The sequence below is a fragment of the Bactrocera dorsalis genome, chromosome 2 (assembly GCF_023373825.1).
Source record: "Bactrocera dorsalis isolate Fly_Bdor chromosome 2, ASM2337382v1, whole genome shotgun sequence".
NCBI lineage: Eukaryota > Metazoa > Arthropoda > Insecta > Diptera > Tephritidae > Bactrocera > Bactrocera dorsalis.
In genome coordinates, this window is record NC_064304.1 from 83,077,304 (window position 1) to 83,149,392 (window position 72,089).

Here is a 72,089-nt window from a genome sequence, read left to right on the forward strand (position 1 = left end):
TTCTGGGATTACCTCAAATTTTTTAAAGCAGCTAATATCAATCCCAGCTACAATGTCGAAATTGTGTCCACAGAGATGTTTCATGTCTTTATTTTTTTTACTTAACTGTTATTTGTACCATAATTCGGAATTACTTAATATTAAACAACCGATGTATGCAGATTGTCATACAGGTTTTAGTATCCGCAATTGGGTATATTGCTAACTATGAAACGAGCCAAAATAAAAGCATTTTACATCGAAAATGGTCTTCGTTGTGTACATATATCCACCTTAATATTTTACTGACAGCACCTAGCTTCTTTTTGTGATGCTATTCGAAAATAACCTATTCTATCTATTCTAGTAATCCTCATATCATTGAGGAGCCCAAGGGAAAAACATGGCAATAACTCAATTTTTCTTTGGCTTGAAACCTAGAATTAACCATTTACTTAAGGATTTCGAAGTATTAAATTCTTTAACACTTAAGGCTATTGTTCTACTTCTTCTTTACTGGCGTAGACACCGCTTACGTGATTATAGCCGAGTTAACAGCAGCGCGCCAGTTGTTTCTTCTTTTCGCTACGTGGCGCCAATTGGATATTCCAAGCGAAGCCAGGTCCTTCTCCACTTGATTCTTCCAACGGAGTGGAGGTCTTCCTCTTCCTCTGCTTCCCTCGGCGGGTACTGCGTCGAATACTTTCAGAGCTGGAGTGTTTTCGTCCATCCGGACAACATGACCTAGCCAGCGTAGCCGCTGTCTTTTAATTCGCTGAACTATGTCAATGTCGTCGTATATCTCGTACAGCTCATCGTTCCATCGAATGCAATATTCGCCGTGGCCAACGCGCAAAGGACCATAAATCTTTCGCAGAACTTTTCTCTCGAAAATTCGTAACGTCGACTCATCAGTTGTTGTCATCTTCCAGTGAGTCCATGAGTGATTTATAGAGTTTGGTTTTTGTTCGTCGAGAGAGGACTTCTCAATTGCCTACTCAGTCCGAAGTAGCACCTGTTGGCGAGAGTTATCCTGCGTTGGATTTCCAGGGTGACATTGTTGGTGGTGTTTACGCTGGTTCCAAGATAGACGAAGTTATCTACGACTTCAAAGTTATGAATGTCAACAGCGACGTGAGAGCCAAGTCGCCAGTGCGACGACTGTTTGTTTGATGACAGGAGATATTTCGTCTTGCCCTCGTTCACTACCAGACCCATTTGTTTTGCTTCCTTGTCCAGTCTGGAGAAAGCAGAACTAACGGCGCGGGTGCTGGGGCCGATGATATCAATATCATCGGCGTACGCCAGCACTCTTATAAAAGATCGTAAGGCTCTTGTTAGGTCCACAAAATCTTCGAACACAAAATACTGTCTCAATTTAGAAGACATTTTGAAAAATTTCTGAGTACACTGTTCATCGTATTTTGGATCAATACATTCGTTATAATATTGTGTGTAATACTTAGGAGTCATTAAACCACACTTACTTAGTTATTTTCATACTATTCTCGCTCTTTGCATCGTGTGCCATATTTCGCAGAATTTATTGGCAGTTTCGTGGGCAAACATTTAACAATAATGACGTTCCTCTTCAATTGAATTCAATTTAGAAAAGCAAATAACCGAAGCGGGGTTTTTACTGCTTTTATACTCTTGCAACATGTTGCTACAGAGTATAATACTTTTGTTCACCAAACGGTAATATGTATCACCTAAAACTACGCGAAATAAATATATATATAAACGATGAAGATGACGAAATGACTTGAAATCCGGGTGACTGTCTGTCCGTCAGTCCGCGCAAGTATATATCTTGATTAAACTTGGTGTGCACCCTCTAACAAGTTTAATGTCCATATCTCCACTTAAGCTACAACTACCAAATGCAAATATTATATTATAAGAACCGCTACCGACAATGTGGAAATGGGTGAAATCGGACTACAGTCTACTTCCCATATAACAGAATTTCAAAATCCATTTGATTCTTTCCTTTCAAGTGTTTAAATCAAGCTTTTTGAGCATACCAAGTTAAATCAAGAAGGAATTATTATAAAGGGAAGAAGAAAAACTGTTCAAGACCCAACGTACCGAATATTCGGACACCAGTACCTATAGTTGACTTTTAACCGAAACATCAGTTAATGTGTCAGATATATAAATGAACTTTAGAAGCAATCCTTTCCTGATGGCAGTATATCTGTGTAATACAAACGGGTTGTATCGGGTTAATACTTACCTTAGTCCTCATATACCTTATATAAAGTTTTTCAAAATTCCTGTGACTTAGTACGGCAAACATTGGCCAATAAGTGAGTTATTTTAATAAAATTGAAAGTGCCTGTTTTTCTTATCATGGTACATATTTCTGCTTAGAACGAATAAAAACGAGTGAAAACTTACCCTAGACTCAATATAACTAACAGGACTTATGTACCTGAAGTTACTTCCCTGGCTTCAACCTTTGCAAGTTGCAAGAGTATAAAAGGTTCGGTTACACCCAAACTTTGCGCTCCCTACTTGTTAGGAATTTGTTTAGTGAGTTCTTAGGAAATAGATTTGCTTTCATATGTAATGATTATGTATATCGTTTTACCCTTAACCTGTGGGGAAAAATAGTAATTTAAATTTCGCACGAAAACCCATTCGTCCAAATTTTGTTTCTCGGTTGGTATGACTATCAGTGACATCTGTGGCAAATATCACATCAAAATAATCATTACTTTTAGTATACGCTTGTATTTTTGAAGTACACAAAGTGAATAAAGCGATTTTTACAATGAGTGAAATAATTCAAGGAATAACGAACCGTTCAGAATGTTGGAAAAGGTCTTCGGCGATAATTGCATGTCGCAAGCAAATGTTTTTGATTGACACAAATTACTCAAAACGGGTCGAGCATGCGCTGACGACGAACCACGACCAGGATGGCCATCAACATCAACTGATGATCAATACGTAAATAAAATAAAGAAATTGGTCCCTGAATATCGTGGCAAAAGTGAGCCGAAGCCGAAAAAACCAAGTCAAAGCAGCACAAAAAACAGAGTTATTTTGGCAGTTCTTTCGATTATCCAGAACGGCCAAACTGTTAACAAGGAATACTATTTGAATGTTATGCGTCGTTTACAGAAAGCTATTCGTTAAAGACCAGAATTATGGGCCGACAACTCTTGGTTTGTGCACCTCGATAATGCACAGTCACATACTGCATTGACTCTTCTTTTTCGTCAAATGTTCAACCAATATCGTACCGTAACCACAGTATTCGCCTGATTTAGTTCTGTGTGACTTTCGGCTATTTAGAAAACTAAAACGATTGCTCCGGGGAAACCGTTTTGAGTCAATTGAAGATATTAAACGTGACACGCTTCGCGAATTGAAGGCTATTCCAGAAATGGATTTTAACAACTCTTTCGAGAATTGGAAAAAACGTTAACACAAGTATATTGGGGCGAAGGAGGATTACTTAGAGGGGGATGACATAGAATTTGAAGAAAAAATTTAGACTTTTAAAATTATGAACAAAGTCTTACTATTTTTTGATCATAAAAGTACATATAGCGTTACAAGCACTGTTCCAATATTATTCAATAATTGATTGATAGCTCCAGAGAATCGAAAACATTTTACTTATATGTAGTAAATTGAGCCAGTCAAATTTATAAGCTGTAACTGCTCACGTGAGGAATACCATACACCAAGAAGTCTCAATTACTGGTCCATAAGTCGAATATTTTTTGTTAATTCGAATCAACACTTATTATAAGGACGTCGTTTCTAACATTGCTCTTTGTTCGAGATTTTCATGAAGGATTTTCTCAAGACATTTCTGTGATATCTTTAAAAAGTGAGAAAATGGAAACTAATCTCGAAAAAATACTGCGGCTTTGAAGGTTGGGTCTGTCTACATTTAATATGATTTGAATTCTAGTACTTCCTGCTCATATAAACGACGCGAACTTAGCAGTCCTCCGGATACAAAGCAACCGTTCTTATAAAAATTCTATACTTTCACGAATAAAGTTCTAAGGAAATTTTTGTGAGTTTTTAATGCTTTTTTGAGCAGAAGATAAAGAATGAAAAACAAAAATTTATTTAGTATGAAACATTGAAATTGATTTTGTCAATGTGTAACGGTACATGCAAATGCTTTAAGCAAAATTGATTGACTGGCAACATGCAACCGAGAGCGATTTTGGGGGAAACTTATACGAAGAACCACAAAATGAGGTGACTAAGGAGGAAAAACTCAGCAAATGGGAAAATATGTAAATGCAGTAAAATCGATTAACTGTGAAAAATTGGCAAAATATTTTCGCCAATATTGCATGTCAATAACATAATGAACGAGCGGCGCGGCCTGCTTACCTCCAATGCAGGTATGCAAATTTGTGCAACAAAACCGTACGGTATTCTTAAAATGGAAAACTTCCGAAAAATAATCACAAATGGTTCAACACGCGCCTAGAATATTTTCTTCCAATATTTGCCAAGCACTCTGAGCCGATCAAAAAGGTGGACTTTCTTTTGTTGTTGTAATTCTGTTGACTGCAACATGAGGTGCAGCCGCTGTCTGCTATTTAATAAACACTCGAGTTTCCAGCGAATGGGGTGAAAATACTTGGCAAGACTTTCAACTTTGCACTTTATGGCAGTCAATCACACACACACATGCACATGTTGCCATGTATGTACCTACACATACATCGGTAAAAGTGTGCCTGTGATTGCTTGTCAATATACTTTCACTGGCGCACCCATTTTACAGGTGCTGGTCCGGATACACCCATATACATACATATATTGCATATGTGTGTGTTTATTATATGCATGTGTGCGTATGTATTTGAAACCGTTTATAGTTGTTGCGGTGTGTGTGTGTGCTGGCATGCAACTTAATAGGAGCGTAAGTGCTATTGTTATAAGTTTTTCTTAGGGTCGCATTAAGTTGCACTTCCGTTTCGAGTTAAGACGCTTAGAATCGGTGCCATGACATGCTTTCCTTTCACGCTGTCGTTGGTGGCGCTGGTTTTCGCACATCTTATTGTTACACATTGCTACGAATTGCTGCAGTTTACGAGTATTGCTGTCTTCATAGTTGTTGTTGTAATTCTAGTTGATTTTTGCAACCTAGTTCTGCTTATGCTGTCGCTGTTGTTTTTGTTGTAATTGTTGTTGATACCGGCATACTAACATTCGGCATTGAGGCGCAAGCCAACGAACTAATGAGTTGCGCTCATCGATCCACAACTACATATGCACATACAGACACATACATCCATCCAAACAACATATTTACTCGCAGTAATTTAAGGCAGATTTAATTTTACGTACTACAATAAATAATATGCATTTCTAGTAATTATTATACAATAGTTGTGTTTATTAACTGATTGGCCGGGTCTACTAAATCGAATAATCTCAAAATCGCAATCAAATTCATAGTAAAGCTATTAATAGTGAGATTCTTAAAAATTGGATTTCCGTGCTTTATTATGATTTATTTTTTATTTCAACACATTAGGATGTTTCTTATTGTGTAGGTTCTACTAAGGAGCACACCTTAGTGTGAAATATCGAAAACACTTTTTTTTTATTTTTACACACAATTCTACAGTCTATACTTCTAAAAACATCATACCAATAATTTTGATTAATATTTCAAACATTTTTCGGTTACATGATTTTAAATTGTTTCGGTTTATCTTAAAACGCATTTTTGTCAAAACTACATTTTTTAAATTTGTTCGAACAATTACTTGGAGACAAAAGGTTCCGAGCACTATCAGATTTTTTCTGCACGTTCTCCTGTATATATGTAAGTAGTTCTCTTTGTAATTACCTACCACTGCTTTGATCTGAACAAAAATCGAATTTCAGCAGGCCAAAAACGTCCTAAGAATGTCAACCGTAGGCCAGAGCTGGATAGATAGTTGTGGGTGGATGTATACTGCGACCGTTGGTCTATTGGCAATTTATGTCTTATATAACCTGTACCAGAGCAACGGGGTTAGAGATAATTCTGCTAGTAGATCATTTTTTTTAGGCTTCATCCATGGGGAAGGCTTGAATCACTGCAGCAGTTGAGAAAATTATAAATATACATATGTATGTAAGTATAGCCGTAATAATTTACAACAATTGTTACAGTATTTTTTTTTATTTCCAAAAATCGCTTTTTCATAGGTGGTCACAAAATGTGCGGCCCCTCAATTATGTCGCTACTGTATAAAAAACTTTAAAAAGGAAAGAAGAAGGCTTATTGGAAGAGATGCAGAGTATTGAATGTTAGTGAGTTCTTAGTATTTTCCAACGAAAACAAGAAATAACGTTAACTTGGTAGCACCGAAGCTATAATACCCTTCATTTATTAGAGTCGGGTCTAAGGACCCGGTTTTTTAACCATCCAAGGATTGTCAACTCGGTACCATTCCCCGAAATTACTTTAGGAGTATTTTCTACTGCTATAACTACAACAACAAAAGTTTTTCATGCTAGGACTGTATTTTGATTGAACAGTTTGTATGGCAGCTGTATGATATAGTGATCCGATATCGGCTGCTCCAACAAATACATAGCTTCTTGGGAAGTAAAAGAGATGTGCAAAATTTAAGGTCGTTATCTCAAAACCCGAGGGATTATTTCGCGTTTATACGGATGTACAGGTCAAAGGACAAGGCTAAATAAATTCAGACCGATCATTCATGTACAAGCACTCGTATATGTATGTATTTTATGGTGACTCCGACTTTTTCTTCTGGATGTTACAAACTTCATGGTAATTTTTATGCAACGTGTTCGCGGATGCCACCTGCTTAAGATTTTCAAGTCCAATTAATTGATAAGTTAGGCGAACTAAAGAGCGTTGAGTTGAAATTACTTTATAAAGAGTTGCCACCTGTTAAAAAATTTAGCATTCAATATTTTTTTTAGCTAAGCGCGCTATTAAAATATGGATTTCAAATTAAAGAAGCTTTACGGTTGAAAATAATTTTCGAAGCGTAGTCACTTCTTTCTTATATGACAAGATAAAAGAAATTTTTATTACTTTAATTATAATTGTCTTAATAAAGATTTTCGTAGACGATAATTTCATAAAATGTTGCCACATGTTTGAAAGTTTAAATGAAAGAGATTAAGTTAATATTTTCGAGAAGAATTGCCACCTGTTTATATGTTTTAAATTAGAGTAGTTGATAAGATTATTGAACCCAAAAACAGGCGATACTTAAAAAAGCACAAAGCTTAATGTTTTTATGTGTGGTAGCAATAATTAAATACAAAATTAAATTTTGATACAGTAGAGGCCGCTAATCCGAATCAATTAAAACCGACCCCTATCCGGAATATAAGAGAATTACAATTTGGTTAAGCGTATTTTTTCGGATAGAGAATGTCGGTCCGGATTACAAGGTACATAATAGAAATTTTGATTTTTTTAACTCTGTCCGAATTACAGTGGAATCCGGATTAGGCCGTGTCCGGATTAGCGGGTACAGGACTCTGAGCTCTGCCGTCTTTTTCACTTCATAAAATATCCCAGCGGGATAATGGTTCACCGCTTTTTTCGAAGCTTCGAAGAAAATTCTATGTAGAATTCTTCGATACTTGGTAATGAATAAAAGTAAGCAATTTAGTTAAATTCTACAGTGTTCATATGTACAATCAAGTAAGTACATGGAAAAAGTTACAATACAATATGTAAACAACAAATGTAAGGTGATGAAATAAAATTTATAAGTAAATATTTCCATTATTTCGTCAACTTTCAAGCATTTGAAGAAAATTTGTAGAAAATTGGTTGTGTTTAAGTGAGCTGCTATTTTAATTAAAAATTTTGTTTAATTTTGTGTTTAAACTTTGAATAAATAAATAAAAGAATATACTCGAAAAGGCATTTGAGAAGATTAATTAAAAATGAAGAAAGTGAAGCACTTTAATGCGCTACTATTTGGTAAGTTTTTTGTGTTTTATCATTGATGGAAATTTGTAATTACATACAGTTTAAAATTTTTTTGAAAAATCTGTAAAAGTAGAAGGCTTCACCGAAGTATGCTCACCAAATTCAAAAAAGCATCAGACTCGACAAAGGCCATTTCTTTAAATATCGTAGCTTAAAAGAAAACCATTCCTTTTTATACATAAATACTTATTTTCATAACGAAATATGTATATACATACATATGTATGTACATACACTTTCATAAATAAAACAAAATTAATATGCCATTTTTTCTTCTCTACTATTGACCTCGGCATAGAAGAATTATTCGTTAACTTTGGCATCGAAGAATTCTTCGTCCCTATGGTAAGGAAAAGAGGTGATCTGTTACTTTTCGTAGGACATCGCCGTGTTAATTTTCATCGGTCGGAATAAGCGATACAATCATGCTGCATCGTTTACCTTGCTCGCTTACCAATGTCTACCATATCCCGCTGGGATACAGTTAGAATTTAAAAAAATAGATATTTTTAATTTTATTTTCTTAATGTACATATATTTAAGGATACACACGCGAATTTGAAAAGAATTTTCAGAGTGCTTAGCAGTGCATTCCAAACTTTAAACGCGTTTTTCTCAAAATTGTGTTTTCAAAGCCGCTGACCAACATTACACGAAAACGGCTAAACTGATAAGTCTCAAATTTTAAGCTTCTTAAGTATATTTTTTAGTAATTAATCGAATTTAGTAATCTATCGAAGATTTTTTATCTTAAAGTTTTCTCAAACAAAATTCTTGAAAATTCGCTTTTTTCGGTCTTCTAACTTTATATAAACCCTTATGATGACTTTATGACTTTAAAGTCGACAACTTGAAGCATTATGTCTTATATTTGAAAAAGGTTGCCATGTATTCAATCAGTTGATCTAATTTCATAGATTCGCTTTCACAACAATATTTCATAACTTTTTATTCCATTTCTTTATATAGCATATCAAGATCAATCAATATATGTACGTATCAAGAATCAATTATCAGCATGTTTAGTTTGAAACAACGCTCGTGGTTAATACTGTAAGTCGAAAATACATATATAATAGAATAATATGTCGAATTAGTGCTAAAATTTGGGGTTAGTACTCATAAACACAGTGCTTATTTTACAATAAGATTTTCTAAAATTGAATTTTTTACAAATAATTTAGTTGAGAGTTCAACATTTTTTATATACAAAAATTATAATTAAAATCAGAGTTTATTGAACATCAGAGTTGCAGAGAATTCGAAGGTTAGTCAGAATTTAATTGATGATTTGTGATTATGCAAACTGTTATCTCTTCAAAATTCTATTGAATTCTTATGTACATGTACATATGTATATTCCTTTCCCTAGAAATATATACGTAATTAATGCGGTCATTCGTAAAATTTTTGATTAAATAGAGTGTGCAAATTCTAACTCACAAGACACATTTTTCACTCCGCCTAAATTACGATATTATGATATGAGTTAAGGTCCACAACCGTAAAAAAACTATTACTTCGTTCTTCAGCATTTATAAATAATTTATTCATTAAGTTCCTTAAGAGTAAAACGAAAACTAAATTATTTAAAAACTTTGTATCTTTATGTCTGATGAAGAATGTGAATATTTTTTGAATGAGTTTTGTGACGACTTAGTCCTCGTAGCAAAATGTGATACTCCGTTGCTAACAGAGGATTTAGTTTCGAAAATAGATTCTGATTCATCGCCATGCTCTTCTTGCTCGGAGGAAAAATGCCAAAAGGTGTCGCGCAGCGATCTCCTCAGCTCTTGTACTTGTATGTCATCTGGCTTTGTTCTTGGTATAACATTGCCGAATGTGGACAATATATTGAGCAGTAAAAAGAACAAAACTACTACCGATTTAGTGTCCATAATTAAACGATGTGTTGTAGATTTTTTAATGCACAAATTTTCTTTTAAAATACTGGTCTGCCTAGAGTCTGAAAACTTCTGATCCGCGTCTATTTGAACCGTTTGCTGCTTCGGTAACTAATTATTGACTGAGGTTGATGAGCTGAAAGCTTAATAATTTTATAATGTAAAAAAACATTCCTGGGAAGATTACTAAAAAACAGGCGTTCGTTGCAGTCAGCAGTCTTAGTGTGAAATTACCGCCTGCTGTGGGGAGAGAGAGAGAGAGTTTTCGTAAAGTGCCACCAGTGGTTCGGTGGCAGGCGAAAGCTTGACAAATAGATAAGGCATTATCGCTTGTGAGCTGAGTCTCAAGACCACGAATAGTCAACAGTCAGTAAACAGATCTTTTTTAAAAAGATCTTTCATATTGCTTTATTATTATCAGTTTGTTTGCCTGTAGTTTTACAGCGAAAATAAAATAAGATGGGCAATGCATTTATAATACCGTTTTATTCAAGCTCTTTAGGTGGTTACGCCATGGGCCACTATGCGAGATAAATGTTGTCTTTGCCTGTATAGTAGGGTGCTTCAAAAAAAATTTTTTGAATTTTTTTTCAACTCTTACCCCTTCAAATGTTAGTGATTGACAAACAAAAAATCCTCCCTCAAACCAGGCGCTGTAGCTTAACTCTAAGGGGTCGCTATTTTTTTTTAGGTTCCCATACATTTTACATAGGAATTTTCGTTTTTTCATACAAACTAAAATTCCACCAACTAATTCTTGTTTCTCAGAAATAGCCATCACATATTCATAAAGTTGGCTTTTCAAACTTTAAATATTCCCGCGACAAAATTTTATTCCGAATTTCAAATCACTATATTTAACTGTCTAATTGAGATAATGAAACTTTTTCGCATTTATCATCGAAGGTCTTTTCCAACGTTCTGAACACTGCGGCACCAGAGTAATGATTCCGCACACAAAATTTAAATTCTTTGTTGAATAATTTCACTCATCACTAAAAAAAAAAAATCGCCAAATGCACATTCTTCAGAAAGACAAGCGTAAATTAATAAGTCTTACTATTTTTTGCCCACAGTAGTACATAAATACTATATACGAATAGGTTTTTATTAAGTCAAAGGTGTCAATGAGGTCAGTGTGTGGGTGGAAAATAAAATGGTTGTACATTACCCAGCACCTAGAATGGAATAGTACTTTATTAGCCAAGAGGAAACGATGCAATGACGGGGCATTTGAACTTTTACAGCAACAGGAAATTAGAAACCGCAGTAAAACGAGAACACAAATAACAAAGGAAGGCATAAGTTCGCGCGGTGATGAGCCTAGGATACTTTCGTGATATGTTAGCAATAAAGGAGTGCGAAATATTTCGCCATTACGACAGTTATGTTTACATAATCGTAATGAAGTCAAATTTTTACCTTGCCAAGGAGTGTAAAAGGACGCAACAGCCTCGGATGAGTGTCTACGCCAAATACGAAGAAGAAAAAAAGTATGAAATAATGGTGTGGAACGTTTTTCTGTCGCCACAACGGAAACAACATTTCGCTATGTCTATAAAATTGTAACAAATTTTGCAAAGATTTTAGGAATCTTTAGAGGAAATTGGCCAGCGATTACAAACCTATAGGTGACAGGACTTATGAAAATAACAAAAGTATGCTGCTAGCTGTCCAAAATAATATAAAAACAAAAATTTTGGGAAACCTGCTGCTGTTCGGTGTAGAATCTATATACCCTATTTTTGTTTAGCACCTTTCCAATTATTCAACGTAGACCAAACCTTGCAAAATGACGATCTGAACTGATTTCGGTGCAGATTGCTTAGCTGAAGTGCACTGTTTCGATTCTGTCCCAGGCTCTGGTGTGTATCAGTGTTTAATTTTCCCGGCTGGCGTATAATCAGTGTCAAACAATGGGTCCTATTGCGCCGACCACTTTGTCATGGCCAATGTTTTATTTAGAATACAACCCACGCGGTCTTGTGAGAGGCCTACAATATCAGCTATTTCGCATATCCTCAAATAAGAGGGTATACTATACATATGTCTCATGTTACTTGCCATGGTCGCTGTTTTCGGGGTAGCTAGGCGTGGCACGTCAAACGTGCTTGATAAGCAAAATTTTGGAGGCTCTTTTTTTACTTAATTGAAATCAGATAACACACTCGGTCAACGAGAAATTACGAGTCCGATTTGACTGAGATAATTAAAAATCAATCGAAATCTTCACGAAAGAGTTATTCTCTCTCAACTCAAATGGCAATTGAAATCTTCTGTAATTGGGGAATAGCAATTATATGCACTGTTATAACAATATCGCGGGTATTTTTAATTACTGTATCAAAGCGCTACTCCTCTGAGTTTACCACACTCTCAATGATCTCACTTTCGGATCGAAAATATTAAAAAGTTTATCACTACAACGTACACAACGGACAGCTACGTTGATGCGATGATTTGGCGCTTTCTGCTGCCCTTCGCCCTTCTTATTAAAAGTAAAACACCTTCAGGTAATTTCAACACGGCAATTTAGTGGCGTTTTGTTGGTCAGGATGCAACTTGGCCGCACAATCAAAGCGGCGCCGCTACGAAGTGGCTGGATACAAGAATGAGGATGAGTGTTAGCAGCGCTAACTATAAAAAGACAGACTTACATAGCCGTATAGTATATAATGGGAATCATGGAAGGCGTATTGATGGCACACAGCGCCGCGGCATAACCTCTGGGCGGCGTTTCGGCGCCGTCACTTCAAATTAAAATTGAAAGGCAGCAGCTGAATCGGGTCGACGGCAAAAGCAAAACAAAAATAAACAGAAATACAAATTAAAAGGGAAAAAGATTAAAAAAGGAATACAAGAAAAAATTAAAAAAAGCGCAGGGCGAGCAGTTTTACTTGGATGTATAAATATAGGTGTAACATCGTAAAAATAATTTAAAAGAAAAACAAAAAATTAAGTTAGAAAAAAATCGATTTTTTTGCATTTAAAGCCTCTAACTATGAGTTAAATGAGTTAAGCATCCACCCCTTCTACCCGGTAAAACTGGCGCATCCTAATGCAACAGCGCAATTCACCACAGCTGATGACACTTCAACGCAACTCACCACACCTGTGCTCTTACCCACAAAACAAAAAGAATAGACAACAGGAAAGGAGACTTCATTCGCCATACACACATTCGCTGACACACTGCGCCCCGTCGTCTTCAACCGGTCCGATTCGCTACCCATTCGTTGGATTCTGCGCCGCGTCGACACCTTTCCACACGATTTTGTTCCTCACATTTCGACCATCAACATGCGATTCGATACATCTTGATCCGCGAAACACTACCTTTGGCTCCGAGCCGCCCGCGCCGACTTATAGCGATCCGAACCATTGGAGAGTAATTCGAACACAATTTTATATAATATCGCACAGAACCATTTGTTAAACAAATAATAATTATAAATATATTGTGCTTTTCATAAAAACACTGTGTTATTCTTTTTAAACCCTCGCGCGGGTGTGGGTGCAAATTGAAACGTTTAATAGACTGTTTGTATTCCCCAATAAATTGGGTCAACATTTATTCAATACACTTACTACTTTTGAGTGAATATTTAAAAGATTACAATGTTTAATTGACCAAATATGGGGCACATGTCGCTCATTTGCTGCAAGACCGGCATAAATCAAAAAACGTGATTTTTGAGTTAATGCTGCAGAATTGTTCGTTATATCATACTTCATGTTGAGTGAAAAATTCATATGAATACCTCTTATATGCTCCGCTTGAGAAGAGGTGTAAGGTTGGAGTCACCGTGTAAGGTTGTAGTCAGTTGAAAACTTTAAACGCGTTTTCTGGAGAATCGATTTTTTTGACTTATGCCGGTCTTGCAGCAAATGAGCGATGTGTACAGAGAAAGTACTGCGGGGTTTCCCCAATTGCGCTGATAAAGGTGTGGAATTCCAGACGAAGATGTAAAACCTAACGAAATGTGGAACAATTTTTTTTTTTAAGATAAGACTCTAAATATGTGCCAACGATGTTCACGAAAGAGTTTTGCTCTCAGAAGCTCTTTTACTACGTCAAATCAAATGACAACTTTTATCAAATTCGTGAAAAGAGATATTACTACACTTTCATAAAAAGCTATGGATAGGATATTGGATTAGAACTTCTGATTCGTCAATTTATTGGTATAATATTCTTTTCCGAAGAAATTAATTAATTTTACCAAATTTTTGTTTTTTTCTTTTTCATTTGCTTAGGACTAGATGATCGGGTAAAGCAATCTGAAGAAACATAGATTTATATCAGAAAAAAAATTAATTGATGTTGACCTGAGTTCAAATAAATTTTAATATTTCATGCAACTATTTTTATTAAATTCTAGTAAATCATTATGGCAACTATTTTACTAAATTGTTGGAGAAAGAAATCTCCAAAAAAAATCGGGTTCAGTGCGTTATCAGACACTATCATGTCCACAACGCCATTAACCGAAAACTTATAAAGTGCCATAACTAAGAGGAACTTGTGGGCAAAAAATGTTGAAAAAGTGGGCGTGTGTCTGCCCTCTAATAATTTTAATGTACGAGTATATATCACTTAAGCCACTTAGGCTCCACTAGCGGAAATATTACAACTTACAGACGGTGTGAAAATTGATGGAATCGGATGATAACCCCGTTCACTGCCTATATAACGGTACTGTTAAAAACTACTTGACGCGTGAAATATATAATATATATAAATATATAACATTTTACCTCCGAGATGGTTTAAGAGAGCTTTAAAAGAGCCGCCGACAAAATTTGACCATCGATTTTAACCAAATTTGGTACGTAACTTTCTAATGTTTGTGTGTGAAAATGGGCGAAACCGGACTACAGTCCTGCCAACTTCCCATATAACAAAAAATTAAAAGAATCACTTTCGAGTGTATAAATCAAGAAGCAATTAATATAACGGCATTCAACTTAGCACGAATAAGACCTTTAGAGTATGCCAAAGTTTGTCCAAATCCAACAAAAACGGTTCGAGCCGAATATTTGAACTCCAAGTTTTTGGACCCCAATACCTACAATTGATTTTTTTAACGAAACATTGGTTGAATGAATCCTTTCCTGATAATAGTATGTCTGTGTGCTTCAAATGGGTTGAATGGAGTCAATACTTCTTGTTTTACTCTATTACTTACGGTACATACTCAGAACCTGGTTTAAATGACTTTGTGAAACATGGAGAGGAAATAAAGAAGAAAAATTTTACTTTTGTGAACAGATCTCTGGCCTTTAATTAGTAAAAAGAACATGTTTTATTATAGTATTACATGTGAGTAGCGAAATCATAAATAAGCAATTTATTATACATACATATACGAAAACTAAGCTGAACTTTTGTTTGAAACAAAATCTCAGGAAGTGCTTGTGCTAGTAATTGTAAATTAAAGTCTTTAGAATGTTGCTCATTTGTTGCTATCAAGAATGTTGTGTGTTCTCTGCAATCCAATCCATGAAGTTCACGATACGCATATAAATACCGTTAGTTTGGATATCACCACATTGACCGCCTGAACCGAATGATATCAAGCCAATCAAATAATACGCTGGCTCTTGCCAAAGCATGAGAGGTCCGCCTGAGTCGCCGTTGCAGCTATCGGTACCTACCTCACCCTTGGCGCATATTTGATTTTCTGTTGCTCCTCTACGTAAGCCACATTTATTGATATCCTTAACTTCTAAATGTGCTTTCAATTTAATTTCACTGTGCTCCCGGGATTCTGTCTTGCCCCAACCAACGATTTCCACAGACTTATTTTCATAATTTATCGTTTGTTGATCTGCCGGCAACGATGGTAGACATATCGGTTTTATAAAGTCCGTGTAAGTTACGCTCTCTTCTAGCTTCAACAGAGCTATATCGTAGTTAAATTTTTTTTTATTATACATCGGATGAACTATGTGCTCTAAGATGTCTATATCCACTGGTAGAGGTGCACAAAGTACGTAGTTGTTGGAAAAGTATTCACAATCCTTTTCCGCTGTAGTATTCCATTCGCCTAAACGAACTCCTTTCACATACCAATCGTCTTTACCTTCAGGCATAACCACACAATGTGCTGCAGTCAATACGTAATTTTTATTGATAAGAGAGCCACCGCAAAACATGTCGTTGTTGTTGTCCGCTGTAAGGAAACAACATTCAATTTTAATCAATCTAAGAATAATACTGAATATACTTTACAGTCGACGTAAATTATCCTCGCTGCCCAAGTGTACTCATCAATATGAACAACATTTCCGCCATAAATTCGGTTTTGTAAAGGTGCTGCACCACATCCTGGTTCATTCGTCTGAAATTATTCAAATACATACCATATATAGTATGTCAGTATAGTACAAAAGTCATCGACCAATTATCAAATAAAGGTGGCTTATCGACGGGACGACGAAAGTGCCTATATCATTTGCTTATTCTCTCATTCAGTCAGTTATTAAGTTAAGTTTGTTTATAAGGATCAGAGAAGAAGTAGTGAGTAAGCTGAGAAACTTGGGCCTAGCAATAATCCAATTCCGAAAAAGTAATATCAATGCAATGCAATGTCTAAACACGGTAATATTCTAAGTAGAGAGCAGATAAGGTGAGGATCCCGTAGCTTGTACCACGATAATTATAAAATGATTCGAATTTATACCAAAGCTTTTACATTAAGAACCGGTAAAACGTAATACGGATACACTCCCTGTGTAAATTTAGCGAATTGAAGATGCTTTTAAGAGCTTGATGATGAGCGGACAAAATCTCACGATAACTCTCTTTGTGATCTCTGCACTTGCCGAAAAAATTCTTTATAAAGCAGACCAGAGGACAAAATAACTTTGGATGAAATTCCTCGAGTTTCTAAGTTCATTTATGACTACTCGTAGTATGTATGCCTATATGTGTATACTTACCCACTTGTTGGTATTTTCTTTTGGTGGTTCGACGTGCGGACCTGCAAATAGATTCCACAATTAAATAATATAGTTATTAGAAATTTGTGTATTCTCAGAAAGCTAAGATTTTTTTATGTATGTATTTTCAGGTCGTTAAAAAATAAAAGAAGTAATAATAGTAATTTTTTGTTTGATCGGAATACGGGTACAAAACCATGTCGCTAATTGATGGAATGGCCCATATAATATAGGATTATTCGCGAATACATGTATCCAAATGAAGAAGAGGAGGCGAATTAATTTCCGAACGAAAGAGGGTCGCAATTCCGAGGAACGAGGGATGCCATTTTTGTTTAATGTGGAAAGGACTAAGCATGTGCCAATATGATAAAAATAATCGGAATTCTTTTTTTAAAGAGGGAATTGGGTACTACAAATTATTTCATAATTGATCGATATATCCAGTATAAAGTCTACCGGAAAGATGAAAACAATTTTGTTGGCTATATGGCGGGCATTATGGTGGAGTGGTCTATCTACACTACTCCACTATAAATATATAATATCGACCGATGTATGATATCCGGCAAGAAGTCTTGTATATACGACATTTTATAACATCGATTTCAATATTTTTGTATCAAAGAAAAGTACTACAACTAAAGTCTCTCGTACTAGATTTGATCTGAAAGTATACTGGCTCGGTGGTTTTGAGATCACAAAACCATTTCATACTTAACTTCAAAATGTTAAAAATTTATATAGAACGTGTCCTTCAAGCCCATAATAATCAATGAATTTTCTCGGCTTTAGGTGCTCTACTCTGGCATTGAATCTGCCAAACAAGTATTACTTACCGGATGTTGAGGTTATCGGGCTTATTGTTACAGGTGTTGGTGCTCTTAAGGTGAACGGGCTTATCGTTACAGGTGTTGGTGTTGTTGCTGTCGTTGCTTCTGTTGTATGAAGTGCAGTTGGTGTTCTCGATTTAGTTTCAGGGCAACACACCTGTGAAAGTAAATTCATTAAGAACCAATTATAAATAAATGGACAGCAATATTTATCGCATGCAAGTTTTCGGCGATTTCGGCATTCTCCTAAAACGGATTTGATTGTATTTTAACCACAACTTCTCGCCCAGAAGCTCTGCTTATCTGTAATAATTTATGGAAGTTAAAAGTGATATTTAATAGTTACCATAAACTCTCCATTATCATATCCACATTGACTCTGCTGCAGGAACATAGTTTCTATAGGCGTTCTGTCTTGTTTCGTAACAATTTCGAGTAAGGTACTGCAGCTTTTTATGGATATACATTTACCAGGTTTGTTGACTGGTGTGCGACAGGAAACTTCTGCCAAGAGTGTAGCTAAAATTGAAAAGCTTAAATTTACCTTGGTGTACGTTTGAAGGCAGTTTAATTATTTATGACAATGTTAACTTAAATTTCGTAGCACGTCAAGACAGCGAATTCCGTTTAGGTAAAATACTGATTGCTTCGTAATTGAAAACATCGGTACTAAGTCATGATTGTTTATAAGATCTCAACAGCTGACAAATCATATACTTTTACATGGAAACTGAACATCAAATACTTGCTTTTAACCTTGATTAATGGTTATTTATGAATGTCTTTTTTTCATTCAGACAGGTCAAAAATAAATAATAAACATTGAAGCAATCTTTCAATAATATGCATTAAAGGCTTCCCAACTGAACTTGGGTTTTTTTCGAATGAAAAGTCAATGACCGTTTGAATATAAAGATAAGCGGAGTTGCTATGTTCAGAGAACGTAGAATAATTCTATAAGATTAAATGGTCAAAGAAATACTACTTTGACGGTTTTGGTATTTTCAGCGACACCTATTGATGCTTATACAAAAAGTAATAATGAGGCAACCATAAAAAGTATGGGTTTGATCTCTTGCGACATTTTTTTTGTAGAACGCAAAATGTATATCGTGTTTGAGTGACTTACTTGCCGGCTTCAAGGTTATGTTAAAACAAATAAGGTAGTTAGTTAGCTGGATTTCGAGGATTGACAAGTCTCGACTGAGATGGGTTAAATCACACATTTGTTGTAGTACTTACTGCTTATTGGTAAACGCGTTATTTCTGTTGTTGTGGGAAAGTTTAAATCATTTTCAAGCAGATTTATTGGACAGCATATCTACAAATTGAAGTTATCATAAAATAAACTCTCAAAATGTACCATATATACTTGTACCTGTGAATCGGCACCTAAATAACCGCACTGACTATTCTGTTCGAACTCCTTCGCATTTGGACAGTCCTTAGACATTTTGCATATACCAGGCACGCCATTAGCTGCTCTGCACTCACTGCCAGGGAAGACTGTAGACACAAGAAAAGTAATCAGATAAAATGATTTTATATGTACATAGTATGTGTAACTTCGTTGTACTCATTAATCGCTAAATAAAGAGAAACAAAAAACCATAGACGTTGCTAACTCTTTTCTATTTTAAAGTAAAACAAAGAAAGATTTTTAACTTCGCTTGCATCAAAGTTAAAATGTCCTTAACAAATAAAAAGTTTGGCAACCCGATCTGAACTACCTATGAGATTGCAACGTTCTTTTCGCCTAAAATACATGCCAAATTCCGTGAAGATATCTCGTCAAATGTAAAAGGATCAAGAATTTGACGTTGATCTTTCAGTTTGTATGGCAGCTATATGCTATAGTAGCAAATACTGCCAAATGAGCATCTGCTTGAGGAGAAAGGTACGAGTACAAATATTCACATCAATATCTCAAACACTGAGGGACTGGTTCGTACATACACAAACGTACAGACGGCCACCTTTTGAATGTAAGAAACTTCGTGGCAGGCTGATTATATAATAATAATTTTACGTACCAAAATTTCGACTTAACATTTTACCAGGCGCTGACAGAGCGTCATCTTGTTGTGGACAACATATCTAGAATTGAAAACTCAATGAATCCGCCATTGATCGGTCTATCGCATACCTACCTTTGGACTGCCATATTCACCGCATTTGCTGTTCACTAACAAGTTGTATTCGTTTTTCGTAATTGCGTCTTTTAGAATGATCTTTTTCAAAGGGGGGCATTCTTCGATCTCTATACAAACGCCAAGTTTGTGGTCTGGTGTACGACAAGACTCTGCGTTTGGATTAAAAATATATCATATATTTACAGTTATAAATTATAGAGTTAAACTGTTATTGCATATTAAATGATTGAAACGAATATGTTCAAATTAATTTAATTGATTAAATTTTTCATGAAGACTACATTATATAGCTCATAACAGTCTTCTATGGGAAGACATTTGCCCAGAAGTGCTTTGTGTCGGTCATATTTTTCGCCTATCGAGCAACCCAAGCGTTTTTCAGCGCAATAAGAGTGTCTTTCGTTTATTATTGTTGTCAGGTTACATGCGTAATTAATTTCCACTTTTTAGTTTGATGTTCTCTAAATGCGCGAATTTTAATTTTTTTAACTCAATCTCTTAATACCAAACAGTACTTTTGTCAGGAAAAGGTGTTCATTAAATATCCAGCAGATTTCTGAAAAATTTACCGATAATCGCTAAGATATCTGAAAGTATGAGCTTTTAAGTGTTTAAGCCGTGATCGCTTAAACTCGGGACAATCAAGAGGAAGTGTTGAGATATTTCTACCTGTCTTCTTCCATACAGTTTCTAGAGCTGACATTCGGTAAGATTCTCAACCGATAGGTCAATGACCTGTTAGAACCCCCCAATTTAGGAAGAACTAATCCAAAAGAAACTCTTTGTGGAAAATCATGTACCGATATATGTATGTATGTATTTATTGTTACTTGATTTAGCTATTATGAAGAAATTTAACACATTGAGTGCCAAGGGGTTTTGACGAAAACCTTCCCCGGGTGTCAAGCACATTTTTTGCTATAAACTGGTGTAAAAGTAGAAAATATTCAGTTCTGTGCCAATCCCGGATGATTTTGTGGTTTATTTTGGATTTTATAACGGTTTTTTTTGTCGCACGTTTCCTTACGACATGGCACTGCACGACGGAATTGCAATCGTAAAAATCGATGTCGTAAGAAAATGTGCGACGCGATTTTTTATGCAATTTCTTTTTTTTTTCTTTTTACGCATTTTCCTTTACATTTATTTAATTTTTAAGAGACGAGCAACAGAAAAGCCACTGGCTGTGGTAGAATATAATAAGGGGAAATCAGGCATTGATCTTTCCGACCAAATGGCTTCATACGCAAATACCCTTCGCAAAGGGTTAAAATGGTACCGAAAGCTGGGAATTCAAACTTTTATTTGGACTTTCCGTGGTAAACGCTTATACTGTGTATAAAGCAGCTACGAATAGAAACATTAATATACTAACATTCCGCGAACGCGTTGCTAAGGGCCTACTAATTCTCACATTCCCGCAGCCTGTATCGCAATCAAAACATATTATCACAAAAAGAGTAGATGAAAATAATAAAACCATCCGACGTGCTTGTGGTTTAAGCTACGCTGAAGCAAAAAGAAAATTGAGTCGAAAGGAAGCAAGAAAGAATATCAAAAGGGCAACTACGTACTGTCCGCAATGCCCCAACACTCCCCTTTGCATTGATTGCTTTCCAAAATATACACATCTAAAAGATTAATGTAAAAAATCAATGTAATTGAAGTTATCATATCTTAATTTTAATTTTTCAATATCTTTTTTATACATTTTTCCCGAAATATCGAATGAATTCCAATAAATTTTCAAAATTAAAAAGAACCTCCGAGTTTTTACCATAAAAACTGCAAAAATAAAGATATCTCTATGAAACTTGGACCAAAATTTAGGCCAAACATTAGGCTACTAGAAATATATTTAAAAAAACCCGGAAACCCGAAAACGTATAGCCATGGCACTCAATGTGTTAAAATGAAAGAAATTTAAAGTGTCATATGAGAATTAGGGATTCGGCTCATTTTCAAACTGTAACTGAAGAATGTCAAGAGTCCAAAGCTTAGCGATGATAAAGCATTTTAGATATTATGCACTGACATTGAATCTTTAGAGTGATTATTACTTACCATTTCCCAATGGGTTCATGGCTATATGTACTGTTGGTTTTGATATTGTTTTAGGGTGTATTGTTATTGCTGTGTTGTGCTTTGGTGTTGTTGTTGATATTGTTTTTTGGTGTACCGTTTGTGTCGTCGACTCAGTTTCGGGACAACATACCTATTGAAATAAATTACTTAATTAAGTTACAAATATTACGATTCTCTATCGCTTGAAAGTTCCCAGCTATTTCGGCATTCTCATTATAACGCTTCTTATGCCATGGACCTTATACCACGGAAACTTAAAAGTGATCTAAAATAGTTACCAAAACTTGTCCATTAGCATTTCCACATTTACTCTTCTTCAGGTGTGACATCTGCGAATTTGTAAGGCTTGTTTTTCGAAGAAGATCCAATAAGACGCCGCAGGTCTTTAAGAGTACACAGTTTCCAGTTTTGCCGTCGGGTGTCTCACAGAAATTTTCTGTCAAGTTTGGGTAAAAGTAATTGAGAAACTTAAGTTGGATTCTGATTTAATCATTCATATGTATATGTATATGTTTATGCATATAAATATGCACCCAGCAAAATATTTATAAAGCCACCGTCAAATTTCATATTTTTCTTAGAAAAATTGGTGTAAGCGTCCACAGATTCTGTATTTTAAATTTACGGGATTCATTTAATATTTTAATCACAGTAGGCGGTGAATATTTAACAAGAACCGTTATCTCTAAACGAAATATTTATAAAGCCAGAGGGCGCTTATTTGATTCCATTGTTATTTTAGTTGTGACAAATAAGACTACATGTGAGTTATTAATTATTATTGCATAAGTAATTTAATTAGCTATTTAATTTCAATAATTTTTTTAATTTTTCTCGAAATCGTAAAGAATGCCTCGCGGAAAAGCTTTGACGGAAGAAGAGAAAGGAAAAATTATGGCATATCATGAAGAGGGTTTGTCAAATCGAGACATTTCAAGACGTTTAAATAGGTCGAAGGATATTGTGAGAAATTTTTTAAAATTAGGGACCAATTATGGAAAAAATAAGAGAAGTGGAAGGCCTCCAATAGTGAACGAAAGGCAAAAACGTAGCATTAAACGACTTATCATGCAGGAAAATGTAAGTGCGAGACAAATAAAACAGCAAGTTAATTTGGAGATAGGAGTACGACGAGTATAAGAAATACTTAAATGTGAATTAGACTGTGTTTATGATAAAAAATGCGCTAAACTGTCATTGACCGAAAAACACAAGATAGCCAGGCTTCGTTTCGCCGAAAAATATTGCTTTTGGGACGACGAGTGGAAAACCGTTATTTTTACTGATGAAAAAGATGGCCCCGATGGCCTCCAAAAATATTGGAGGCCCATAGAATCTACTAGGCAGAAATGTAAGCGACGAAATTTTGATGGCGGATCACTCATGTTTTGGGCTGGGATAACTTTCAGAGGGAAAACTCCAGTTTGCTTTGTAACAACAAAAATGGACTCGGAATACTACATTGAATTACTGAATGAAGTTCTTATTGATTTCGGAGAGAAATTTGTTGGAAATGAATTCATTTTCCAGCAAGACAATGCAGCGATACATCGTTCCAAGAAAACAGTTAATTTCTTGCTGACTCGGCATATTAAATTTCTCGATTGTCCTGCAATTAGTCCCGACCTAAAGCCTATTGAAAACCTTTGGTCCGTGTTATCAGCCAAGGTTTTCGAAAAGGGACGGCAATTTGATAACGTAAAATGTCTAAGAAATGCCATCGTTGAAAAATGGGAAACAATTGATCAAACCGTTATCCACTCTTTAATTAGACGATTGGAAGAAGTTATTGCTAACAATGGGCATCATACATCTTATTAAACATTTAATTTTTTCTTAAATATTAAAAATATAATGCATAATCAAAGTGGCTTTGTAATTATTTCGTTCGACTTATTTAAATTATGTTTGAGAAAACTTGCATAATTTATTTTTTTTCCTAAAACTAAGCATTACATTAATTTAATTAAATATTTATTCGAAAAAATAATAAATAATAGCAAAATTATAGGTTTTTTTTTTTTTATTATTGAGCTTAACGAAAGTGGCTTTATAAATATTTCGCTGGGTGTATTAGGGTGTTTTTTTGAACTATTCATTTTTTTCAGTCCCATCATGAAATTTCCGTGGATATATCCTAAAAAACTTCCCTGAAAATCGTGATTCTTTATCTTTAAATTTCTATAGCTCAGAGTCATTTTATGGTATTGCTTTGACTTTAGACACATATTCGTCAGAATTGAAGTCTACAAAAGTGCCCATTGCCATAAAGTCGAAACTCACACCGGTGAGGTAGTACGGGGCTCTAAACCTGATTTTTCCACGAAATTCGCATTTTTTTTGTATATATCTCGTAAATGACAAGAGCTATAGAAAAAATGTACATGTCAAACAAAATCGCTATCATTAATACTTCTCGAGATATTCGACTTTTTAATTAAGGCTGTATGGAATTTTCATAGCTTTTTTATTAGATAGCACCTATCTATTAAGGGCTCAAATTTTGAGGGAATTTTTTTTAGGGTATTTCCAAGGAAATTTCATGATGGGACTGAAAAAATGAATAGTTAAAAAAAAACCCTATATACATATATATATTTTATGTTGTATATATTATGTTCTCTAAAGATTTCAATTACCGATTTCTGGCGACGTTTCGATTGATCCCAGTGGCGGTGGTTTCTGCTCTGGACAACATACCTGCGTATTTTGAAATTTAATTTAATTAACACGGTTATTATAAAATAACAACAACACTATAAATAATTTAAAAACCAAATACGGAAGGGCTGGACTCAAGTGTTACCGCATATTTTATACTCTCGCAAGGATCACAGTCGGGAAATACATTCAAGTTTTGGCAAAACTTTATATTAAACTAGGGGAAGTATTGCTCTGATTGCATCCATTTTAGGCAAGAGAAACAGTTTCTTTCTGAATTTTATTAAGATTCTTTACATGTTGGCCTATATATGCAGCATAAAGTCAATGAAATACTCGAAAATATTTATACTAGGAATGTATATGAGATAAAGGGTTGTATTGGTCCAACTTTACCCATTTTTTGGCAAAAGGACAAGATGTCATCATAAAAATATTCTCCCGAATTTCAATACTAGACCTCACAGACTAAGCGATATGTTCGGTAAAAAAGCATGCCTGACGATTAGAATTTAATGTGCTCTGCCCAATCCACAAAAAATTATCCCCACAATCTGCGCCAACCATCGTGGGATAAGCCTCCTCGCATTTAAGGATCTATTGGTCATATTGTGTGAAATATTAAAGCCCACCGTCAACAAACTGATGGACCTCATCAGTGTGGCTTTAGACCTGAAAAATCAACAACCGATCAGATATTCACCATGCAGAAACTTGGAAGAGGCACGTGAAGAGAGAATGAACACATACCAATTCTTTGTCGATTTCAAAGAAAAAGAATTTGGTATCGCAGTACCCGTCATGGTAAGCAGAGGAAAAGGAAGACCTCCACTCCACTGTTATAAACTTGGCTATTAGCACGTAAGCGGTATCTACGCCTCCCATCTGCAATACCAACCCTGTCAGGTGCCAAGGAGCACGTGTATTGAGTTGCATCAAAATATTGCTTGTGTGGATGGAGCGACCGACAAATGAAAAGATTCAACTCATTTCATTATCTTCTTTATTTATATAAAGTAAACGTGGTACTATTCTCAAACTTCTAGGGTTATGAGATATAAACATACCGCCTTTTTTCGTTCACGAGGTCATGACATAATGCAAAATCGTTTCAATAACAGTAACGATACAAACTTTCAGAATTTCTATTTATGGAACTATTTTTTTAATTACACAGTCATTAAGAGCTGTTTTGAAATTGGTTTTACCCATTCCGTCACTATAGAGCAACTCGACGAATTTTTTGCCATTTCAATTCACATAACATATACATACATATGTAATATACTAACTACAATCAGATTGAAATTCCCCAGTGCACTGTAAGATGTTGTGTGCAATTGATTGGAATTGATGATTGAAAGAATTTCAAAATGAAAAGGAATGTAGTAGCGGAGTGGTACAGATAAAAACCCGACATATTTGGCCCAAGCACATTCAACTCGCTGCCCTTCACACTTCCCCGTCGCTCCCTCTCTCATAAAGTAAGAGCCGGTGCAAAAAACATCTGGACTCAGTCTTGACTGATAAGTCATATAAAGTGGAGAGAGAAAATGTAAATATACATACATGTACGTAAATATATATTTATGTATGTTCAGTTTTACAAAAGTATGATTAATAGCGAAATCTCAGTAAATTTTACACTGAAGGGACAATAATCATATGGTTCAGTTAACAGAAGGTCGCTCCAAGAAACTGAAGATTTGACGCGATGTTTGGCGGCCACGAGGTTCTGTTGGAACCATTTATCAGCAAATTGATTTCTATTGTCGTGGTGTCCCATAAAATTAGCAGTGTGAAATAAAACAACTAGCAGGAAGCTAAGGTTTGAGGTTAAAAATATCCGAGAAATTGCTAAATTGGTTGGAAAAACTAGATGGGGTGATGGATGCATTTTCAATCGATTCCGTGATGATGAACTATTATTTAATTTTATTGTCTCAATTTAATGAAATGGGTATATCAAATTTGCCAAGCTGTTTGTAACTCTCGAAAGGAAACGTCGGAGACCTTATAAAGTATGTATATAAATTATCAGCATGTCGAGCTCAGTCAATTTAGACACATTTGTCTGTCTAAAAGTCAACGAGTACTTCAGTTTCTGAGATATCGATATGAAATTTTGCCCACGTCAGTTCTCCCCAAAAAGCTGCTAATTTGTCAAAACCGATATCAAAAAGTTATAGCATATAGTTGATAAACTGACCGACCCACCTCAAGTCCTTCTATGTGAAACCTTTTGATTTGACAAGGTATTGTCACTAAACTTGGCGTAGATTAATATTCAAATTATTAAATACTTTAATTAAAACTAAAATGTCTCTTAAAATACTCTCTTTGCCGAATATGCGATAGAGACACTATTTGTCTTTTTGCACTTTATATAACTGTTATAGACTTACAAAGGGATTGTTGGTGACCGGTCCGCATAGACTGTTCTGTAGATAATCTCTTTGTTCCCATGTTCGACGCGGGTTATTAGCGAGTCTGCTTAGGTTTGGACAACCATTTAGTGGTATGCAGTTGCCTTTATGTCCACTTGGGGTCATACACGATACATATTCTAAAAAATTAAAAGAATCATCAGCTCTTTGCTCATGTTTACGTATATTTTGCGAACATCATTAAAATTTATCACAAACGGTGTTATTTTATTCACCCGAGATTACCTCCCTACAAATAATTTTTTCAACAACTTCTTTAAATCTATGTATGTATATATGTATAGCATATGCTTATATAAATATTTTAATTTTTCGTTTGTTTTCTTAAACACTTCACATCTCTTACTCCCTTAGGAGGTGTGATAAACATTTTTTAACATGTTGCCTCAGTTGATTTTCAACACTTTTTTGGTTTTTTCAACAGTGCTTTTTTCGAAGAAAACAGCACTTACCACCTCTGGCTCCCGTGATTACGCACAAAACACAAAATAATGAAATAGCTTTTCTAAGAAATAGTTCCATATTTCCCTCGTATTCAAATTTCAACCATTAAATGCTTTCGTGCACCTCGTTCAACGTTTCGAAATCAACTGACGTTCGAACATTTCGGTTTTAGCAAATAATTTTGCGAAGAGCGTTTTTGCTTTACTGCGGTTGAATTCTCTTATCAAGGCTTAGAATTATATGTATGTATGTATGTATATAAAATATAGTATGTCGCAGAGCTTTATGGAGAACGATAATAGCGTAAAGCATCTCAGTTTAGTCAGTTGAATTTAATTTTTATTTTTATTTTTTAATTTTCTCATAATTAAGCTTGCAATCCAGAATAAATTTCATTAAGATTTTTTTTAATTGTCCGATTTATTTAAATGGGAATGGGAAACGGAATAAGGTGGCAACATACGTTTTGAAATAAAGGAGAGCGTAAACGAAGGAAAAAGAGCGGTAACCGTCAGTTAAGTCGTAATAAATGAACCCACAAATGGAGAGTTAATTTCGAGCTAAGAGATTTTCAACAAGAACCAGTTAAATATTTCCACTGATATTGTATTATTGCAGACTAAACCCCAGCCGTTGCAATATTTTCGCTGACAAAAAATGCCAAAAATTCCCATTACAAATAATGTTTTGCAATCGTAGCATCTTTTACAATTCTTACGAAAATTTAAAAAAAAAATTCGAAATGATCCCAAAATAATCCAGATATCGAGACCCCAAAACTGCCACAAAAAATTGTCTACAACAGTGTAATCAAATCCAAAAATACATTCGTAGAACTGACAATTTCTTATCATCAAACTACGTCAGTTAATCTGGTTCTCTGAATTGTTCATTAATCTACTTACATATACGAGAGGCATTACATATTATAATGCAGTTGCAACGAAATAGTGAAAAGTGCAGTTTAGTGGGAAAAAATTAATTGTCTTCCGCTTAGGACTGATAAGTACTTAAACCAAATTTAATTCAATGTGTGAAAAGAGGATATTTTCAACGAGAATCGAGAGTTATTAATATATATATATAAATAAGTAAATATAGTATAAGTTCGGATGTAAACGGTCCAAAGTCAACTATAGATACTATCGGTACTTATGGACTTGAATTGTTTTGTTTGGATTTGGACAATTTTTGACTGCAAATTGGAGTACACTAAAGGCATTATTCTTGCAAAATTTTATTCCGTTATATTAATTGTTGCTTGCGCGTTTGTGGTCCGTCGGAGGAGTTTTACATGCCGAATCGAAATCGGTGCCACACCAAAAGTCCCATTTTGATAGCGGCTTCAATAAAGCCTTGTCATACTAATTCGGGTGTAAAATCTAAAGTCTCTGGTATAACTGTGTTTATCGCGCTTTTGGAAGTAATATTAAAACCATTATATGGGGAGTGGGCACGGTTATCATCCGATTTCATTGGTGTGTAGGTTTATATTATATGCAATATAAATATTGAAATAATAATAATTTCTGCGCTGAGTCAGAAAGGCTAAAAATGTCGAATATCTGTGACGACTGACTATGTTTGTGAGACGCGAAACGAACCCGCTATGGCTTTATCGCAAATAATTACTGTGTATGGAACTCGTAGCAACGGATTTGAGTCGCCATATAGGGTGTTTTGTAAACATGTGCTTTTCCGCAAGACATAAAACCCATATATGTAATTAAATGTTATGGTCAAGAATTTAGCTTTATTATAAACTTGAGAGTTTGCCATTATGCTTTAAAAATGATATTGGTCAAGTGACCGCCGTTTTGGGCTTATCTGCGTAGATAAGTGACTTCAAATAACCGCGTAAAAATATACAGTTTAGCGGTGTTAAATTGTACAATCTTGAAGACCAAGCCAAAGCCGAAAGTTTCCTTCAATAAATTGATTGTTTCGTTGGCAGTATAGCATGTAGCGCCGTCCTGTTAGAATCAAGGGTCGTCCACATCAGCATTCTCCAGTTCAGCTAAGAATAAGTCATTAATCATGGTTATACTCGTACATGTATAGCGTTCCTCAATGATTATAGCTCTTTTACCGGCTTCAATTATGCTCAGTACCCATAGAGCACACCGAACAGATGTAAATGACATCCCAAAAATGGCTTGTGGATTATCATCACTTCAAATTCCCATTAAACCAAACGTGAGCTTCATCGCTGAACAAAATTTTCTTGTGAAAATTGGATCGGTGGTTATCTACTTTTGGGCAAAATCATGCACCACTCAACGTTGTGCTGGAGTCAATAGTATAAATTAAGCAGCAGCTATCCGAAACCAACTCCGGATAAAGTACACTTGGAGATTTTACATTGCCGAAAAGTGAACGCAATTTATTAAGATAAGAAGCACTATTTCATTTATATTCAGTCGAGAGTTGGTAGTAGAATCAGATATAGTAGATTAAATGCATTGTTCTAAATTTTTTCGGAATTTCCACAAGCCCGCGGTTCCTTTGCATTTTTAGCTGGTGTAGTTGTACTCTTGTAAAACCACCCGAGGTGATCTAGTGACTGATGTCCAGAGCATACTGAAATTATGGAGGGAACACTTCTGCAACCTGCTGAATGGCAGTGAAAGCTTAACACCAGGGGATGGTGCACCCGATTCCCCAATCGAAAAAGAAGTTTGAATACCAATTGCCTTTCTAAAGAACAGCAAAGCGACGGAAGCCTGATTAATTTTCGGCCGAACTATTCAAATACGCCGGCGACGAACTGATAGCATGCAGCAGCTTCTTTGTAGAATATGGTCGGACGAAAGCTCTGCCCAATTCGCATAAAGAGAGACCCCAAAATCTGCGCTGAAAACCGTGGGATAAGTTTATTCTACATCGCATATAAGGTTCTATCGAGCGTATTGTGTCAAAGATTAAAGCCCACCGTCAACCATCGGACCTTATCAGTGTGGTTTTAGGCCCAGAAAATCAACAACTGACCAGATATTCATCATGCGACAAATCTTGGGTCCTTTACCCATGAAAAAAGAATCGATACGCATGACTTCATCGTCGATTTTAAAGCTGCTTCTGACGGCACGAAAAGGAACTGCCTTTATGCCGCGATGTCTGAATTGGGTATCCCAGCAAAACTAATACGGCTGTGCAAACTAACGTTGAGCCATAACAAAAGCTCCGTCAGGATCGGAAAGTTTGATACCAAAGTAGGGGTGGCTTTTTCAATCTTTGCTGGAAAAAATAATTCGAGCTGCAGAACTAAATAGAGAAGGTAACACCCGCGCCGTTAGTTCTGATTTTTCCGGACTGGCTAAGGAAGCGAAGCAAATGGGTTTGACAGTGAACGAGGTCAAGACGAAATATACATATCCTGTCTTCAAACAAACAGTCGTCGCACTCGCGACTAGGACGTAGATAATTTCTTTTATCTTGAAAACAGTATTAACCCCAACAACAATGTCAGGCACGAAATTCAACGCGGCATATCTCTTGCCAAGAGGTGTTACTTCGGACTAAGTAGTAAATTCAGAAGTAAAGTCCTCTCTCGACGAACGAAAACCAAACTCTATAGGTCACTCATTATTCCCGTCCTGCTATATCTGACGAGTTGAAAACTCGTAGCAGTTTTCGTGAGAAAGGTTCTGCGAAAAATTTATGGTTCTGTGTGCATTAGCAACGGCTGTACGAGTCGTAAGTATGACGATGTTGACATATTAAGAGACAGACGTCTACGTTGGCTAGGTCATTTCGTCCGAATAGACGAAAACACTTCAGCTCAGAAAGTATTCGACGCAATAAACGCCGGGGAAGCAGAGGAAGAGGAAGACCTCTACTCTGTTGGAAAACTGGGTGGAGAAGGACCTGGCTTTGGTTTAGTCTTATTTATAGGAATAACGATATTTCTTCAATACTAAAAAAAATCTATGAATATAGTATAACAGTGCAGAAATTAAGATCCGAAAACAGGGTCTGAGAAATATCAACGAGCTAATTTCTTAAGCAAAAACAAAAACCCTCAAAGATACCCGAAAATTTATTTTTCTATCCACTATTCTTTATTTTCTTAACTAGCGTGAACTACCGAAGAGGTAAAGTTCAGGTAGTCGTTAAGTTTTCTGAAATTTCATAACCATCTGTGATTATTACACACGTTTTTTGTTTGCATGAGAGGTTTCTGTCAAGATAAACTCTCTTTTATTTTTCTCAATTCTGTTCTGCCGTCGTTCCTCACTCGTCACGTCGATAGTGATCTAACAAATTATTTTTATTTAATCAGGTAATACAAGCGCTTACTGCTGCGAAACATAGGAACGATGGATCTAGGCTTTTTGTTGACCTTTCTGCTGGTAATTTTGTTCGCTAAAGAAATATGTCCTAACGAAACGACAGAGCCATTCATTATCTACATGGATGTACACAACGATATCGATAATTTAATTCATTGGGGCAACACTTGCGAAGCAAAACTAACTACATTAGAACAGTAAATATGTACAACAACAGCAATAATTTGAACCACAATTGATTGTACTTTTATAAACAGAACTGTAGTGGAAACCATAGAATCGGGAGAGAGGTCGAATGAAAAATATTTGGAAACATTGAAGAAATTAGAATATTTGGAGCACACGGTTAGCACCTATGAAATAAAGATGAACACTCTGGAACATAAAATACAGAGGTGAATATTATTAAAAAGTATATTTATACTTGTTTATAAACACTAAAATTTTTATATATATTTACTGCACAGCATACTTTCGGGATCCAAGCAGATTGAAGAGGAGCTAAGAAACACCATTCACATGTTGAGTGCGACAGTATCAGATTTAACATCTAAGTTTTTGCTTTTGCACAGGTAAATTTAACTTTTACTGCCTTGTACTGTACGAGTATATAAGTATAATATAGAATATACATATGTAAATACTTGCCGAGATTGAAAAATGTTTTGTTAGCAGATCGTTTGTTTGTAAAGCTGTCTAGAGTGTGGTAAAGAGCACCAAATTAGAGTCGATCTTTCAATCAAAATCAAACAACAAATCTGGCAATAGGCATCCCCACATACATAGTATATAAGGGAACACTTTCAAACTAAAAACAATACTAAGCCTTACAACACAAATAAAAAATTAAATTTTTAAACTTTCTAATGACAATAAGGATGAAAGGCATGGTTGAAATAACACAAGAAAAAACGATATCACCGAAGCTATAACAACATTGACAAATAAAAAGTTTTTCATACAAAAATTTGATTTTGGGTTTTTTCGAACGTTGCCTTATGCAATAATCTATGCCAAATTTCATGAAGATACACATCTTATAAGTTGAAAAGGTCTTACATTTAAGGACTTGATTTTGATCGCCCAATTTCTATGAAAGCTTTATGCTATAGTGTGCGATATCAGCAGTTACGACAAGGAAGCATTTTTTTTCAGGAGAAAAGAATGTGTTCACAATTTCAGATCGATATCTCAAAAACTGAGGGACTAGACCCTTATATATGTATAATCCATGAAAATGTTGTTCCACAATTCCCACCGTTTTCGACGGATGTTCTGACGCATACGCCTCAATACGGCCGGTCCTTATTGACCGTTTGCCCCTTCGGAACAAATTCACGATGCACCAAAACACCATAACGAAAGAAACAATGAGTATCACCTTGACTTTTGTGTCGAAGGTCGTCCAGAACGAAGCATATCTTCAACGATCTCTCGACCGTGTTTCAAGGCTTTGCCCACTCGTTGGCTTGTGTTTTTGATAAAACTGAATCGCAAAATTTGAGACAAACAGAACACAAAACTTTTTTAATTTTAGGTATATATGACTTTGTCATTCGGTGTGTTTCGTACTGAGCTTTCCTCGTACGCTCTTTATTTCATTTAGATACACTACTGCGAACCAACGTTAAATTGTAGGTCCGCAACGTTGCCGTTTATATTAATTTTATTCTAATTCTTTAGGGATCGTCCAATGCCAGAAAGAGAGCGCCCTTTTAAAACTCCCAGCACTACAGTAGTACAGCAGCGGTAAGTATAAATGTTTGCCCATATAAAATTAAACCGCGAATTTCCAAACGTTTTATTTTATTGACAAATGGGCAATTTCTAGTCCAACACAATTAGTACCGCCAATAACACATGTACCCTCACCTAATGTACCAACAGCAGGGCGCTTGGCATCACAAGGTAAGCAAATAACTGTATTTTGCGCAAATATTTCCACTATCAGTATCAGTAACTAATGCGGATATAAGTATCTTTATCTATGTATGTATTTTTTAGTTTGTGAAGAAATTGAAGGAGCGTTGCAATTGAAAGGCATTAAGCGGTTCGTGTCAGGAATTCATCCTTCCTTTGCTATCGTTGAAAGGAAGATGCGTCGGTCTAGTTCCTTTAGATGTGTGGGGGCTTTGATTGGTCAACGCTTCGTACTAACTTCGGCCCGTTGTTTATACGCAGGTGGGGCCAACTTTGTGCGCTTAGCAAATCGCGGTGATAAAACAAGCGCCATGGGAAAGAATATTAAAGTAATATTAAGAATTTATTCTGTCTAACGATGTATGCACCCACGTATGTATGTTTATTTCTAGAAAATGCATATACATCCCAAATACGCTAACAGAAAGAATAATGTAGGCGTGATCGAACTGGAAGACGATGTGGAGTACTCTTCGCTCGTGTATCCCAGCTGTTTGTACACTGCTGCAACCATTTCGATAACTAACGCCGAGGTTTTTTACACAAAATATGAAGGTAAATACGCAGTTAGAAATAAACGAAAATCGATCTAAAATTATTTTCTATAATAAGCTTTCCAGACACTTACGCCTGTATATGCATTAACTAGTCATTAAGTTTTTGTGACATCCATCTAACAGGTCCTTTTCTCCAAAAGAAGCTGCACATTTGGCGGAACCGCCGTTATCGACCGACTATAGGATATAGCTGTCATACAAACTGACCGATTTATATCAAGTTCTTGTATCAGATAGGATCACTATAGCTTATATAGGGTAGTCGAAAAAGTCATTTCGTATTTCCTATCAATCTTCAATTTATTTTTGTTTTATATTTAAAATGAACTTTAATGAACCAAATATGTACCATTTTGGTCGACCACTTTTTGCAATTTTCTCGCTAAAAACATTGTTCCATCAGTGTAAAACTTTTCTGGTTTCTCGGCAAAAAACTGCGACAAGTAATTTTCACAGGATTCTCTTGAAGCTAACTTTACTCTATTAAGGGAGTTCTGCATTGACCAAAACAAATGATAGTCCGATGGTGCAAGACCTATAGCACTGCCCTGCATCAAAACTTCTCAGCCAAGCTCTCCCAGTTTTTGCCGAGTCATCAAATGTATGTGTGGTCTAGCGTTGTCCTGATGGAAGATGAAGCCCTTTCTGTTGATCAGTTCTGACCTTTTTTTTCGATTGCTTGCTTCAATCTCATCAGTTGTTGACAGTAAAATTTAGAATCAATCGTTCTACCGGGCTGGAGCAGCTCATTCCTTTCCAATCCCACCAAACACTCAGCATAACCTTTCGAGGCGTCAATCTTTGTTTTGCGACTATTTGTTGAGCTTCACCACGCTAGGATCATGATCTTTTCGGCACATTATTGTCGTATTTGATCCACATTTCGTCTCCTGTTCGCTGACAAAATAGGAAAATATTTTTTCGACTGCCTCGTAGTCCTTTGAAGGGTATTACAGCTTTAGTGCAGCCAAAGTCTTGTTTTGGCGGAATTAAATTTTATAAATTGTGTCTATTTAATTTATCAAGTTTTCTGAAAATATTATTTTTTTTTTTAATATTTGATAACGTATTTAAATTTTTTTTGCGTTTGTCTGCATTTTCGGCGCTTTTTCTTTCATACGAATTTTGCTAAATTTTTTCTATGATTTCAATTTCATTCCAGATTCGATTTTGTCAGAAACATTGCAAGAATTGCGCGGTCAAATTGTCCCGTACTCAAATTGTGCGACATTCGCTGAATCTCACGCGCAAGATCCATATGCGGATTCGTTAATATGTGTACGATATTACAATGGTTTGAATTCGTCTTATAGCTTCTCTCAGGGTGCGTTATGGGTCACGCAAAAAGATGTGCTAGGTAAAGAGCGCATCATTGCGGTGGATTCGGAGAACTCACTTCGGAACGACCTTTATATGGCGCAGAAGCTCACAAAGGTGTATGACTATTTGGATTTTATTGAGAGTGTAATGAAGAGTTGATTTTATTTCTTATCCTAATGAGATTAACTCTGATTTCTTGGAAATAAACTTTCATATGTAGATATAATACTATATGCACCTAGCTACCAATCGAAAGTTATATCTCGGCTTTTTTCCTTCGGAAACAAAAGGTACTTTGCTTTGTGGATTCAGTGTTTGGCCACCGCATGGCAATCATATCCTCGAAACTCATCAATAATAGAAGCCAAGTGAGAGGAAACATACTTCTTAATCTATTCTGAAATACTAGTCTCTAGTATTAAGGTGAACTTGTTTTACTGATTTATAAATACTATATAAAAATCGGTTGCCATGAGTGCGCTTAGGATTTTGTGTAGAAGGAATTTGACTGATATTTCTGGCCCATCCATTCCTATATTCGTGAAAACGTTTACTTACTAATTCGAATTGAGTAGGGATAACTGATTAAGCCTGAGTATCGAAGAGAAAATACAAACCGCCAATATGGTGTACGCGTCCCAAATCAAACTCTTCAAATAAAAATAATTGAATAGGCAATGTAAAATAGTCATTCAATCGGTATTATGCTACGGAGCAGAATCCAATCCAGAATTCTACTTGAAAAGAACAAAACCGACTTATAAATATGAATAAGCTTTACCAAAGCGCAGCGATTAAGACAATATAGCGCAGAAGAAAATTGTTGAGGCACCACTAAAGAAAGGGAGAGATTATGGTCAAGATGGATTGACATGCTCGAGGTAGATATGAAGAAGATTGGCATGAAAAAATGAAAAGAAACTGGAAATCACCGATATCACTGAAGGTCGCGTGTGCAACAGCCAAACTTACAAGGAGATTTAACGCCGAAAGATGATGATATAAGTACATACTTGTATATAGGGGCTAGGGAAGTCCAGACCGCAATTTTGACATCAGATCACATTATTACCAGGAAAATGCGTTCAACAAAATCGGTTTCGATATTGCTCTAGTCCTCGAATACCCGATAAAATGATTTCCGCCCGCATATTTGACTATGAAATTATTTTCTAAGTTCCCTTTAAACCTACAGTATGTTAACAAACTCTTTACACACTGAAAAAAAAAACATATTTTTTGACTTTGCATGCAAAAGTAACGCCTTTAGTTATTCTTTTTCAGTATTTTTTAATGCAGGACTATTATTTAGCAAATTTTAAATTAGTATGCACAAAAATAGAAACAATGCAAAGAGAGGGAAAAACAACAAAATATGAGTTTACACATTTTTGACACTGTCAAGAAACTCTTTACACACTTTAGTTTTCGATTCTGTTTTGTTCTATTTGAAGAAAACACGGTACTTTACCGTTATCTATGCTTCTGCACTATGCGCTATGTTTGCATTCCTTTTCATTTAATTACGAAATCTTTCTGCACACGTGTCAAAAAGCTTTTAAAATTATTTAACATACCTGGAGCTAGATTGACTTTTGACGTTACCCAATTGATTTATTATAATCACCAAATTATAAAATCTGTAGCTGAGCTAGTGGAGATGTTTCGTGTATCGCGAAAAACAATTTATAATGTTTTAAATCGAGCCGAAAATGAAGACAGACTGGAAGCTAAGTGTTGAAGTAGTCGAAAGAAGAAGATTGACGAGCGGGCGACCGCCTTATCGTGCGTACGGTCCGTCAAAACCCCCAAATTTCGACCAGAACCCTTGCCAAGGAGTTGGAAGAAGAGTGTGGCACGGTCGTTTCACATGAAACCGTCCGCCAACTAATTTTGCGAAATAAATACTTTTCAAGAGTTGCGCGTAAAAAACCGCTGCTTTCGAAAGTAAATGTTGAAAAGCGCTTAACTTTTGCTGTCAACATGAGCATCAAGCCGGACAACTATTGGGATGACGTCATATTCTGTGACGATACCTAAATAATGCTGTACCACAATGATGGACCAACTAGAGTATGGCGCAAGCCGTTAACAGCTTTAGATTGGCGCAACATCATTCCGACAGTGAAATTTGGCAAATTGTCGGTGATGGTTTGGGGATGCATTAGCAGCAAGGGAGTGGGAGAGCTTGCGTTTATTGAAATTTGAGGTAAAGTGCGGAAAAATTTGGCTTTATTGTCGATAATAAGCCAAAATTTAAATTTTATCAGGACAATGACCCCAAACAGAAGGAGTTCATAGATACACCTCCTCAGAGCCCCGACATGAGCTCCATTGGAAATTTGTGGGTTTATCTGAAGAAAAAAGTGGCAAAAAGGCAGCCCAAAAACCGCGCCGCCTTAAAAGCAGCAGTTCTGGAAGAGTGGCATAAAATTCCTTTGGAATATGACCTACAAAAGGTGGTCAGTTCCAAGAAAAATCGCACTAGGCTCGTAGTTGAAGCTAAGGGGGGTCATACTAAATATTAAAATTAGTTTAAGATAGTATAAGTTGTTAAATATACTGGTTATAATTATCAATACAAATCGGACTCTCAAACGTTTGGAAACCACTCGAAGAAAGCTATCAGCCTAAACTGATAGATGAGTTGCAAAATTTTTGTGAAAGTAAGAATTGATTTAACTGTGGATATTTTTGGCCTACAAATAAGTACTTCTGTATATGCATACCATCGTAAATGTTATAAAACGTGTTCAACAAACTGATAAAAGAAATAATATTGAAAAGCATTTTGACTTAACCCTCAATGCATCACATTCATTATAATGCATAACCTATAGATAAATAGACAGGCTTGCGCCGCGATCTTAAGTCTATTTTGCTCTATGCAAAACCTATAACTCGTATCCGTCTGTCTTTCAATTCGAAACCGAAAAATTATATAGTATATTCTAAGTGGTGTTCTCAAAGTTAACGCCACTCGTCTAATACTAAATCATAATCTCACTTGTCATATAGTAATGTTTCAAAATTTATTGATTCTGTATTAGTTTATTATACTCCATTTAGAACCTTCAAGTCAAAACAGTATCATATTGCATATATATGTGTACGTATATTAAGGTCAGGTGAACGTCGTATGATTGTAGTCGAGGGTTAAGGATGCATAATATTCACATTATTGAAAGATAAGCATTTTGGCTTCATTTCATGTAAGCATGTATGTTTCTGCTTATCGCCGAAGTGGACTGTTGGTAATACTCGTAGTGTTGATGACTTGTAATTTCTATGAAATATTTCTAAACGTTATTACTGTTTTATTATTTACTTTTCGTCTACGAGTGTACGCTTTTTAAGACGCGTGCTCTTATCAACTGTAATCTCAATTACCGCATTTTATATCAAAGCAACTCAGTCAAAATTCTTTTATATGTTCATATGCTGTTTCTTATTGTTTTTGTGATAATACTGTTATTTACTTTTATATTTATTATTACATAAGAATATGTATTTGTAAACAAAAAGCAAGCCTTTCTATCACTATTTATGCATGACTCTGCACAATTTCTAGCTTCCCCAGGTGAATGACACAGATTCTAGCCGAAAATACATAGTATAATCAAACGTCGCAAAATGTGACTCATCAATCGTTACAATCGTTTATAACTATCGCAAAACCCCAGTCTCTGTTTTAAAAAGTATATAGATCGTTAAGGCACAACCTATCAATGTCTCTTGAGATATACGTAATAAATCCCCCACACGGAATCGCGATCCAGGGTAGCAACAGTTATCAGTATTCTCACCGTATGGTCCGCCACCGGATAGACCTCCATGCCCTCCACGCAAGCACTTATCACATATACTATGTGTATTCAAACTAACCCGATATGATTTGGTTAAGGTGAACTATTTCGCTCATACCTTCATAGGTGTACTCTCCATCAAGGCGCTCGAGCACCTCTAAAATTTCCTGACGCACACGTTCGTGTATATCCTCATGTAGTGCCAATTCGATGAGTTCTCGAAACCGGCTCTTAAGAATGCAGCGGTAATGCTCATATTCTGACCATCTTTGGATTTCATCAAGTTGTTATTTTTCATTTTTTTACAGCCTTCCAATCATTTTGGAAAACTCTGGAACCTCAATGTTCGTTTTTTTCAGTTATATTTTTAATATTGGCGGAGTGAATCAAGCTTCAAAAGCATCACGTTTGGACGATAGACGGTTATTATTATATTATTAGTTATGCTACGCGGTTATATCAACCTCGCCGAATAGTACGTTCTCAGATCTTACTCTTCCATGGAATTGGGGAGGTTCCGTGGACGAAAGAATAGACTTATCTTTTTAATGCGCTGTATAACTTTGTCCCATTAGTTCGAGGACTTCTCTATTGTCTTCCTCTTCAAAGCTATATTCATTCTGAGCTTTTTGACTCTTCGGCTTTAAACACTGACTTTTCTTATCGGAGAAAACAATAGTTATTTTGGTTTTGGATGGGGTAAAGTACTGACATTATAATCTGCTTATACCGATAACGCATTAGATAGCAGTATAAAATGTAGGATCTAATTTTCGCATTCCTAAAAGTATGCAAGTTTTCTAATTTACTAGAGGTGACTTTGATATGTATTAAGTATAGGTACTAATTTTGCTCCCCAGATATTACAAATATATGTACATACATATGTATATCAGACGAATGAATCTTTTTACAATCACTTCTTAGTTCACTAATTCGATATTGACTGTAGTTCCAGCCACTTTTCGTCAGATTTCGTAACCTTACCTTAGAATTATTATTACATCACTACAATACAGTCCAAAAATTTACCAAGCCTACCATGGAACGCCATTTGGACTCTCATCATCTTACTTGCAAATATTACAGACGTACGTTTCGTTAAAATACGATTAAGAATATTTAAACACTTTATTATTTTAGAAACGATCCCATAAAAATATTAATCAGCAATACTATTTGTAAATTCGTTTTAAGATTGTAACTTTCTGCTCATACTTTCTCAACGTACAGATAAATGGGATGCTCAGGCTGCACCAAAAAGTTTTTCTTGTCAAATGTCATCGGAATCGGAGTTTTCTCACACATAGAAAACTTGAAGTTCTTCAAGAGCAGAGCTAAGCCAATACGAGCTTGCATTTGACCAAAGCGCATGCCAATACAATTGCGTGGTCCCTCGCCGAAGGGCAGCCATTCGATACTATCACGCTGAGCCACCTTCTCGGATGTAAAATTATCGGGGTCGAAAGTGTCGGGATTGGGATAAATATCAGCATCACGATGATAAGCAGCGCTCGGTATGAGGACTTGCATACCCTTGGCGATGACAAATTTCGGGTTACCCGGCACTGGATACTCCTCCATACACTCACGATTTAACACGGGAAGCACAGTATAGAGCCGAAGTGTTTCTATGTACAATAATAGAATCTACTTTAATAATATTTCATATAGCTAAGTATTGTAGTTTGATCTTACCGGAAATGACTTGGTCCAAATAGACCATTTCTTTCATGCATTCATAAGTGAATTCGCCCTTGTGTTTCTCCAGAACTTCAATGACTTCGTCACGCACACGCTGTTGTATATCTTCACGTTGTGCCAGTTCGTACAATGCGAAGCTCATGGTAGTCGACGATGTCTCGAAGCCAGCAACGAGAAATACAAACGCCTGGGCAGCTAATTCTTCAACAGAAATGCTTATGTCTTGACCGTCTTCGGATTTCAACAATTTATTGTTTTTCAATTCCAGCAGCATGTCAAAGAAATCGTTGCAACGAATATTATTCTTCTCACGGTAGGCGATATTTTCGTGCACAAGACCCATGTAGAATTCAGTGATATGATCGGGTGTACTTTTAATATGTAGTCTTCGACACAATTTCGGGAAACTATTCAGCAACGCCAAACCGATTTTTCCGTGACGCAAATCAGTGAAGACACGTTTGCCCATGTGTCGGAATTCATCGCTGGGATTGTTCAAACTATTCACTTCAATACCGAATGCACAAGTGCCGATAACGTCGGTGGTGAAACGCGCCAAATAATCACCTACCTCCAAAATCGGCTCCTTCTCTATAGCCTCCGCCACAACGTGCACAAACTCCTCACCTACGCGGCAGACAGTCGGGAACATATACTTCATTTTACCGGATGTGAAGGTGGGCGATAGCTTATTGCGCATTACACGCCATCTGTGTCCCTCCAAGAGAAGTAGTGTTCCGGTGAGCGGATCATCCTCCACATTTGTGTAGAAGCCGCGATCAACAAAATTATTAAAATCCTTAATAAGTATGGCTTTGGCCAATTTTGTATCCAGAATGAAAGCCGCAGGGCGTTGAAACCAAAAGAAACCACAAAATGGGCCAGTTCCCTTAAATTTTTTGTAAGTGTTCAGCCATATCTCCACAAATGAACGTGACGAGCGTATGCCATTTAAATTGCCGAGTAAATAACTTGGTTTCTCACAGGCAATGCCACGCACCTCCCAATACATGAAATGTTGACGTAGCCAGTAGACCGCATACCCCAGTAGTCCCAGCAGCGTGGCCAGCAGGATTTGGGTGACAGACATTTTTGGAAAATTAATAAAAGCGACGCACAAAGAAATTATTTTCAGCAATCGGTCAGTTCGAGCGTGTGATAACAACAGCGGTCTGCGTACTAAAATAATAACGAAACTCTTGTCACTGCCAAAGGTGCGTAGTCAGGGTGAGAAATTATTTTTGCATTAAATAACATCACTACAATACAGTCCAAAAATACTTTGAGTACGATTGCACGAGCTTTTAGTGTGCGAATTCTTGGAGTACACTTGTTCTCTAACGCTTGAGACAGAAGTAAATACAAACCATTTGAAAGCCGTAGTAGAGATTCTCCGGTGTGCTTATCTATTATTACGCTCCCAAAAGTTTAGTAATTGATCACTTAAATCGCGTTGTTATTTTTGTTTTGGAATTTATATTAATTCTTATCAAATTATCTTGGGCTTCCAAGTGGCTCAAAGTTTAGAAAACAAATCGTAAAAACCTGATAACTCAACAAAGGTGTTGGTTTAAAATTTTTATAATATATCTTTATATATAAAAATTACGTGTACTGTTGTTTATCCACGATGGATGCCTAAACTACTGAACCGATTTTAGTAAAATTTAGCATATTTTGTCCCGTTTGAACCAACTTAGAAGATAGGATAGTAAAAACCATTCATAAATTAAAAATATGGTGAAAGCACTATTAAATGGATATATCAGAAATATTTTTTCAGAAAGGTTAGCTTTCGAATAAACCCTTTCATAACGTCTTGAACGACGTCTTTATTCCACTTTTTCCACTCAAGTCCTGGGACAACTTGACGATCAAGCTAAAACAGCTGATCACATAATATTTCGTTATATTCCTGGGCTGATATTCAAATATACATACATATGTATGTAGATCTATCCATGACGACGGCAATTTGAAACTATCATTGCTTATCATATTATTGTTTGCAGCTTACGTCACGGCTGTCAACTCAAATCAATTTTGGCAAATATAGTTTGCGTGTTCAACTTCAAAGCAAATTCTTGATCGTCTAACTGCGGCGTTAAACAAAGTCTATAGAATTTAGACGAATGAATTCTCTCGAATATTTGCTTGAATGCTCTCAACAATCTAGCTGCCTGCTCTCCAAATAACGTAAAGCAATCATTGCTGATAAATATAGAGTCTCACACGAAAGACTATGCATGAGACTTCCCCTCACGATACGGTTATGGAGGTTCAGAAAGCATACAATTTGTCATTATGAAAATATTACTATTAATGGATGAGGAGGGAACACTGTTACTAAACACTCAAAGGTCAGTAACATACAAACATACTTCAACAACAGCAAACAATTCTCAAAATATTACTGTCAAGTTGTAAATATTAGATGACATGGAGCGCAATGTCAACAACAAACTTGTTGTACAAAGTAATACAGCTAATAATATGAGAACAATAGCGTCGCATTTTCTTAAGGCAATTAAAACAATATCTATTTATTAAAAGTTTGCGCTTAAATTAACAGCATCTACGTACAACAAATGTTATTAATCTTTCACTAAACTTAATATACATGCATACGAGTACGTATGTATGTGTATAACCTATACGAGTAATGCAAATTGCGAGACGAAAAAATGTTTGGCTGTGCGCGATCTCAGTTCTTCCTTAATTATTGAAAGGTTTTTATTTACATTGCTATCTCTGCATGTACATATGTATGGAAACGCTGGGATGCCACCCAAATACGAGAAATTGTGCTTATTATCTATCAGTACTCTTTACCAAGTGCTCGTCGCTTCAGTCAGCTAGCGAATCTGTCATCCCTATCATCATCACGCATCATTGCTACACGCTGCTTTTCACACTTAAGGTCAGTTATTAAGAATTAATCGCTATTTTGTGCCCACTTGCTCTTCCTATTCTCTCCTCTAGTGACAGTCGATAGAAAAAATACCTTTCTAAAAGCTTTGACTTGTTGGTTGGCAAATACTTGTATGTCATCACTTTTTCTCGCTTATGTCAATGACGTCATGACGCAAGTCTCAAAGCAGATTGTGTGACGCCTTATAATCTAATAATAATGTATAGCCGCGGTTATTCTGCGTCAAAGCTCTGCTCGCTTCTTTTGTCGACAATTTTTGCGGCGCATCAGCATATCATAATTATAGAAAGTGATAAATTTAGACATTTGCTCTGCATTCTTATTGTTTTAATTAGGCTAAATAATGACGTCAATGCGGAAAATACTAGCCGCTTTTTATAAATATAATAATAGAGGAACTTGTTTATCATTAAGTGACTTGAAATACGCAAGGCAATATATATTAATTGCTATTGTTATTGGCAGTGATATTGATATCAAGAAATCCTTTTGGTAGGGTTAAGAGGTTTGAGGGTAAAGTAAAGCAAGAACTATTGGCACTACAAAGTTATTTTAGAAAACACAACCAAGTATTGAAAAAGAAAGTTTAAAAATTTTTAGAAAGAAAAGGAGAATAAAGAGGAAGGGTAAAGAGTAGCAACGGTATCAAGTGGTTAAAAATAACCTTTGTTACTACCAACTATGTATCAGTTGAATGAAAATATGTTGAGCTGCGACTAAATAATAGATGTCCTGTCATCGATTAAACAGTTAATCGATTTTTATATATGTATGTGATATGGATGAAAGAATAAAAGTGTCCGGCAGTTGATTCATCCTTCTAGTTATTAGTATAATGATGAGTGAAATTTGTCTGCCTAGACTACAAAAGAAAGAAATGATGAAGGACTCATATGGTGTTTACAGTTGCAGAGTATACTCTTCTGTGGTGATTTTGTTTTTAAATACCATGAAGAGCTCGCGGAATTTTTTAGAGTTAGTCACGCAGCCCTTTCAAAATGTTTAAAACCAGCCGAATGCATTGAAAAGCAAGGAAATAAGGTACCGAGATGAAAAACATATGTGAAACCTGACAAAGCAGCTAACTCGACGGCAAAGTTAAATATCCATGACCTCAAAGGAATTACTCTGAGTTTGGTCGGATCAGAAGAAGGTGCTGTAGCCTATGAGCTATTAAGACCGCGTTAATGGGAAACGCCATCGACAACAACTCAAATTGAAGCACACGATAACCAAAAAATTCCCGCAATTTGGAATTAGACACGAGCTAATATTTTTTTATCATGCCAATCCTCAGCCTCATGTTGCAAGACCGACTAAAACCTATGTATTTGATAAGTACTGGCTGGTAAGTTTTGAATCATCCGTCTGTTCCAGTCAATGGACCCTCATCGATTCCTGTTCATAGGACATCATATCAAATATTAGCCTCTTTAATTCTTAGCCGCAGTTTTTTGAGATGCAATCTTCCAGAAATATGGTACAATGTTACAGCTTCCAGCACTGTTCTAAATGTTTTTCTTAAATAAACATTCAAATTATAAAATAATCACACAAATATAACTAGTTATAGACCCCCTTAACCGCGACTGCCGTATGAATGGCATTCATGTTTTTTATTCTGTAGAACATTAATTTGGGCTGAGCTTTTGCTTTCACACTCTTTTATTAAAACAATATCGAGTGTAGCTCGCAGAGGATTCGTCTCTCAGCCAACTTTTTCATTTCCTTTTATACAAGATTAAAAACATTCTACCTTCAGAATTATATAAAACATTGGAATCTTATTTAAAAAATAGAAAATTTATCGTAAAAGTGGGAGATTTCATATCTGATAAAAGACAGATAAGGGCTGGTGTACCCCAGGGCAGTGTTCTAGGCCCAACACTATACATCATATATACAGCAGATCTTCCAATAGCTAACAATGTATTTACTTCTACTTTTGCGGACGACACAGCTATAGTGAGCCGTAACAAATGCCACATAATAGCATCAAGAATATTAGCCGAGCACTTAAGGTTTGTCGAAGAATGGCTAGCCAATTGGCGTATAAATGTAAATGAACAAAAGTGTAAGCATGTTACATTTTCGCTTAGACCAAAAATGTGTCCGGCAGTAAAAATTAACAATATTTTAGTACCCCAAGCGAATGAAGTAACTTATCTTGGTATTCACCTAGATAGAAGACTTACGTGGAAAAAACATATATCTAGTAAAATAACTTGCATGAAGATAAGAGCTGCAAATTTAAATTGGCTATTAAATAAAAACTCCAAACTTAGCCTAGACAACAAAGTGCTTTTATATAATGCGGTCATAAAGCCGATTTGGATGTATGGCATTCAACTGTGGGGTACGGCCTATGCAACTAATATAGACATAATACAAAGGTTCCAATCAAAAATGCTTAGATCAATCATGTGTTCACCATGGTACATGCGTAATGAAAATATCCAAAAAGACCTTGGTATTTCAATGGTACGGAAAGAAGTAGCAGACAGCAGAATTAAATATATATCTAAACTCCGTGATCACCCAAACCCTTTGGCTAATGCTTTGGTACATTCCTGCGATCAAACACGCCTTAAAAGAAGAGATATGCCCGCGTACTGAGGAGCAATGTATCACCAAAACAGCTCAATCACTTGCTTGAGCGTGTCTAATTTTTAAATAGGTTTAAGATTTTATTACTTATTGCTAGGCTTTCAAAACAAAAAGCAGATTCAATAAATAAAAAGATATTGAAACAAAAAAAAAAAACTTTTTCATCAGAGTTACCCGAAACTAAAGTCGGTTGAGGCTAAACGTAGAAATTCGCTGACAGAACACACTTCGATCTAAGGCATGGCAGCAGTGTTTGGACAATTCGAAGGTATTTTCTGTGGAAACGGAGTAACGTACCGCGTCGAAACTTCGTGTGATGATTGTATTAAGTATTTCTGAAATCATTCAAAATTATTTTGGTGAGCTCTTCTTCTAACAATCGCTAACAGTTGTGCCTATTTTGTGTTGTTGTTGTGCAAATTTCCACTCTAAACTTAATTAACGGCACCGCCTTATCGCACAAATTATTATCTTGATAAATTGCAACTTTTACAAACTGTTATGAGGCACGTTGCCAAATGCCGATCATAAATTTGATACCCACTTTTGGTGTTAACAGCAATTTTTTGCATTTTTACACCGATTCACACGTTCGAATTTTGTACGTTGCTGTGCACACCGAACCCCGGGCCGTGCCGTGCAGTGACTCCATATGCGACCAACTGGTCGTAAAATGGCATTAGTGGCAACAGCGGCAACAACAATATCGGGCGAGCCGAGAAAACCTCTTTACGCATAAAATGGAAATTCGCAACAACAACAACAACAATAACATGCAAATTTTTAATTAGTCAACGCATATTTGCATAACTAGCTGTGAATGCTACAACAAAAACATGCCTTCAAACAGACAGACAAAACAGCAGTGAGCAACAACAAAGCAGGCGGCAAGTTGGTAATTGCCTAGCGATAGGCAAGCTTACAAAAACAACACAAAAGTCAGGCAATTACCGAACGCAACTGCTAACGGTGGCCAACTGTTGCTGCTGCTGCCGCTGCCGCCTTGTTGTGTGCGTGTGCGACCGAGTGCTTTGCGCACGCGCAATAAATTTGCCGTATAAGCAACAATAAGGCAGCATTTGAATCGCAGCTACGTTTTCAACAAAATAGACACTAAAAAATACTGACAGTGCGACTTTATGATTGTGGCGGTGAAGAAAGAACCGCGAAGAGTCTCTGATAAAACGCAGGAAAATATCCGTGAAAAGAACACGAACTAAAGGTGAAAGGAGTACATCGCACGACAGACTAAGACAACACAAACAGCAACAAACAAAAATGGTTGAAAATAAAAATTGTTTGCGGAATCGAACATTCTTGACAAAAACGCGCACCTGACTAGTTGCAATCAGCAAATGGTTACGCATTTGCCGTAGGGTAGAGGCACAAGGAAAATATCAGCAAGTCTACCAAGGCGACAACTCTATCAAAAATAAATATAATATTTCTTTCTAATGTGGTAACTCATTACATAATCTAATAGAGGAATTCTAGACGAGGGTTTCAACAAATCTTTTCTTACGTATGATATCTGTAGGCGCATGAAATCTGTTTCTCTCTAAGCATGGGGGATTCCGGTCTACAATCGACGAACCTTTGTGGCCTTTGGCGCACGAATCTGCACCGTAAATGAACCAAAACATAAAAAATACCTGTCTTAACCTTCGCTCTACTCATTCTTAAAAAAAGAGATAATTAGGAAGATGTGTGTTTAGGCCTTTACACAAGTGTACATCAACATTTATGGTAAGAGGGCTGTTCTCCTCTACAATCAATGCGATATAGAAAGACACGCCTACACCTATGGATCGAGAACAACTGACTAGGTGTAACCGTAGTCAGACGGAGCTGATGCTATGCACGAATAAACAAAAATATCTCAATTTCATCTTCCCTCACTCGGTGGTACTACAACTTCTATGTCCCTATAGCAAAATATATACGGCCGTCAATAACAATATTTTGGAGCAGGAAGAGTTGTGAACATAATGATATTCTGAAACAGTTCAAAACAAATGTAGATAAATCAGAGTACTCGTAATCCCCTCAAGGTTGGGTTTTAATTGTGACTTTAAGCTGAGATGGATCTATAACATTAGATGTGGATGGAGAAGAGGTTTTGTTGGAAAAAAAGAATGCTATCTCAGTTTATACCGAAGGGTTCAAAATGGTAAGCGGAGTAGGGACGATTGCATCGATCTTGATATCTCTATTCTCTATCCGTCCACCAAACTCAGCTAGTATTTTCCAAGCGGTAGTACTAGAAATAGAGAAGGCCTGAGGAGCTCTTCTGCACAATACAGAAAGCTACGATCTACACAGATAGCCAGGCGGCATTGCTAGCCTTGTCGTCGCCAAAAATTAATTCCAGCGCAATCAACAAATGTGAAAGGTATTAAGCACGCTGACAAGTCAACTCTACTTATCCAAAATTTGGGTTCCCGGTCACAGAAACATTTTCAGCAACGAAAAAGCAGACGAATTGGTCAAGTACGAGGCCTCTCCAGATGAATCCGAGGCAGAGTTAATGCCGTGCTACTTTCAACAAAATACGATATGGCGAAAATATAACAGTACATAAGGATCTATCAATTTGGGATTCAATTTTGGGATTGCCATGGAATAATATTTGTTGAATGAATAGTTCTATCACAAACCTTAGAGACTCATCTACAAAAACCTCCACGGATGCATGTTGTTTCATCGACGTTTTTATTCACCTCTCGATATACCTTTATGAAAAGGGTTAGATTGAGACAAATGGTGAAGAAGATGAGAAGAACTCCACTCGTCTTGAAGTTAATTTAAATCATAGCGTCTCAGGATTGACCCTCAAATATGTACTATATATTAATATACTGTGGGCAAAAACTAGTTCGATTTTTTAATTTAAATTTCGTGCGAAAACCCATTCGTCGAAATATTTTGTGACAAAAGTCAATAAGCATTTTACAACGTCGCGTTAACGTCTGTGAATCAATGCTTTCCGACTCATTCTCAGGATGTCATAAAACCTATTATTACTGGCGATGCTTACGACGCGGAAGCAGACTATCAATCAACCGAATACCGCGGTAAAGGTAAGCTGAAGCCGAAAAAAACTCCTCAAAGCAGGTTATGATAACAGTTTTCTTCGATTATCGACGAGTGGTGCATGCCGAATTCCATCCGACCGGCCAAACTGTCAATAAAGAATACTATTTGAGTTTTATGCGTCATTTGCGCGTAGCCATTCACAAAAAGAGGCTAACGGTGCATTACGTTGCATACTGCATGAATTCCTCATATGCTTTTTGTCAAATTTTGAACCAATATCTTGCCACAACCATCATATTAGCCTGATTAAGCTCCTTTTGACTTCTGGCTACTCAGCAAGCTCAAACGACCGCTCCGGGGAAACCGTTTTGAGTTAATTGAAGACATTAAACGTGAATCGTTACGCGTATTGAAACCTATTCCGGAAATTGACTTTAACAACTGTTAGGAGGTTTCGAGAGAACGTTGGCACAAGTGTATTGGGGCCAAGAGGGATCACTTTAAGGCGGACGACATAGATTTTGAGTAAATTAAGAGTTTTAAAATTATGAACAAAGTCTTACTATTCTTTGCTTAAGCTTATGCAAACCATTGAAGTTTGGCAAAAAATTAGGAAAGAAAACCTTTTCCAAATAACGGAGGAAGAAGCTGCGCCGGTCAGTAGATTAGTGACAGAGAAATTGGCAAATAAAATGCGCAAAATAATTACTGTCTGTTGCACACGCACTCGCTGAGCAGCATTTGTTCACAGGTTGTTGAAATTGCTACTTTTGCTGCTGTTGCTATTACCGCTGCAGCACTGTCGCACAGGTGGACAGCAAATTTTGTGGCAGAAGCGAAAGCCGCGCGCACACCTTGCAACGTGCGTTTGGAGCTTAGACGGGCGACTCGAGCCGACAGCCACTCACTGATTTTAATTATCGGCACATTACATCAGTGAGCCGAGTGAGCGCATCTGTGTAACGTGCAACGCAACAATGACAGCAACAACAAATCACAAAAATTAACATCTACCCGGTGCTGCCTCTGAGTAATCAAACAAACAAAAAACGAGTAAAAGACGAAATGACAAAATAAAAACAGAAGATTACACATGTTGCATGCAACATTAGACGTTGTTTTTGTAGCCACACGGCGCTCCTCCGTGCATTTGCCTGTCATTAATTTCGCGCATTCACGCATTTTGCAAAACGAATCTTTGCAGCGGATAGCGCCTTATTTGACTTGCCTAGTTAGCTTTTTCGACGCATCTGTTTTTCCCGTTTTTAGTCGCTTTGCATTTCAAGCTTTTTTATTCCAACGAACTTTCCTTTCTACGATTTGCGTTGCGTGTTTTTGCGTCGATTGCCGAGTTGCTCTTTCGTGTCTTCGGTGGTGTCTTCGGTTATTGGTTATGCCTATATATTACTTTCTCGTCACAATTTTGTTGCATAGAAATGTTGCAAGGCAAGCTATTCTCTGATTTACTTTAAGTCAAGTGCCTTTTGGGTCCGTTATTTCAGATTTCTTTTTTCACTTTGTTGTTTATGCAATTACTATCCACAAAAATAGTTAACTAATTGGTTTTTTGTTTTCTTTACTGGCTGATGCCTTTAGATCAAAAGAGACAATTTCAATTCTCATATGGGGAAAGTTTCTCTCTAATTCACATTACTACAAATGTCATAGTTTTAGAATCAGATACGATATACATATATGATACATATATAAACGAAATTAACTGTCAAACTTCCTTAGTGATCGTAAACAAACAAACAGCTCTTCTCTTTATACTCCGAGCAAACTTTATACTCGTATGCGCTCAGTTTCTCACGAAGTTTGTAACACCCAGAACGAAACATCGAATACCCGTAAAAGTATAAATGTATGTATGTATGTATGTACATACATATAATGACACTGGCAGACACATAATTTGTGACATGAAAATTCTTAGGTGTTTCTAATGCAGTTTGATACCCTGAGGTCAAATCTGAAAATAGAGTTTTTCTATCACCCACAGATATTCTGTAATTGCGGATTTAGATTTTACAATACTACTGTGATCAAGTTGAAAGCTGAATTAATTTATACTTCGAGTGTTTTTCGAATCGGTAAAGTTTTTTTTCTGTAAGTTTCACGTCAAAATATTCATTAGTATTTGAGATACTCGTCGTTTTGTGAGACTCTAAAAGTGAATTCTTCGATTTATTGAACTATGTCTGAATTTATTGAACAAAGAAGTGAGATAATGCACCATCTCATACTGCATTGGTTATTCGTGATCATTTCGCCATATTTTCAACTAACATTGTGCCGCAACAACCGCTTTCGGCTGATTTACCTTCGTGTAACTTCTGGCTTTTCAGCAAATTCACGTGACCACTCTGAAAAGTGGCCAGTATGTCAGACACTCACTCCGGAAAAAACGTTACCAGTAAATCTCTAGTTGATCCCAAATGGTGTTACTACCACCATTGCATATTAAATTGGGTTTAGTGAACAATTTTGTTAAGGCAATGGACAGAAATGGAAGAGGGTTCCTATATCTGAAACAAAAATTTCTAAAAAGCAAAAATTAAGGAGGGCATATTTGTGGGCCTGCAAATAAGAGAACTAATGAAAGAAAACACATTTAAGGAAATGCTCAATGAAACCGATATAGAAGCCTAGAGTGCCTTTGAAAGCGTTGTTAAAAAAATTCTTGGAAATGTGAAAGCTGACATTTACAAAGATCTTGGGACTACTTACTGTCTATAAAAAAATGGACATGTTCCGGCTGAGTCAATTTGACCAAGCCCGTTCGTCTGTCCGTCTTTATATTATACATGAACTAAGTAGTTCGTTGGTTTTTGGAATATTGATCTGAAACTTGGCATACATCTATTTCCCCCAAGAAGCTGCTCATTTGCTCGAACCGCCGGTATCGGATCACTATAGTATATAGCTGCCATACAAACTGAACGATGAAAATCCAGTTCCTGTTTGGAAAACTTTTTATTTGGCAAGATGTCTCTACGAAATCTGACAAGGATTATTCTTAAAAGCAGTGGTACAAGCTCCGAACAAATTTTTCAGATCGGAACACTATAGCATATATCTGCCATGCAAACTGACAATTTTTGTATGTAAACTCTAAACCAAAATGCTTTTTTAAAAAGGTAACTAAATTATACAAGTAGGTCCATAACTAAGTATTCCCTGTCACCTTCTGAGGTCTACAATAAAGTTTTCTCTTTCGTGGTACTCGTATCCAATCAACAGGTTAAATTCATATTCAGCCTTGAAGGAAGCTAATGTCATTGAAAATCTATTTCGAGCAACGTGCTGGAGTTAGGGAGGTTATTACCACTTCATGCAAAGTATATCTGAATCTTAATTTTTATAAGACTAAGACAAAGCTGGTCGTAGTATCAGCGGATTATGAATTTAACGTTAGTATTATGACCATCGATCGATTTTTATCTATAAAACCTTTTTACTAATTACTTAGTATTTTTTGCAAATTAAGCAGCACTTCAAGCTCTCGAAAACATATTTTGGTTAAAATTCTAAGAACAATATATCTTTTCCGTGTTCAGATAATAATGAACGTGTTTCTCACTATGGTAAGTGTGGTAGAGCTTGAGCAGATAATATCTGTATTGGAAACCATAATTTGGAAAATTTCTTTTTACGTGAGCATACTTTAGACGTACAGATGATTAATTAACATGCTAATATTTCTTTTAAAGAAATATCATTTTTAGTTATTAAAGATTAAGCATTTTTTACACAACTATTACATCGTAACTTCTGCCGGTCATGCTTGTCGCATTTATTGGCATTTCCTGGGAAGTTTTGGCTGCCGTACTAAAACTATCGAACTTAATTTCGATATTCACTCAGCAATTGCTGAACTCCGAAGTTGATGTGGTCGCATGGTCAAGTGCCACTGCCATTGCAAAAGCAACTGAAGATGTTCTGACATAACCTAAGATTTCTGCGGAACTTTGCTTGCCCTTATATTTCCGCGCTCTGCGACTTTCCTCTTAGAACCGCAGAAAAATTGTTGTTTTTCACATATGAAACGTTTAAAATATTCATTAGTGTTGCATGCAGCTCTTCTTACGATTTGTTATAGCCATTTTACACAGTTAGCAGCGGGGAACACTTTGTCTGGCTAGTACTTAGATGCACCTAATGGCCGATCATTGCTCATGGCTGTATTTTCTCCGCTTTTAGCTGGTTGCCGCTCTCTAATTATACCATATATGTATGTATGTATGTAGCTATGCGATTTAGCCTCCGCTGTTGATTTTGGCATTGAAAAATGTGGTCAAAATTTATTGCCTGCGATTTCCTTTATGTTCACTAGCGCTGCTTTTCGCTTTTATGAAAACTCTCCGTATGGTTTTCGCTAAATTTTAGAACACAGAATATGCCCAGCGTCATGCAACCCTGCAGGAAAAAAAGTCTATTAAATCAGACGCTCGTTATATAATATAAGAAAGTTACGGCAGCAAATTCGAAAAATTTGAGTTATGGGTATGTTGCCTTCACTGAGCAATTTGTAACAGAAGTTTTGTGGATTTATCCGATATCCGTAAATGCCCTCCAATATTAGATGGTTCCTTTCTTACTATGGCAAAACTAATCATAGCCGCTAAATATAAATTGATTAGTCGGAAAGCTCCTCCATGACCTCCATGAAACTTTTTATTCAAGTTACTCCGATTATTGCGATTATTGTTTCATAGATATAATAGTAGATCTTCATAACTGTTCAAAAAACATAAATTGACATACATATGTTTTGTTTTTCAATAAGCTATATAGACCAGTGAGGAACAAATTCCACACATTGTGATTTACAGTGGTAATATTTCTAGACTTTCAGATATATCACCTGGGAATAATAAATCGACCCGATTGGTTTGATAAAAAAGTGGAAAAGAAAGAGATGAGTGATCCTAAGAAGAATTGTTGAGAATTGTATCGAAATCACTTCCTGTGTCTTTGCGACACCAGTTGGAGTTCTATTAAGAAGCCCATGAGAAGTAGTAATCCTTAATCCTGCGCCTGACGCGAATTTCAATAGAATACGTACCCTTACTGACTACAGCTCTCAGGTGGTTCATAATGTGAGACCCCCAATTGTTCAAGGCGTAGGCTCGCCAACTGTACTTGAGGTGCTCCATTGTTACCCTGTTGCATTAACTTGCTTTCAAGTAGTCTTCAACCTAATCTTACGAAGCGTTCCCATAAATTTCTATCTACTCGAACTACTTATTACATATATCCACTATTTCTAAAGCTATGTACATATGTATATCCACTACGCTAAGTATCGCAGAAGACTTGGAATCAGTGCATCAATAATTCACAACTTCGCTTCGCAATTTTGAAACTATATCATATCATCTAAGTGAGAGCACCCGAAATTATTTGGAAGGTAACCATTACATAAACTTTCTTGCTGGAAAGTAATGCCTTATTCAAATTTTCGCGACGGTCAATTGAGGTCACGGCTTTAGATCTTCTAACAAACATTCTATCGCCAAAATATGATCCAAGAGGACCTGAAAATATTATTGAAAATATTAAAGTGCTTTCCATGGCTTCTGTGTTAGGTTTCTTAGCACTAAACATGAAAAGGAACACATAAAAAGCTGGTCGATTCGACGAAGTTCAGTTCGGGGAACTTAGTTAATAGGTCATGTCCACCAGAAAGGAAACAAGTGCTTTCTGCAAGTAGCGCCTTCAATATAATTTTCGCTGGTAGCACTTGTGTTTGCTGGAAATTCGCACAGGGTGCCCACATTTGTCATCATGAGGTGGTCATATTGTATATCCTAGAAGTTATATACATATGTACATGTTTATTTACAGAAGTAAATATTTTGCTTATTACCTTCGTTGGTGTTTATTGTGGTTATTTTATTCCTTTGCACACTTTATTTTCATTTCCACCCATGACACTTTTGGAATGTTGCGGAAGATTCTGCCACAAACATTTCCCACCGGATATTAGATCATTAAGCAGGGTTTAACATTAAAATATTAAAATATACACTCATATATATATGTGTAGTTATGAAAAGAAGTATATCAACTTGAATAAATAATTTATAAAGCTTTCCAAAAAAATACGGCTCTGAATTCTTGTCAATGCAACCCCTCGACAACGTAATTTTATGTCTTTAATAGCAGACTTACAGAAAACATCAGGAAATAAATGAAGTTTTAAGATAGACTACCTCCTCTCCTTGACATAACCTTTAGCAAGGTGGTGGTCTCTGGAGAAACCTGGAATTTAATCCACGCAGTAATGTTTACAATTTCATCATGGAGAGGTATACTCAAGAATAAATTATTCAATTTTATTATCAAATAATCGTTCTCCGACTGCAACCTTTGGTGCGCCTTTGCCATTTTATGGTCGTAAGTATCAGCTACCTGTGCTCGCTATTCGTCGAATTGTTGAAAATTTCGAGCGTACATTTTCTTACATATGTAATGTTCAAGTGCCAATAAGACAAAGAAGTAATGAAAATATTGCTGCCGTATGGGCAAGTATTGCTGAAGATCACAATTTGTCGATTCCAAGACGTTCTCACGAATTGGGGCTATCTCAAACCACAACCTGGCGGATTTTGAGAAAGGATTTGTGTTCGCATTTGTAAAAATTTTTCTCACTCAAGATCTGAAACCATTGGAATACCGTAAACATCATGAATTTGCTGATTTTTCCTTGGAACAAGTTGGAAACGATAATAATTTTTTAAGCAAAATCATCTTCGCGGACGAGATTCACTTTGATCTGAAATAAAATAAACAAAATTGCCGATGCTGACGCGAAGAAAATCCACAAATTATTCATGAACAACCATTACATTCACCTAAATTGACAGTTTGGTGTGGTTTTTGGTCTGGTGGAATCATCGGTTCGTACTTCTTTTGAAATGAAGCTGGTGACATCGTTACTGTCAATGGAGAGCGGTATACATAGATGTATGATAACCAAATTTTTAAGACCGCGATTGGAAAAAGTTGATCTTGTCAACATCTGGTTCCAACAAGACGGGACAACGTGCCACACAGCACGTGCAACAACCGAATTATTGCGAGAAAAGTTTTGAGATTCGCTTATTTCAAGAAATTGTGACATTGAATGGCCTCCAAGAAGTTGTGATTTAACACCATTAGACTACTTCTTGTGGGGTTATTTGAAGTCAATGATCTTTAGCGCCACAATAGACCCTATTCAAGCTTTAGAAGTCAATCTTAAGTGTGCATACGACTTGATTTAATGGACAAAGTACTTGAAAGTCGGGCTAATCGAATTCGCTCCTGCGAAACAATTCATTATTGGAAAACCTTGCATATAAGTATGTATGTACAACTGTATAACGGCAAACCAATGAAATCCTCGTATTTTGGCAATCTTGTCAACTAACTCTGTATGATTACTCACATTGTAGCGTTTTGATACAACTTCCAAACCGATTTGGCAATGCAATTAGTCTATTAAGACTAAGTAGTTGACACGGAAGCCAACCGTCAAAGAGCTGGTTAGTGATATACATAAGTTGTTGGTGGAGAAATGAGAGAGAAGTTAGTTACTTTGTTGTTAATCTATCATATAGTATATGTATATGTATGAATGGTTGAAATGAAGAATGTAGCAGAATGTGTTATGTTTAATAAACGATGAACATGAACTTTGCAAAGCCAAAAGCGGATCAAATGTTAATGGAATAGTCGCAGCCGTTCTCTATGTTGATCGCACATACAAATGATAAAAAGAAACTGTTATATTATATATTTTTGGATTGACAGAAGACAAGCGATTGAATTAGTTAAATGACTACTTCCGGCATCGCAGCAAATTGTCCAACAAATCGCTAACTTACTGTCCTCTTTATTGTAAAAATATCATGGACTTATAAAGACTTCTTGCTATATGACAATGTTGAGAAAACATATATTTTCTTAGACAGCTGCGGTTCAGCATCTGTTATCGGAATTATTCGCGCTTCTCAGACCATTTTTATAACGGGTGATTTTTTTGAGGTTAGGATTTTCATGCATTAGTATTTGACAGATCACGTGGGATTTCAGACATGGTGTCAAAGAGAAAGATGCTCAGTATGCTTTGACATTTCATCATGAATAGACTTACTAACGAGCAACGCTTGCAAATCATTGAATTTTATTACCAAAATCAGTGTTCGGTTCGAAATGTGTTTATCGACAAATTTTGTTCAGCGATGAGGCTCATTTCTGGTTGAATGGCTACGTAAATAAGCAAAATTGCCGCATTTGGGGTGAAGAGCAACCAGAAGCCGTTCAAGAACTGCCCATGCATCCCGAAAAATGCACTGTTTGGTGTGGTTTGTACGCTGGTGGAATCATTGGACCGTATTTTTTCAAAGATGCTGTTGGACGCAACGTTACGGTGAATGGCGATCGCTATCGTTCGATGCTAACAAACTTTTTGTTGCCAAAAATGGAAGAACTGAACTTGGTTGACATGTGGTTTCAACAAGATGGCGCTACATGCCACACAGCTCGCGATTCTATGGCCATTTTGAGGGAAAACTTCGGACAACAATTCATCTCAAGAAATGGACCCGTAAGTTGGCCACCAAGATCATGCGATTTAACGCCTTTAGACTATTTTTTGTGGGGCTACGTCAAGTCTAAAGTCTACAGAAATAAGCCAGCAACTATTCCAGCTTTGGAAGACAACATTTCCGAAGAAATTCGGGCTATTCCGGCCGAAATGCTCGAAAAAGTTGCCCAAAATTGGACTTTCCGAATGGACCACCTAAGACGCAGCCGCGGTCAACATTTAAATGAAATTATCTTCAAAAAGTAAATGTCATGAACCAATCTAACGTTTCAAATAAAGAACCGATGAGATTTTGCAAATTTTATGCGTTTTTTTTTTTTTTTAAAGTTATCAAGCTCTTAAAAAACCCTTTAGTTATAAGTTGAATGCAACCAAAGCAGAGCATTTACATCAGTCCTCTAAAAAAAAATAGGCCTAAACACCGTAACTTTCATAATCTTTCTAGAAAATGTTTCCCTAAAATATGCAGTAGCTCATCTGATTAAACGTCAAATACCCTCAATAATGCAATTATTTCATTTCACTTTTTGCTCAGTACTTTTAAGGTCATTTCAATACAGTTGAAAAACTATCGGCACCGTCTAAGTTCGTTACATCTTTTTAAAAGGCCGTTGACTAACTTTGATGATTGTTTTTAGCCGAGGAACGGTTGTTAATACAATAAAAATTTCCTAGATTTTATTTATAACTCACTTATGTTACAAAGCCCCTATCGTTATTGACCTATTTTTTTTAGCTCTGCGATTGCACTTCTTTTTTTTTTCTTGATAAATCTTTGCACTGTAAGTCCATGTACATACAATCCTGAGGAGTAATATTTATATAAATTACTAAAATCATGAGCCGGTAGGTAGTGTTCCCTTGCTTAATCCCAACCAAATCTTAATAAGTTCCAATTACGGTGGGATCGTTGCTCTATCAGTGAAAGTTTGACGTTCAGCATATGTAAACCAAAGATGTTCAGTGTAATCTTAAGAGAACAAGACATACATATGTATGTATTAAGATAAGAAATCAAAGAAACCATGTATCATTGCATATTTCAGGAAGGAATCAAATGATATCAAAAAGCAATCTTATTATTAAAGGTCTTACAAGGTGTGTTCTAAAGTAAAAGACTTTTTGTTTCAACGGCCCCTGGTGGCACTATTTATATACCGACTGATGCAGATGATAGCAGATTCTATCTTTATCGATTGTCCAGTGAGAATTTCATGACATTTTAATGATTGGAAGTGAAGTTATTGCGTTTTAAGTGTCAATATGTTTGTGTTATAGATGCGAAAATGAGCTTCGAACAAGAAATCAACATTAAATTTTGTTTTAAAATTGGTAAAACTTTTACCGAATTGATGAAACAAGTTTATGGCGATGATTGCCTATTCTGTAGCAGAGTACACGAGTGGTTTCAACATTTTCAAAGTGGTCGTAAGGACATAAATGACGATCAACATGTGGGCCAATCAAAATCTGTGATCACCGGAAATTCCATCGAAACCGGAAATTCCATCGAAACTGTGCGTGAATTCATTAAAAATCAGCCGAACTCATCATTGAAATTCATGGAAATGGAAATGGAATTGAACATCTCCAAAACATCGATTTATCGCATTTAGACCAAACATTTGGGCTTACGAAAGGTGTGTGCACGGTTTGTTCCGCACAAATTGACTGACAACCAAAAACTTCTCAGAATCCAACATTCGAAGGACATCATTGTGACCGATTATTTGATCAAAAATCACATTTTAACCATTAACCACTCCCCGTATTCACCTGATATGGCACCGTGCGACTTCTTCCTTTTTGGAAAAATGCATTTGCCCATGAAAAGATATCCATGATAACTTTGTCAGATAAAAATTTTTTGTTCAATGGATAACATATTTATTGATGAAGGTACATACTAAGGTGACAATAAGTGAGTTTCTTCAATTCTTTTGAGTAAAATTTGGCAAAATTCAACACAAAATTGAACCACTCCAGAACTCTCGGATTATCTTTTACAGATATTGAAGAATAAAACCAACAGTAACGTAAACAGGAGGAAGAGAAGCTTGGTTCTTTATAAACATAAGTGTATCTTTGTACCAAACTTTTTCATTTGATAACTCAAAACTATGCTTCTTCCGCCTACAGCTTGTTGTGGCTTTCGCTGCCTCATTGATTTCATTCTATGTACATCGCTGGGCTGCTTTCTTTCTGTAAACTATTTAATGGCTGCTGCTGATCTCCGCGTTTTTCTGGTTGCCGATTCCTCGTTTGTTGCAAGTGTTGTTGTTGTTCTTGGCAACAACAGCGCATCAAATAAGGAAAAATGTCGCCAAACTTTTCAATTCAGCTGTCAATCATTATGAAAGATAGTGTAGCTGCTTAAGTTGGCAGCAAGCGCGCAACAACTGACAACAACAAAAGCAAGCGTTGCCAAAATGACTAAGCTTGTTTGAGAGGAGCTCGAGCTGCGTTGGCTATCGCGGTGGCAGCAACATTGCGGACAGTGTTGACAACAGCAGCAGCGACAACAACAACAAACAGCGATCGAAGCATGAAATATAGTTTGGTTAGCGCTTATTCCAGCTGATGGGTAAAAAAAGCAACATGCAACAGGTTCGACAACAACAAAGTGTAAGCGTTTTTATGCAAATTAGGCAGCTACATAGCGCACAGCCTTCCTTTGTTGTTATTGCTGTTTATGCTTAGTGGTGGTGTGGTATGTTTTATGTGTCGTTTATATTTTTTTGATGGCGAGGGAATATTTGTTAAGTGACACTTAGCCGGCCTGTTGTTACAGGGTGACCAGAATTCATGTAACTGACTCTTTTAACCCGGATCTACTATAGAGTTCGGAACAGCATGTTAAATCGAGTTCTTTCCCACTTTTTGTTTTTAACACAGAGGATATTCCTTTTTGCATACTTCCAGAACTGTGAAGTCGATATTCACTCGTTGAGATTTTAGTTTTAAGCCACTATGAGCAAAAGGTCAGAATCTAAAACCGTCTCTGTCAACCATTCTACGTTCGGGCGAGGTAGGAAGTAAGCTGCCTTTCGAAAACGATAAAAAATCTTCAAATTGGATTCCTTGAGGGAGAGAAACCATGTCTATTACAACTGTTATTCATTCCGTAAAGAGAATGTGATCCTATAATCCTAATTAGTACAGAAATTTGGAATATATTCCAACAATTTTTCCACGAGCACCAGTGAAGTCTCAGTAAGAATAAGAAAAGCATCTCAGATTTTCACAACGGAAGAGAAATCTTAGGTCAGTTTATGGAAAATTAACCTCCACGAGGGGCTGAATCGGATTTATCGTTGTGTGCAAGACAAGTTTAGTTGCCAGCTTAACAAAAAATATTCATCCATATAATTATACAATATACATATGTATAGCTCGACTAAAGACGGTTTAAATCCTAACCGCCTCAGAATGACTGCAGATCACATCTTCTCTTAAGCTAGAATCAGTAAGCCAAACTGGTTAATAATGAAACAAAATTAATTTTCTCAAAAACTCTCACAACTGGTCACTCTAAAGGCACAAAACTTGCAGTAAACTCAATTGTAATAACTGTGCTTGCGGATTTAACTCGTAACTCTTAAACGAACCGCACGATGAACACCGATTCGTTTGGAAGCACGGCAGCAGAAGTATAATTGTGTGTTTGTCGGTGAGTTAGTGCCGCTGCACACTCGTTGCAACGTGTAATAATTGCACTTTGCATGCGAATTGTCATCACACGCTCGTCACACAGCGTCAATTTCCATGCCTGCACAGCATTTACTTTGTAGCCGAACGTGCGAGCCGCCAACAGCTTCTGAAGAGCCCAAGCAAAGCTTGGCTGTCGATCTCGCGGCCTGTGTGGACATTTTGTATGTCTCGTTGTCGAACTGTTAACCGTTCGACAGGTCGGCTGTCCATCCGTTCATCCATTGGCTGATTATAAACATATACGAACAGGCATTATTGTTTGTTGCTTGCAGCGGGTGTTTTGTTTCGGGGGCTATTACTATCGCTCTTAGTCGCGGACATCGAGCTCGAGCTCGGATTGCGGTTGGCTCACATTTTTGCATATGATTAACAATGCGTCGCTTGCTGCTGCCAACGGAGTTGTTGTAATGTATTGTTGATTGCCAGTCTTGTCAGTATTTCAGCTTCTGCGGTTCAGTCCGCGAAACTCACCGTCCGCTGGCCCATTGGTTGCGTCTAAAGTTGATGCCACCTTGGTTCAATGATTGATAACCGCTGACGCTTGATTGAAAGCAATTCAGCGCTTTTCTGATACATTTTTTATTATTATTCGTGTTTTTTTACAGGTTGCATGTATAGAAAAAGGACTAGGAAGTCGAGGGCCATAGAATTCAAAGTATTTAATGCAAAGTTTAGCAAGTGGGGCCAATGTAAAGTTAGACGGAAAGCGGTCATAACAACACTCAGCAATACATAGCTTACATGTTTAGTATAGCTCTGTAAGGGAGCCCGTCGGGGCCCCGTAAGTACTTGCCACCTATATTTGCTTACAAAATTTATTAGGCGTTGTTGTTGTGGCGTTGGTGGCAAAACTGTTTGCTCGCTTGTCCGCTTTGTTGGCCCGTTGTCTAACTCAAAGTGCTATGGTGTTTCTGTACCTATGCAACACCCACAAAGGTACAATTAATTTGTCTTTTTAACGGTAAATAAAATATTTAGTTCAACTATGTATCTAATTTTGAATATGCTTGGGGCTAACTAAAATAAGGACTAAAACCCAGATATATTGATTTGGCAAATATGGAGAGAGTCTGGTTACGAAGCCAACTTATTTTGGAGTCTACATACCTTATCATTGCAGTAGTTTTACAGAAATCGCTATCGTTACTTGTACACTGATCATAACGGACGGAGATCAACAAGAGAATGTACATACATCTGGTTCTACAGCTTCCATTCGTTCTAAATTGGACTAAAACAGGCCGTTTAGTGGGGTCTCTGTCGATTAGTACCCATTGAACCTTTTTTCCTTCGAAATTGGGAATACGAGGGCTGTCCGATAAATAACCGACCTCAACGTGAAGCTAGCGACACATCTGAAAAAAAAGTTTCTACTTCAAGTTGTGCATATTATAATAGCTACTCGCCAAATTTCAGATATTTATCTTGCGCAATTATCTGTTGACAGTCGTTTTTGTGAGTCTATTTCGGTGATTTCCCCAAAATGGAAAAAATTGAATATCGAGCTGTAATTAAATTTTTATTTTTGAAAGGCAATACGCCTTCACAAATCAAAGATGAGTTGGACTCTGTGTATGGTGACTCTGCACCATCGTTTACCACCGTAAAATTTTGGGCAGCTGAATTTAAACGTGTTCGCAGGAGCTTGGAAGATGATGAACGTCCTGGGCGTCCAAAAACTGTAACCACTAACGATAACATCGCTAAAGTTCATCAATTGGTACTAGACGACCGGATTAAAGTTAGGGAAATAGCTGAGATTATGAAGATGTCAAAAGAAACTGTTTGTCACATATTAAACCAAGATTTGGGCATGAGAAAGCTGTCCGCGCGTTGGGTGCCGCGTTTGCTTACGCTAGACCACAAACGTGCGCGCATGAACATTTCCAACGCTCTGTTGTCTCAGTTTAGAGGCAATAAGACCGAGTTTTGGCGCCGATTGATAACTGTAGACGAAATTTGGATTCATCATTATACGCCCGAAACAAAAAACTAATCTAAACAGTGGATTGAAAAGGGGGAACCAGCCCCAAAGAAACCTAAAGCTGTGTATTCGGCTGGGAAAGTGATGGCGAGTGATTTTTGGGACAGCCATGGAATTATTTTTATCGACTATCTTGAAAAAGGAAAAACTATAACAGGAGCATACTACGCATCATTATTGGACAAGCTAAAGGAAGAAATTTCGAAAAATCGGCCACATTTGCAAAAAAAGAAAGTCTTGTTCCACCAAGACAACGCACCATCTCACACCTCAACTGTCGCCATGGCGATAATCCACGAATTGCGGTTCGAACTGCTTGACCATCCACCTTATTCACCGCATCTAGCACCAAGCGACTTTTTTTTGTTTCCTCAACTTAAAACTGCGCTCGGCGGCCAGAGATTTTCGTCAAATGAGGAGGCAATCTCTTTCGTGAACTCGTATTTTGCAGACAAAGACGCCAAGTACTATTTGGAAGGGTTGCAGAGATGGGAGCATCGCTGGGAGAAGTGTGTGGAGTTACAAGGAGACTATGTAGAAAAATAAAAAACAAAATTTTGAAAAAGTCGCGTGCATCGCGTCGGTTATTTATCGGACAGCCCTCGTAAAACAGATGTAATTTCAGTGAACTATTCGACTTTCACTAGCATCTTCGATATACCAGAGCTAGATTGCCGTGAAAGTAGTGTTTATAAACAGATATTGAAATTCTGGAGTGAAATCAATTTACGTATATTTAATTGCTTTATTTTGAATCGTCCTTTGAATAACTGACAGCAAAGGGAAGATAATGACTATAGCCATAAATGACTACAACTGTAATGGGTCCATAGTGGGTCCATATATAGCGCACAGTGGTAGTACGACTTACTAGATTTCTTTGTCTTTGTCGTTGACCAAGTTAAAAGATCGGCGTCCGCCAAAAACCAGCTTGGTTCCGGTTACATAGAACCGACTATTTTAATGTGAATCCAATTTCTTTCAAATTTGGTAGACGCTCGTTGACAAATAATTTCAAACTTTCGTGGTATCTCTGGGTTCCACCCGAACAGAATCCAGCCTTACCTATTCTTTTTTGTTCGCTTTTATGCGACGTTGCCGGTATTTTTTCAGTTGCTATTTGGTTTTTGCGTTTTTATTATATTTCACTCCCTGTTTGCTTGCCTAACTCTCTTCTTTGTCGGCGATTTATGGATTGCTTGTAGGCGAACGTAATGAATTGCTAATAGCATTAATAATTCATTATATGGTAATTGTCGTTTGATTGTCAATTAAAAGGATCATGCAACAAGAACAATAACATCAACTACCACAATAGTCATAGTGTTGTAGCATTCAAGCGCAGGCGTTTAACTCGTCACACGATCGTTGCTTAACTTACTACTCGTATATGTTAGCCACATTCAAACGAGTGTGCACAAGTACTTGTTCGATTAGCGCTGACCGATGTCGGTCGCTTGCAGCACGCGTGTGGGAATGTGAGTGGTGTGGGCTTAGGCTTTCTAAGGATTTATGCGACGGTTGTCAATATGGGCAAGCGATCGTTTGAATGCGAGAAGAATAAGCCAAATTGTAGAATGATGATTGTGATTATGTAAATATGAAAAGTGATCGTTTGAACAAGTTTTATAAATTTTGAATTTTTTTCATGTGCGGAAGTTGTCTCGCATGAACACTGCCGTAATAACATCTCAAGTATTCGATGATATTTCCTCTCCAATTTCAGTGAAGTTCGAAAGCAAATCTAATGAAAAATGCTGCCAATCTTATACCTGAATATTTCTTTAACTAAAAATGTAGACAAGTTAAAAATAAATTCTTAAATAATAGTCCAAGGAGAGCTACAAGGAACGTTCCAAAGTAAAAAGGGACTTTTTGAATATAGCGGCCCTTGAATCTGCTATCTTTATCGATAGCCCAGTGAGAATTTCATGACATTTCATTGATTGGAACTGAAGTTATTGCGTTTTAAGCGTCAGTATGTTTGTGTTTCCGGTGCGAAAATGAGCTTTGAACAAAGAGCCAACATTAAATTTTGTTTTAAAATTGGTAAAACTTTTACCGAAACGTTTCAATCGATGAAACAAGTTTATGACGATGATTGCCTATCCCGTAGCAGAGCGCACGAGTGGTTTCAACGTTTTCAAAGTGGTCGTGAGAACATAAATGACGACATGTTGATCGGGCCAATCAAAATCCGTGATCACCGGAAATTCCATTGAAACTGTGCGTAAATTCATCAAAAATCAGCGGAAATCATTTGACCGAACATTTGAGCTTACGAAAGGAGTGTGCACGGTTTGTTCCGCACAAGTTGACTGACGACCAAAAATTGCTCAGAATCCAACATTCGAAGGACTGGATTATTTGATCAAAAATCACATTTTAACCATTAACCACTCCCCGTATTCACCTGATATGGCACCGTGCGACTTCTTCCTTTTCGGAAAAATACATTTTGCATAAATTGATTTTGCCGAAAAAAACCATTTGTTCTGTTTTTTGTTTTTTAAGTCCTGTTTACTTTGGAACGCACCTTGTATAGCTTTATCGTCACAGCCGATATCGGTTCGATATGTGAAGTTTCGAAACGAACCAAAAAAAAACCATTAATTTTAACCCCTTTATGTGAGAAAAACTTTTTCCATCGAGTCATTTATCAGAATCTAGAAGTTGAATGACCAAGCGGTTCTGTTTGTACAGATATGGATTTTAATTTTTCCGTAACACTTGCCAGATCGTTACTTTAAATCAATGGTATTTTACCGCACCGAGAACATTCAACTGTTTTTTGTTTTTCATTATAAACTAAAACAGAGGGGCGGCGTCGCTTTAGGCCCATAACATGAGAACGAACACAGATATGTGTATTCTGAAAGTTCCACAGCATTATAATTAGAGTTAATACAAGGTAGGTAATGTAATATAAAATCGAAAGTTGGATACTTCGTTTGCCCACTTATTAATTGTAGACAGTTCCCTTTAGGTTGCGTTTTACTGGCCAGCTGATCTTTTGTAGTGCCAAATAGACGTTTAGATTAATTCGAGCTACAATATTCGTCGTACAGGATGATGTTTGCGTAGTTTAAGAGCGACTTGAAGCCTACTTTTGTTACTTCATCTAGGGACTTTAACTGCGAAGCTCCTAAGCCGAATGCTAGATAAGGCTGGACAAAAGCATATGAGGTGTTGTAGCATCTCTTTCATGCCTACTTCCCCCTATTTTCTGCATTAGCGGTTTTACTAATGATTATCCGGCTCGTATGTGATGCCAGTAAGTTGTGCCCTGACATTAATCCAGTCCTAAAGTCCTTTTGAGATCGTGTGAATAAAAGCCAGCGCGTTGATGATCCGTCTCACCCTGATCCGTCTGTCAACCCTTTCGGAAAATTCATTATGTTTACCGACTGCCATATTTCCTGGTTCGGTAGTCAGACAAATTCAGTTCTCAAACAATTCCTTCCTTTCCAAGGGCAGGAAAAGAGATTATTTCATAATTGCGAAGAACAGGAAAATATTCTATATTGTAATGCATTTTATGATTGTGTAAGGCAAACTCGTTTTAATGTAGCAATGAAAAAGCTTAATTATCCATGTTTCTGCTGGCAGCAACTTCTCTTCTCTTAACTTTAATAAGTCCTAAGCCCGGCCCACCTTCACTCTAGGCATATAACTCAAGCAGCTTCATATGTTGCATTCAATAATATAGAGCTTGCCAATAAATTATTTGGTAAGCTGGGCAGAATCATCGCCTTAACCTCTCTTCTTAAATACTCTACTGTTGTAAGACTCTCGAAAAAGGTTTACCTTAATTTTTCTAGTAAACGAGGGCTTTGAGCTCATCTTAAATTCCTCACTATTGTATTGTTCACTTTTTCAAATATACCTAATTGATGAATGAAGCTCAATTATTTCATAAACTAAACTTAATTATCTGGAGTTCTTTCGAATTATTTCGACGAGTAGGCTGGTCTCTATATACGAATACATTCCTTTCTATTTCTTTTACTTACCGAAAGAATTCTTCCCTCACGTCGTAATTTATAAAGCTCGTTCACTGCCATCTGTCCAGGTAACATCTTCATTTGCCGCTGGCGATCGTAGCGCAAAATTTCCATATCACCAAAACTTCATAAATCAAATCTGCACAAATCACTTGCGGACCAACGACTGCTGTCCGTGGTACGAAAATGGCATGAAGCGCCATGCGATGCATGCAACCAGCTGATTGCCGTCGCCACAGCTGTTGACCTAGTGTCAAAGCGTGTGCTGAGCCCAACGTATGAGTGTGTAGTCACGCTGGAGCGATGGAAAGGCAGAAGCGCCGTTGCAGCTGATCGACCAAAAATGGTTGCTAAGTCATTTGCAATGCGGCAGATCATCACCGACCGAGCGAACCGCTAGACCTGGCAATAGATCAGCTGCGGCAAGCGGCACACATCCATACTCGCGCACGACGCTTTTGTCACTTCACATGGATCAGCTGGAGCGCAAATATGGCTAAGCGAAGATCACAGAGCGTGTGCACCCGAGCCGCGTGTCGAATTTGTATTTTCTTGAGCATCTTGACTGCTGGCCGCTGACAGTTGATGCTTTCTTGTTGATAGCTGCAACGAGTTGGTCGTTGGTTGATGAAGTTGTTACCCGTTGATATCTTTAGTGCTGCTGATGGCGAGCTGAAATTCCAGATTGTCTCATTTTGGAATGTACAAATTGAATTATTACCAGCGCATCTCAAGGCGCCACAAACGGTCGCTTTTTGGCGAATGAGCGAAATGTTGAGCCTATTATATTTCACTTATTTGACCATAAACAGGTGTGACACTTACAGTGTGTGCACTTGAAGACGATAGCACCTACTGTGCGGCGTGTTTTCACAGCGCTGTCTATACCCAAGAGCAATAACAACGCCAGCGTCACCAGATCCGTCCAACACACCAACTGCGCGCATACAAATTCCATTGACCATAACGAGCGGTCGTGTGTGGCAGCAATGAGTTATTGTTGCTGGCGTTCATCTTCACCCAATGTACATAATTTGATGTCTCCGATCAGGACATTTTCCCTGGCATTGCGTTGAAATTCACACTCAAAAACGTAAATAAATTTTTACTCAGTAAATACTTCAAGCGCTCCAGTTGGTAGTCAAATTACTACCACGATTTAGGTGTTTTAAACTGTAGCGTAGACTCACCTACTTTAAGTAATAAGTATTCCAATATCGTAAGACACATCACTTTTTTTATTATTAGAGTTTCCCATATTTCTCACTTTCTCGTACAACTCCAGCATGTTAAGGAAGAAAAAGAGTGTTAAAACTCAGGCAACTGTAGTTTTCGAAACTATTTTTAATGATATTTGGCAACACTGCTGCCGCGACCAACATTTGAAAAAGATAATCTTCAAAAGATAAATGCCAAAGATTATTCATTCGAATAATAATAAACATTTCGCATTAAATTTAAAGTTTCGCTGTTTTTTCTTAAAAAAAGTAGGGAATCTCGAAAGGGATCACGCTTTACAAATAATTTTTCTTGAATTTTTGTTTACCAAGAACTTTTAGGACCTGTGTGTATTTGGTCTACATTATATATTTATACTCTTGCAACCTGTTGCTAAAAGTTTTGTTCATCTAACGGTTGTACGTAACACCTAAAACTAATAATAACACAATTTTAAATTCCATTTGATTCCTTCACTTTCCAACGTTCGAATGAAGAGGTAGTAAATATAATCGGATACAAATTTGCACGAACAATATCTTTAGAGCCACCTTTTGACCAAAAATGACTCAAATCCAAGCAAAGCTGTTCAAGTCCCCAAATACCGGAAAGTGGACTTCAGTATCCATACTTGAGTTTTGGCCGAAAATATCGGTCAACCTGTGAAATATACTACAAATGAAATTTGGAAAGAATCCTATCCTGGCAATAGTATCTCTGTGTACCAAAAATTAGTTGAATCGGGTCAATAAACGCAAATATTATTGGCGATTGTATGTGAGGTACCTTAATGCAACAAAGGGAACATTTTTTAGTATGTGGCACAATAATAGTTAATAGATAAAATCGGGTCGATACTACCCCAACTCCCATATACTAAATATGAAGATTTTCGCTTTTCTAACAAACATTATGCTGAATATGTCAAACAGTATATAAGTTATATAGAAGTATATATGTATATAATAAATTGCTTAGATTCTGATTCTCTGGTCGACGGTACACCTACACCTTCAGGTATTTCCCAGGCTTTGATTCTTTCAAGTGTATAAAATGTTCAGTTGCTCCCGAACATAGTTCTTCCTTACTTGTTTTCAACTGGTATTCTTCGAACTAGCTCGAATTTAATCAAAAAAATGTATAGTTGCGAACTAGTATTTGTTGGCAGCAGCCGTTGATGCCCCAGCCGGGTTCAGGCAGACCATATGTTCTCGTCCGCCAAAACGAGCTTCGTGTTGTCGACGTTAGTGCTTTACCAAACGTGCTATGCAGTTATTTCTTATTATTGTTCACGAAGTTATTACCAATCTTTTTGTTGTTTTCCATTTTAGCTGTTACGGAAATTGTTGTTATCGGTCATGTTGACATGCTAACACACATTTGTGGGTTGTCATCATTTTTCACCTTCACCAAACAACTTTTCACTACAAAAGTGGCGGAATTCTTCGCCTTTCATTGCAATCACTAACCTTTACTGCTTTTCTAATGGGTTGTTTGGCATTAAAGGTTTGTTGTTGTTGAGTTTTTCTTTGTTATTGTATATTTACTATTGCTGACTTGAGTGGTTTTAATGCTAATGGCGTACAAATTTTGATCGCCCGCCCGCGCTTTCTGACTTCCGCACTCCCTGCCGCCTCTGTTCTTGGTGCAATTCCATCGTAATCCGTCTTCACTCGAAAAGTGAGAGTTCTATTGAGTGAATATAGCATTCAGCCTGTGTATATGTATGTTTATGATTTGTATGTATTTGTTCCGGGGTCAAACTTTCAGGTTCATAAATAAACGTCGGATGATTTATTACATATTAAATTCTATCGTGGGAGTCGATAACTGATCATCGTTTAGTTTGGTATTTTTATTATATTTATGGGTTATAGAGATTATGCGATGATTCATCCGTGTTTCCTTTTTATAACTCAAGTTTACTACAAATGAATTTTATTACATTTTAATCAAAGTTTGAACCTGTTTGAAATCGCTCTGTGATCTATGACTGTTATATGAAGTTAAATTCTTTCACCGATTCCTTTTAATATATTAAATTTTCAAAAATTCAAAAATTAGACTCAAAACTTTTTTGTGAACACTTTTCGAATTCAGTCGGCAGCCTTATTCCCTACTCATAGTCAATAGTTTGTAGTTCTGTTTGTTTGTTTAATACTTTTGATCCCTTATCAAGAGGCAAAAGTGTATGTGTCACATTTCGCATTGTTCTAGGAAATTCTATTTTTCGCTAAAAAATTTTTTCGTTCTATTTAAGTGCTTATCGCTTTGACGAACTCAGCGCGTTGTAAGATTACTTAAGTTTTACGAAGAAGTGCCTTTCATATATGTATGTGTATTTCTAGATTAAATTTTTAGTGTTAACTAATTTCGATTTAGCGTTAATTGAAGCTCGTAAAAGCGTGAGTAATGTTGGCATTTGATCTTTGACTCATTTGGTGAATTTCACGAGACTTCGGCTCGTAAACCGATAGTCATATGGTGCGAGCGTCTCATTGCTGAACGCGAGTCGGTGGTTTTTGTATGTAATCTTATTTAAAACAAGAAAAAACGTTAACTTCGGCTGCACCGAAGCTAATATACCCTTCACAGCTAATATACCCTTCTTTTAGTAACTATGTATTCAGTTTATATGGAAGCTATATGCTGTAGTAATCCGATCTGAAAATTTTTTTCGGAGATTATATTATTACCCTAAGCAGTAACCCATGTCAAATTTCGTGAAGATACGACGTCAAATGCAAAAGTAAATGCATACAAGCTCCGATCTGAACAATTTCTTAAGTGGAAATGTTTTCTTAAATTAGGTAAATTTCTAAATAACATAATTCTAAATCCTCATAGACTCGCTATATAAATGTTATATTATTATTCCTTTGGTAGAGTTTATGTCATACATGGCTCAGGCGCAGATATCTCAATACAAATTAGTGAGAATACATTTTCCATTATCATTTTTTCATTCGGTAGCAGGGATATCCA

The 72,089-nt window shown here is 36.6% G+C and overlaps 3 protein-coding genes across 7 annotated transcripts; 1 reads left to right on the forward strand and 2 right to left on the reverse strand.

Moving 5' to 3' along the window:
* The first annotated feature begins 9,055 nt into the window (after positions 1–9,055).
* LOC105226518 (serine protease Hayan) lies at positions 9,056–35,761 on the forward strand. Of its 5 annotated transcripts, none has more exons than XM_049447193.1 (9): positions 9,056–9,212; positions 31,700–31,906; positions 31,967–32,104; positions 32,177–32,281; positions 33,393–33,458; positions 33,541–33,617; positions 33,714–33,958; positions 34,022–34,184; positions 35,349–35,761. In XM_049447193.1, exons 2-9 carry the CDS (start codon positions 31,737–31,739, stop codon positions 35,663–35,665), a joined length of 1,281 nt encoding a protein of 426 aa, XP_049303150.1. In that variant the 5' UTR covers positions 9,056–9,212; positions 31,700–31,736; the 3' UTR covers positions 35,666–35,761. The 5 variants fall into 5 exon arrangements, with proteins under 5 accessions (XP_049303150.1, XP_011203712.2, XP_049303149.1 ...); XM_011205410.4 differs by lacking the exon at positions 9,056–9,212 and adding an exon at positions 28,298–28,423; XM_049447192.1 differs by lacking the exon at positions 9,056–9,212 and adding an exon at positions 28,353–28,565.
* Positions 15,131–27,582, reverse strand: LOC105226519 (uncharacterized). The gene is made up of 14 exons (XM_049447191.1): positions 27,426–27,582; positions 26,932–27,092; positions 24,505–24,565; positions 22,144–22,301; positions 21,845–21,995; positions 19,778–19,929; positions 19,661–19,724; positions 19,006–19,133; positions 18,870–18,948; positions 17,974–18,146; positions 17,634–17,784; positions 16,795–16,835; positions 16,085–16,193; positions 15,131–16,025 (listed from the first exon to the last, which is right to left on the reverse strand). The coding sequence occupies exons 1-14, from the start codon at positions 27,493–27,495 to the stop codon at positions 15,319–15,321; spliced, it is 2,205 nt and encodes a 734-aa protein (XP_049303148.1). The 5' UTR covers positions 27,496–27,582; the 3' UTR covers positions 15,131–15,318.
* A 4,647-nt stretch (positions 35,762–40,408) lies between the features above and the next one.
* On the reverse strand, positions 40,409–42,387 carry LOC125776206 (probable cytochrome P450 6a21). Its single transcript, XM_049447194.1, has 2 exons — positions 41,011–42,387; positions 40,409–40,943 (listed from the first exon to the last, which is right to left on the reverse strand). Exons 1-2 carry the CDS (start codon positions 42,104–42,106, stop codon positions 40,525–40,527), a joined length of 1,515 nt encoding a protein of 504 aa, XP_049303151.1. The 5' UTR covers positions 42,107–42,387; the 3' UTR covers positions 40,409–40,524.
* Positions 42,388–72,089: the final 29,702 nt, after the last annotated feature.

Bases quoted from the DNA above. Each gene is read 5' to 3' on its own strand.
- LOC105226519 (XM_049447191.1), bottom strand. From the start codon at position 27,495: ATGGAACTATTTCTTAGAAAAGCTATTTCATTATTTTGTGTTTTGTGC. The intron at 24,566-26,931 runs GTAAGTCTATAA...CAAAATACGCAG, and splicing joins CGGTCACCAACAATCCCTTT to GTATGTTGTCCAGAGCAGAA. The intron at 18,147-18,869 runs GTAAGTACTACA...TTTCAATTTTAG, and splicing joins AACGCGTTTACCAATAAGCA to CTACACTCTTGGCAGAAGTT.
- LOC105226518 (XM_049447193.1), top strand. From the start codon at position 31,737: ATGGATCTAGGCTTTTTGTTGACCTTTCTGCTGGTAATTTTGTTCGCT. The intron at 32,105-32,176 runs GTGAATATTATT...TTTACTGCACAG, and splicing joins CTGGAACATAAAATACAGAG to CATACTTTCGGGATCCAAGC. The intron at 33,618-33,713 runs GTAAGCAAATAA...TGTATTTTTTAG, and splicing joins AGGGCGCTTGGCATCACAAG to TTTGTGAAGAAATTGAAGGA.
- LOC125776206 (XM_049447194.1), bottom strand. From the start codon at position 42,106: ATGTCTGTCACCCAAATCCTGCTGGCCACGCTGCTGGGACTACTGGGG. The intron at 40,944-41,010 runs GTAAGATCAAAC...TATTGTACATAG, and splicing joins TTTGGACCAAGTCATTTCCG to AAACACTTCGGCTCTATACT.